Genomic DNA, 72,089 nt, shown 5'->3' on the forward strand with positions numbered 1-72,089 from the left:
CACAAGAAGTGAAAGGAAAAAAAGCCAGAGATTTGGAAGTGGGTTGTAGTACAGCAGAATGCCAGAATACGCTATTGAAGTTACAAAAAGATGTAGATACTACCGCATAGAAATGAGGGAACAAGGAATGGAAGGTACGAACTCAGAGAACAGGTATTCCAAAATAATTGGATCTGGGAAAGTAACGAAACAAGAAGGAACACAGATTACTGCAGTTGGTCATGATCCTATCATTCATAACAATGGAGTAGCGAATACAAAAAGCTCTTGGGCAGATGTGATTAGAAAGGGAGCAGCGGGGAAAGAAGAACTGAGTTATATTCCACCCACGCTTGTCAATGGGAAACCAGTTATCCACATACAGAGCACATAATTTACTGCGTTCAATAAGAAATTTGAAAATTTGGTGGTTGGGTCATTTGTGGGTAAGCGAATGAATTATAACTATGTAAAGGAGATTGTTGGTAGAACGTGGAGGACTAAGAAATTCATAATGAAGCCTTATGCAGATACAATGTTCACATTCCAGTTTGAGAAGGATGGTGATCGGAAGGCGGTTTTGGATATTGGATCGTTCCATATTGCAAGTAAGCTGTTTGTTGTTAGGCCGTGGAGGCTATTTGTGGAGGCAGAAACATGAGAGCTGAAAATGATTCCTATTTGGGTTGTGGTTAAAGGCTTACCAATGGAAATGTGGAATAAGGATGGCTTTAGCCAAGTGGGAAGTGCAATAGGAATTCTGATGTTTACAGATCGACTAACGGAGAACATGTCTAGAACTGCATACACAAGAGTGTGCATCGAGATAGATGCCACATGCCCTTATCCAGATGACATTCTAGTGGTTTTAGATTAGAGAAGAGCCTACAAGATTACTTTTGAATACAATTGGAAGCCGCCGTGTTGTAGTGCCTGTAAAGTTTTTGGGCATACGGACATTACGTGCCCAAAGCAGCCAATGCAAGAAGTGAAGACGCAGAAAGTATGGCTGAAAAAAGAAAAAAATGAAGCAATACCAAGTAAAGACTCTATAGGAGAGGAGGTGAAGGGAATAAGTGCTAAAGTAGTAAGGCCAAATGACACAGATGTACAAGAAGTGCACTTAGTTGATGAGGACAAAGAATGGTAGACGCCAAAGTGAAAACAGAGGAACAAATTGAGGAACAAAACAGAAGGAAAGCAAGGAGATTGCCTTAGCGATAAAAGTAACAAGAGTAATGGAAGTAGCAGTGATGAAGCAGACAGAGATTATGACCGAAATACTGAAGATATTGAGGATGATAAGAAGAGGTTTTTAGTGATGCATGGAGATAATAGATTCAAACATCTGTTAGTAAGGACTGATGAGGAAGAGGGGATGGAGGAAGGGTTAAATGAACTGTTAAGTGGTAGTACGAAATCAGGCACAACAGATCATGGACGAACAGCCACAGAGCATACAGAGGGAAGAAGGGGCAGTAAAGAAGGGGCTAAACTAAGTCTCTTAACACCAACCCAACACCATAAATGATAAATTACGCATGCTGGAATGCGGGGGGTTCAATAAAACTTTTAAGCAAGTTGAAGTGAAAGACATGGTGAGGAAGTATGACATTAGTGTGATGGGATTAGTAGAAACAAGAGTAAAAGAGAAGAATCGCGAGAGAATTTTTTAGAAAACTTTCAATCAATGGCATATGGAGGACAACTACAATGCCAATGATGGAGGTAATGTATGGTTTTGTTGGGACCCAAGGGCGTGTACAACAAAAATATTAAAGAAGGATACACAACACATAATAATGGAGGTAAACACGATATCTGGGGATGAGATTGTTATCTCGGTGGTGTATGTGAGTACAGAGATGAGCTTAAGGAGAGACCTGTAGAGAAGCTTAGTGGACATGTCGTGTCAAATTCAGAAGCCATGGATGTTAATGGGAGATTTTAATTCGATTTTGAATTCTCATGAAAAGGTAGGGGGTTTGGAAGTTAGAAGTCAAAACTTTATAGACCTAATGGATTGTGTAAATCAAGCTAGGTTGGTGGATGTTAAGTTCAAAGGCAATTTGTTTACTTGGAATAATAGACAAGTAGAGCGGATTAGTTGTAAACTGGATCGCGTAATAGCTAATTCAGAATGGATTGGTACATATGAGGACCATGAAGCGGAATTCTTGAATTCAAGTGTCGTCTCGGACCATACACCCATGATTGTGACTTCAGTGGTACAGAGGAATCATAAAAAGAGAGCATTCAGATTTTTTAATTTCTAGTACAGAGAAAAGAAGTTTATGAACACAGTTGCAGAGGCATGGCGTAGTGAAGTGGTAGGAAATCCGATGTATATATTCATGCGGAAGTTAAATTTAACAAAGGCAGCCCTTATACAATGGAACAGAGATAGAGTGGGGAGTGTAGTGAATAGGGTTAAAGAAATAAAGCAAGAAATGGATAGGGTGAAAACAGAACTACAAACTCAGCCGCAGAACCGTGATATTATTCTGAAAGAAAGAGAAGTGATTACAGCCTATGCACAAGCAAGTACTTCTGAGGAAGAAATGTATAGACAGAAGTCAAGAGATCAAGTGATAGGGGGTGGTGACAATAATACCAATTACTTCTTTAAATCTATGCAAGCAAGGAGAAGTACAAACAAGATCACATGCCTGTGGGATTCAGGGGGGAATGTCTTACAGGATTACAATGAGATAGGTACTGAATGTGTAGATTATTATAAGGCCTTGTATATTCCTAATAGGATGATGGAGTTGGATTTCTCAATTTTTCAAGATATTGGTCCAAGGCAGCAGTTAAGTTCACAAAGCTATGAGGAGTTACAAAGAGAGGTGAGTAGGGATGAGATAACAGAAGCGCTAGCTAATATTGGTGATGATAAATCCCCGGGAAGTGATGGATTCTCCTCTTTCTTCTTTAAATGCACATGGAGGATTATTGGTGATGACTTCATCAAGGCCATACATAATTTTTTTCACTCGAATCAGATGCTCAGTGAGGTAAATGCTACCTGTATTGCACTTATACTTAAAACACAAGTTCCTCTATCTTTGTCAGATTATAGACCCATTGCTTGTTGTGGGGTCATATACAAGTGTATAACAAAGATTATGACAAGAAGAATGAAGGAGTTAATGCCACAAGTAGTAAACCTTAACTAATCAGCCTTTGTTAGCGGAAGATGTATCCAGGATAATATTCTTTTATCTCAAGAATTACTACATAACTATCACATGAATGACTATCCACCAAGATGCGCAGCCAAGGTAGACATAAAAAAGGCTTATGATTCAGTGAGATGGGAATCAGTTGAGTTTGCAATGAGAAGAGTTGGGATGCCAGAAAAGTTCATTAAATGGGTTAAACTGTGTGTGGAGACAACATCCTACTCTGTTATAATTAATGGGGCGTCTTATGGCTACTTCAAAGGAAGAAGGGGGATTAGACAGGGTGATCCAATCTCGCCTTATCTTTTTGTTCTGGTGATGGACTTATTTACTGAAATCATGCATTATAGTGTCAGAGAAGGGCATTATCAGTTACATGCTAAGTGTTCAGACCCAGTCATTACTCACTTATCTTTCACAGATGATTTGATGGTGTTCATGTACGGGGACAATAGGACAGCCATTAAACTAAAGGATAATCTTCAAATTTTCAGCAGAGTCTCAGGTTTGGAAGTGAATGTTCAAAAAAGTAATGTGTTTTTTGTTGGAGTGGATGATAGTGCAAGCGCAACTATAGAGCAAACTCTTCTTTTCCCTAGAGGTGAGTTGCCAGTAAAGTATTTAGGGCTGCCATTAATCACTACAAGGCTGAAGTCCACAAATTGCTATCCTTTAATATCCAAGATCACAGGGAGGATCCAGAGTTGGAAGGGAAGGTTACTTTCGTATGCCGGAAGACTTCAATTGATCAAGGCAGTTTTGAATAACATAAGTGTGTATTGGCTTGCTGCGTTTACACTACCTCAAAAAATTATTGATGATATCAATAAGATTTTTAGGAACTTTCTATGGACAGGGCCAGACTGCAAACAATCTCATGCGTTGATTGGATGGGATGATCTCTGTTACCCATATGAGGAAGGAGGATTAGGGATACGAAATATTGAGAAGGTTAACCAAGTTGCAACCATGAAGCTACTGTGGAAGCTCATTACAAAGTCTGATAACCTGTGGGTGCTGTGGATACAAAAGAACCTAATCAGGGATAGAAATTTCTGGTAGTTGAAGATACCCAATGATTGTTCCTCAAGTTGGAGGAATATACTAAAAGTTAGGAAGGAAGCTGTGCTATAGTGCATCATCAGATTGGCAATGGCAGAGGGACAAGTTTCTGGTCTGAGCCTTGGCATCCGTTTGGTATTTTAATATATAAGTTTCCCCAAGTTCTGTTATATGAATCTACTTGTAATAGGCTTGCTCAAGTATCGAACTTCATAGTAAATGGCAAATGGGAGTTTACACATAATGTAAGATGTCACATACGTGAGATTGTTGGGGTGATAGAAAATGAAGTGGACATAATGGGGGATGAGGACAACAGAGTTTGGTTAGCAACAACAAATGGAGACTACAATATGAAGGAAACTTATGAGAGTCTGAGAGGTATAAGACAAGAAGCTCATTGGCATAAACTGGTGTGGTTCACAAAAAAAATCCCCAGACAATCTTCATCAGCTGGATGGCACTAAGTGGAGGGCTGAAAACTCTGAAGAAAATGAAAGAACAAAAGGTGGTTGACTCAGATATTTGCGTCTTCTGTTGGAGAGCAGTTGAAACAAAGGAACACATTTTCCACTATTGCTCGATACCACAAACTTAATGGAACATATTACTGCAGAAAATGGGATTTAACAGAACATTAGCAGTTACTTGGCAGGAGGAAATATTATGGATGGAAGCTGTGTCACAGGGAAAGGGAACTCAACAGGATGTGATGAGACTAATGTGGAATGGGTTCAATTATGGGATATGGAAAGCAAGGAATGACAGAATCTTCGAAAATAAGCAAGTGAATGTACAACAAATAGCTAGAACAGTGATTAGTGGTGTGAGAGTAAAATTGAAGGCAATACAAATTAAGATGAAGCAAGGACCAGATGTAGAAAGGTTCACTGACATTTGGAATGTGGATGTACAAATCGAGCAAAGGAACAAGAAATTGTGTCGATGGCAGAATGCAGAAGATGGGTCGCAGACTATGAACACAGATGGTACACTGAAAGGGAATTTAGGTGGATGGTCAGCAGTGATACGAGATGGTGAAAGTGAAGTAATAGAGGCAAGTCACAACAGAGCAAGTAAACAATCGATAGACCTCATTGAACTGGAAGCAGTAGAGCAGGGGATGAAGATGGCGTTAAGTAAAGGGAGAAGAAGAATTAACGCTCAGACTAATTCAATGAGTGTAATAGGTTTCTTAACCGACAGGTGTCAGCATCCGTGGCAGGCAGAAAAGATGATACAGGCTATAATGCGAATGAAGGCCCAATTCGAACAGTTTAACATCATTCACATTTATAGGGAGTCCAATAAGCTTGCAGATGCTATAGCAACTAATATTCCTCAATGTAATTACCTAGAATTAGAACCGAAATTATTTGCTGAAGATGTAAAAAAGATTATATATGATGATGCGAGGGGTAAGCAATATGTGAAAGAGTGAGAATGTAACAAGCTTTTACTACATTTATATTTTCTAATAAAAGGGGTAGGGGACCTCTAAAAAAACCTCGCTTATCAAATAAAAAAAAAAAAAAAAAAATCATGTTGAATGGATCACCATATGGGCATTTTAAAAGTACTAGAAGAATCAGGCAAGGAGATCCCATGCCACCATATCTTTTTTTTTTTTTTTTTGGATAGGCAAGCAGGGTTTTTTAATTAAGAGGTCCCCTACCCCTTTCCCAGAGGAAGAAAAAAATAGGACTTATTACAACCTTAAGTACTCGACCCCATTAGCATCTTCAAACACAATTTTCTTTATATCTTCAGAAAATGAGCTTGGGGTGAGTTCAATAAAATAAACAGTTGGTACATTCTCTACTAACTTATATGCTAGCCTATTACATTCTCTACAAATATGAGTAATATCAAATGACTCTAGGCTAGTGATCTGTTCCTTTATGTCTTCTTGATAGGGTTATATACTAAAAGCATTACTTTTGTATTAACTCTAATTCTTTATTTTTTGAATGAAAATTATATGGGAAAATATTATGCATATTATATATGTTATTAGTTATATGCATGTGTCTAATACTTTATGTTGTAGATGATATGGTGTGAACATACAGAAGATCATATCATCAGTACCTTATAAAGTATAAGTAATCGTTCACAACCTAGATGGATTTGGACAAACCATTAGTACGGTTGTAGTATAATATCTGGTATTAGTCTATCTTGACTATAAGATTACACTAGTACACTTTGTGTGTATTGAACATGACCAAGTGAGGTTGTTTTTCATTATACTGACTATATAAGAGAACAAACGCCTCTGTTATTATGGATGCTTGTCCTCCTAATCCGGATATAATAACGGGAACTTACATGCATTGTACATTGCTTTAAATCATCAATGAGTGAGATTCATTTGTGAATCAACAAACTCGATGGATTGGGTAATGACATTGTATGTAAGGTGTGATGTTGATTATAGAAGGAATCCGTGTCCCGCAAGAAGTCGGGTTGATGATGTTCCCTTGAGGAGCTCAGAAAGATTGTCATGTAAACCCTGCAGGTGGATTTATTCTGACATGACAATGAGGTTGAGTGATACTACTCAAGGACATAAGAAGTTGATTAATGTAGTTGTCAGTAACTTGACTTAATCAACGGACATTCGATATCTTAAACACGGGGAGATCAACGAGCATATAATATGGAGCCCATAAACGCTGACACGTAATTTGGGATTAGGGCGGTAGTGTAACAATGGCCTTTAGTGGAATAAACCATTTGTTAATAGACTTGGGCCGTGTGTTCTGGGCGAACATGGGAAGCCCAAGCCTGTTAGGTAGCCCAACCCTAATTTCTCCTCATGGTCCCTATTGTAGCCTATAAATAGAATATTCTCTCTTTGGCAGAAAATCACTATTCACTTGATTAGAAAAAGAGGCAAGGAAAGATAGATCCAAAATTGGATCTAGCTTTGTGAGAAAGAAGGGGATTGATAGATCGTTGCCCACACAACGTCCAATCTGTTATAAAGGAATACAATAGAAGATCAAGGGGTTGATTACGGATTTGATAAAGCTTTGATTATCAGAGATTACATTTTAGCCGATTCTAAAAGGTATGTTCTCTAATCCAAAATCGTGAGAACCCATTAATTCCGCTGCGCGTGGTTCTGGTGGTTTGTAGAAATGTTCGTTATGAATAACGGCTCCTACACTTCTATCATCTTCTTTGCTCTCTATGGCTGCCTTTTGTTCTTAATGAGTGAAATCACATTTGTTGAATCTGTTTGGGCCTTGATCCTCTTAATATTTTGCTTGTTTGCTAACTTCAATCCTTGATGTAGTCCTTCTAGCTCAATAAATGCAATTGAGTGGAAATGAGACTTCCCTTTAGCTGCTGCCATTGCATGTCCCTGATCATCCCTTAAGCTCGTTGCCCATCCTCCTAGTGTGCCTGTTTGTGTTCCATCAGTGTTCAAGTTCACTATTCCCGTTCCTGCTTTCTCCCACTTGCATCTTCGAGCTATTACCGACATGGGTTCAATGTGTACATTCCATCTTTGCATGAACTCATCTTTTTCCTGCCCTTCCTCCATCTTGTATGTGATCGAATTGATTTCTATCTTTACATCATGTATTACGAGTTGTACCATCTAGTTAAGGAATCTTGTTTTCCTCTCGAAGATTCTGCTGTTCCTCTCCCTCCAAATCCAGTAGAGAAAAGCATTTGTAACTAGCTTTAGTGCGTCTGCCTTACTTCCTTTTCCTTTACTCTTCTAACATAGCTACTCGACTTCATCTTGCCAAGTCATCACATTCTGTCTACTGTAGCTCGATAATGACAGCAACGTACACCAAATATTCTGAGAGTATGAGCACAAAGAACAGGTGTTGATGACTTTCCATCTCCCTCCAGCATAACACACATATCTCATCATTTATGATATTTCACTCTTGCATTTTATCCCTCGTTTTCAGTCTTTCATTGGAGAACATCCATCCAACAAATGAGTGGCGCGGAATTCTATTTGGGAACCAAATCAAACTCGCCAAGTCAAGGCCGTCTCTCATGTTCCTTAAGCTTTCATAGGTATCTTTAAGATTGAACTCTCCTGTGAACGACTCCCTCCATACAATACTATCCTCTCCTACTTCAATCTCAACCTCCTCTTCCATCACAGTAACGATATCATTCAAATGTGTTCTTATGTATTATGATACTGCCCATTTGTCATTCTCTATAAAACATGACACTTTAGAGTTACGATTACCTGTAGATGCATATCTTAACACTTGTGGGAATCTTTCTCTGAGGATGCCTGTTGGATGCCATGGATCTTGCCATAGATTCGTGTTCTTTCCATCTCCAATCTTGTATAGTATCAAAGGAATAGCTTCGGTTCTCAACTTCAGCACATTTCTCCAGCTCCACGAACAGTTGTTTGGTATCTTCATTTCCCAAAAATTATTTTGCTTGAATAAGTTATTCTTAACCCACTGAACCCAAATCGTTTCCTTGTTACTTGCAATCTGCCATACTTGCTTCAGGTTTGCCGCCTTGTTTGCTGTTTTCAAATCCCTTATTCCCATTCCTCCTTCATCAAAAGGGAAACACATGTCCTCCCAACTAATTAGAGCATTAGCTGTCATAAGGTTTGGCCCTTTCCATAAGAATCTTTTGCATAATCTATTGATGTCTTCAATAGTCTTCATAGGAAGTATGAACGAAGCAGTCTAGTAAATGCTTAAGTTATTGAGTACTACTTTGATGAGCTGTAATCTCCCTGCATAAGACAGTGACTTTCCTTTCCAGCTCTGTATTCTTTCCTGAACTCTTCCATATAATGACATGCAGTCTGATGATTTCAATCTTGTTGTAATCAATGGAAGCCCCAGATACCTCACTGGCAGAGTTCCCACAGGGAATTGTAATGCATTTTGGATTGCATTACATAGATGTTGGTCCATTCCGGAGAAGAATATTTGACTCTTGTTTATGTTTACTTCTAGGCCTGCACATTGCTTGAATTTTTGTAGATCTCTTTGTGCTTGTCATGGATTTGTTTACTGAAATTATGATGCAGAGTGTAGAGGAAGGTAGATACAAGCTATATTATAAATGCCAAGATCCTGTTATTACTCACCTCTCATTTGCAAATGACCTTCTTGCTTTTATGTTTACAACTATCTGTTTACAACAGAACTTGGCAAAATTCAAGCAGTTTTCGGGACTAGAAGTGAATGTGAACAAAAGTCGAGTGATTTTTGCAGGACTGGATTCTATACAGTGCAATGATATTCAAAATGCATTGCAATTCCCATGGGGTGAATTGCCAGTGAAATACTTAGGGTTACCACTGATTACTACAAGGCTGACCTCATCAGTCTGTTTACCAGTGTATGAGAGAGTGCAGAAGAGAATTCAAAGCTGGAAGGGGAAAACACTATCCTATGCAGGAAGGCTGCAACTCATTAAAGCAATACTTAATAACCTAAGTATCTATTGGACTGCTTCATTCATGCTGCCTATGAAGACAATCGAAGATATTAACAGGATATGCAAGAACTTTCTATGGAAAGGACCGGACCTCCAAACATCTCATACAATAATCAGCTATGATGATATGTGCTACCCTTATGCAGAGGGAGGGTTGGGCATTCGAGATCTTAAAACTGCTAATAAGGCTGCAACTCTCAAGCATGTATGGCGGATTGTAAGGGACAAGAAGACGCTATGGGTGGACTGGGTTAATAAGAATCACATCAGAAACAAGGAGTTTTGGCGCATGAAGATACCAGCTGATTGCTCCAGCAGCTGGAGAAACATCCTGAAGATGAGAAAAGACGCCATCCCCTTCATTTTGTATCAGATTGGGAATGGGGAGAGAACGAAACTGTGGCATGTTCCTTGGCATCCATTGGGATTGTTAAGAGAGAAATTCCCTCAAGCTTTACGATATGATTCCGCATGCAACCTTAATGCTACAGTATCGAGCATGATTGAGAATGGAAGATAGGCAGTACCACCACACATTAGGCATCACATTACTGAGATAACTCAACAAATAGAAGAGGAAGTACAAATAGAAGGTGGAGAGGATGAGGTGATTTGGGCTGCATCACAGAGTGGGGAGTTTTCTCTCAAAGAAACTTATGAAAGTATGAGAAGTATCAGACAATCACCAGCATGGCATGGATTAATATGGTTCTCGAATAGGATACCGAGGCACTCCTTCATAGGCTAGATGATATTCAATGAAGGGCTGAAAACCAGAGACAAGTTGAAGGTTTGGAAAGTGATAAACTCAGACGTGTGTGTGCTGTGCTGGAGAGAAGTGGAAACTATAACCCATCTGTTTTTTAAGTGTTTGTACTCGTGAAATATTTGGGTTTTAGTAATGGATTTGGTAGGTTATGCAAGGCCAATAACAATGAATTGGCAAGATGAAATACACTGGATGGTTCAAAAATCGTATGGGAAAGGTCCGAAACAAGATGCTCTGAAGCTAACCAGTAACGCATTCTTCTACTGGATTTGGCGGGAAAGGAATAATCGAATTTTTAAACATGAAACAAGGTATCTTGAACAGGTGGTGCACCACATCATGTAGGATGTCAGAACACAGATGAACTCGATCAGAATAAAGATGTCAGTAGGGATGGAAAGAGATGCATTCGAACATAGGTGGAACTTGTATGTGGAACCGGTGCAACAAAGGAATCAGAAGTGTAAGTGGGAATGAGCAGGACCAGATATCGTAAATTTGAATACAGATGGGACACTAAAAGGCTTGGAAGGTGGATGGGCAGCAGCTCTTAGAGATGACCAAGGGAGGGTAATTGCGGCAGCAAAAGGAAAATCACAGTTTGCAAACATTGCTTTCATTCAATTAGAAGGATTAGAAAAGGGATTAGAACTGGCACAACGGTACAATGTAAAGAAAAATACGAGCACAAACAGATTCAACAAATGTGCTTAGTTTCTAAACAAAAAGAAGGCGCAACCATGGAGGCTAAACAAGATTCTTGAAGACATCAGGAAGAGAACCAACACTTTATAATTTTTTTTCTATAGTACATGTGTTTAGAGAATGTAATAGACTAGTTGATAGTCTTGCAGAGACTATCCTAGGAATTTCTTTCATTGAACTCATTCCTAGCTCGTTTTATGAAGATATAAAGAAAATTGTATATGAAGATGCTAGTGGGAAAGAGTATTTAAGATTGTAATAATTTATTTATTTTCTCATTTATGAGGAAAGGGTAGGGGACATCTTCATTAAAAAACCCCACTTACCTACCAAAAAAAATAAAAAAATAAAAAATAAAACGTAGGTGAGTTAAATGTCATCACCACTCTCCGTTCTGGCAGAATGGTTGATAACACCGTAACTATGCCCATTGATACACCGCCAGTGGTTAATGAAAATGAAAATTTGCTAGATATCAAAATAGAAATTGAAGATCCTACCCCGGGAGAGCTTGTTTAGTTGTAATGGTGGGCTTGAAGGGGTGATTTTTAACTTTAGGGGTATTTAGGACTTTTCACACAAAAAACACAAAAATCATGCAAAAACCACACGGTTTAGGTAGTTTAGAGGCTACAAACCCTAGCACACCAGCTAGGGTTTGTAAGGAAGGAGATGATACAGACCAAGAAACATCGCTGAGTGAGGAAGCAGACATGGAGTCAATGACATCTGTGTTCAGGAAAAGGTATGGAGTGGGTTCTTTGGAGAGGTACAGGGAAAGATTAAACCGCAAAAAATTTGGATATGAAAATACAGAATGCAGCAAGATGGATGACTTTGCTATGGATATAGCATTGAAGATACATGAAGAGGAAGGCAATGAAAGTAAGTCAGCTGATATTGCATCGCCTTTCACTAAAGAAACACTCGAGAAACTCCAGAATGATGTTGAGCGATACTTTAAAGCCATGAGGGCATCAGGAGTGGAAGTTGGTTCGCCCTTAAGCGAAAGACATGCTAACAAGGATCTTAACGATCAAGTAAGTGACCCTGACGCTGGTTCGTTGGAGAGGATCCAACGAAAGATAGCACAAGAAAAAGCAGGAGCTAATAAAAGGGGATGCATAGATTTGGAAGGGTGCAAGATCAAGGAGGAAGTACTCAAATTTGTATTAAGTCAGTATGAAAGAGTAGAGGGCGAGAAGAAAACAGATGGGCCATTAGAAGTAGAGGTAGTCTTGCTGCTACCAATACAAGATAACACAACTGGTACACAGGGCATGGCCACGACCATTAAGGCAGGGGTTTAAAGAAACACTCAGACGCAAGAAACACAAGAAATAGAAGAGCAAATAAAAGAGTCCAAAGGTCAAAAAACTCAAGGGAGATAAATCAAGGCAATAGGATGGTGATTAGAGAAACAGAAGGAACACAGACTGGACAAAAAGAGAAGGAACTGATCAAGAGTGGGAAGATATCATTGGGAAGAAGGCTGTAGGAAGTGCAGCCCTATCATACGTCCCCCCATCCATTGTGAATGGCAAGCCAGTCATGCACGTCATCAGCTCGCAGTTCTCAGAGTATAACAAAAAATTTGAAAATTTGATTGTTGGTTCTTTTGTTGGAAGAAGGTTAAATTATAACTTTGTGAAGGATGTTGTTAGTAGAACTTGGGGGATAAAAAGCTTTGTTATGAAACCTTATGGGGATGCGATGTTTACGGCAAGTTTGAGACGGACGAAGAGAGCCAGGTGGTGCTGGACATAGGATCTTTCCACATTGCTAGCCAGTTGTTTGATGTTAGGCCGTGGAGAACCTTTGTTGAAGCAGAAACAAGAGAATTAAGGACCATTCCAATTTGTGTGGTTGTAAAAGGTTTGCCGATGGAAATGTTGAACAAAGAAGGTTTCAGCCAAGTAGGGAGTGTTGTGGGTATCCCAATGTTCACCGATCATCTAACGGAGAACATGACACGAACTAGCTATGTAAGAGTTTGCGTAGAAATAGACACTGAGTGCCCGTATCCATATAACATCCCAATGATACTCGATCAAAGGAGAGCATACAAAGTCACTTTTGAGTATAATTGGAAACCACCGAGATGCTCGAGTTACAATTCTTTCAGACACTCTGATCAATGATGCCCAAAGAAGGAACCAGCGGAAACAGTGGCTGCTAATAAAGTATGGCTCAAGAAGGAAAGCAATAGCACGAAGGAAGAAGAGAAGGTAATGAAAGAGCAAAAGCAAGCACAGCCATCAGAAAGTGCAAAAGCCAAAGGGGTAAGATCAGAAAATAGTGAAGTGAAAGAAATACATGAAATCCAAGACGAAATGAGCTGAGAGTCTCCTACCAAGAAACATCGATGCAAGGCCAGAAATTTGTAAGGGGATTGCAGCACTAGCGCAGAAGTATAAATAGAGGAGAAAGAGAAGGAGCCCAAAGTGATGAGGGAAAAAGGGAGTGAGCAAGAGATGGGTCAGAATAGTAGCAGCAAACAAAACTTAGAGCAAGAAAAGGGTAAAAAAAACTAAGGATAAAACAACAAAGACTAAAGTGGCCAAAGAAATAGAAACACAAGGATAATAAGGGAAGAATACTTCTAAAGGGCTAAGTATCACAAAGGGAAGTAAGATAAGTGGAAGCTTAGGGATAAAAGCACCTACAGCTCAAGTAGGGAGACAAAATACAGTGGCAGCAAAGTACGACCACTCTAATCCCGCAAACATGCTTAAATGAATGTACACCTAGGCTGCTGGAATATGAGGGGGTACAACAAATATTTCAAACAAGTGGAAGTAAAGGATATGGTAAGGAAGTATAATCTAAGTATTATGGGATTAGTGGAAACAAGAGTGAAAGAAGGAAAAAGAGATAGAGTATTCAACAAAACCTTTAATCAATGGGCTATGGAGGATAACTATGAGCACTCTGACATGGGGAGAGTATGGTTTTGTTGGGACCCTAGGGTATGTACAACTTCATTGTTAAGAAAGGATGAACATCATATAACAATGGAGATAGCCACTATAGCATGAGAGGAATTTATTGTGTCCATGGTATACGCGAGTGTAGACATGAGTGAAAGAAGACAACTCTAGAGGGCTCTCGTTGACCTCTCATGCGTAATACGAAAGCCATGGATAGTACTTGGTGATTTTAACACCATTCTGAACCCCAAAGAGAAAGTTGGAGGGTTAGAAGTAATGCCAGTTCAGTTTTCAGACTTTATGCATTGTGTCACATCAGTTGGACTAGTGGATTTCAAATTCAAAGGGAACTGCTTAACATGGAGCAATAAGCAAATGGTGAGAGTGAGTTGCAAACTCGACAGAGTAATGGCCAATTCAGAGTGGATAGGTGAATTCGAAGATCACGAAGTTGAGTTCTTAAACCCAAGTGCTATCTCCAACCACTCAGCCATGGTTGTGACTTCAATTGCACAGAGAAATCAGAAGAGAAAGGCATTCAGATTATTCAACTTCTGGCACAAAGAAGTCGGCTTTATGCAAACAGTGGAACACGAGAAAGGCAAATAGATGGAGAGAGAAAAAACACGAGAGAATGTGAGCGCAAATCCTAGAACACCTCCTAGGGATGACACTGATGATGAGGAGACAGAGAAACAAGAGAAGGAGTTTGAGAGAGTTAATGGAAAAGGATCACTCGAGAGACTAATGGAAAAATGCATGGTCAGGATCCACAAGGAACTGCTAGTTCAGCGAGAAGATGAACAGGTTGTAAACCTGATTGTGGAACCAACAGAGGAAGGTGGTATTACAATGCTACAAGGTAAAAATGATGGTAAGGAAGGAACAGAAGAAGAAAGCCATGGAAACATGACCTTGCAAACCCTAAAAGTCAGATCTGAAAATATAGGAGCTGAGAAAAAGAGTGGTACAGAAAATGATACATCTAAGATCATGCTTGCGGGAACACAGCAGAGTGAAGCAACAACAGTCTTGACTCAAGATAGTAAAAAAAACTTAACAGAGGCTGTCATGATACAAGAAGAAGGAAAGGATCAGAGTGGTCAGAAATGGTTATGGGCTGATATACTCGGAAGGAAATTAGTAGGGAAGCAAACACTTGAGTATTACAAACCAGATACAGTTGAGGGGAACACAATAGTACACTTTTATTCTAAAGAGTATGTGGATGTGCATAAGAAGTTTGAACACCTTATTATGGGGACGTTTGTAGGCAGGAAACTGGGATTCTAGTTTGTGAAGGATATGGTCATTAAAACATGGAGGTTGAAGAATGGGTTTGAGATGAAGACATATGGGGAGAACATGTACTCATTTGAATTTAGGAGTGAGGAGGATAGAAACACTGTGTTGGACATAGGATCTTTCCACATAGCAAGCCAACTTTTTGTAGTCAGGCCATGGAAGCTTTTTGTCAAGGCAGATGAGATCAAGACTATCCCTATATGGGTAATATTAAAGAAATTCCCGATGGAATTATGGAATAAGAAGGGTTTCAGTAAGGTGGCGAGTGCTATAGGAGTGCCTCTATTTACTGATAAGCTAACAGAGGACATGACAAGGACTAGCTACGCAAGAGTTTGCGTGGAAGTGGATACAAAGTATGAGTACCCGAGGGAAATCACATGTGTCTTGGATCAGAAAAGAGCGTACAAGGTAAAGGAGGAGTATAATTAGAAGCCACCAAAATGTAAGGATTGTGAACTATTTGGACATAATGACAATAATTGTCCAAGGAAGCCACAGAAGATGGAAAGTATGACTACTGTATGGATGAGAAAGAAGGAACAGAAACAGACAGAAACAAAGGAAGTCATTAAAAGTGGAAAGCAAGTAATGGCAGAAAATGGAGTATCAGAATTGCAAGCTGAAACAAACGATCAGGAGGAGAAGGAAGAAACAAGTAATGCGGAGAAGAATGAAACAGACACAGAGGAAGAATGGCTGACACCGAAAAAAAAAATACTTGTAGACCACGAGCAGTACAAGAAGTTCTGACGAGTTGTGTGGTAGTTGAGCAAGTAAGGGATGAGGAAGGAAGTGGAGAGGAGGAACAACAAGGTAATAAAAATTCCAGAAAAGAAACAGGCAAAACTGGTCAGAGCAAAGATAGAGGAGAGACAAGCAGAAAGGATAAGGGGAAGTACAGCATAGACCGAGTTCAAAAGTGATAAAGACGAGTAAGATGCCTAGTTATGTCAAATCAAATATAGTGGTTGCCAGGTACGATCACTCTAATCAAAAGAGAAAAACCAAATGATGATAAATCTAGGGTGTTGGAACATGAGGGGGCTAAAGGTGGGGTTCAAACTGGTGGAAGTCAGAGAGATGATAAAGAAAGATAAACTTAGTCTTATGGGATTGGTAGAGACAAAAGTTCAGGAAAAAAACATGGATAAAATTAGTAGAATGTGTTGTGAGGGATGGAATGTGGAACATAACCATATGCATAGTGAGAAGGGCAAGATTTGGGTATGTTGGGATGCCAACATGTGCAAGGTCAGAGTTATAGAGAGGGAACTGCAATATATAATAGTGGAGGTAACTCTAGCTAGTAGTAAGATTTTTATGGCTACGTTTGTCTATGCAAGCACATATTTGGTTACTCGGAGAGAGCTATGGAATAGGATGGTTAACTTTTCATGTTTGTATCATGGGCCTTGGGTGGTATTAGGGGATTTCAACTCAGTTTTGAGTTCTGAGGAGAGAGTTGGAGGTAGGCCAACTCACCCAATAGATTATACTGATATTCTACAATGTGTTACTATGGCTGGACTGACAGATATGAAATACAAGGGGAATGTATTGACATGGAACAACAGGAGAGGTATAAGAATTTGGCGGAAGCTCGATAGAGTTCTTGTAAATGCAAAATGGCTGGATGAGTTTGAGGAAGTAGTTCAGATCACTCTTCTATGGTAACTTATTCTTCAAGACAAAAGGGTAAAAATAAGAAGTCATTTCGGTTTTTTAACTTCTGGACTAGAGAGGAAGGGTTTTTGAAAACTGTCCAGCAGGCTTGGGTGAGTGAAGTTGTAGGAAACCCAATGTTTGTCTTTATGAGAAAACTCAAGATTGTGAAAGGGGCTTTGATTGAATGGAACAGAGAGAGGATTGGGAATGTAAAGACAAGGGTAGAAACAAAAGAAAAAGAGATGGATGTTATCCAAACAAAGCTGCAAATTGAGCCTCTGAACAGGGACTGGATTGATGAAGAGAGGATATGTATTAGAGAGTATGTCAAGGCTGCGAAATCAGAAGAAGAGTGTGTGAGACAGAAGTCAAGAGATCAGGTAATTACTGTGGGGGATAATAATACAGAGTACTTTTACAAGTCAGTGAGGGCAGTGAATAAGATAACATGTTTGAGGGATGATCTTGGCAGTGTGAAAGAGGATTTGGATGAAATAGGAGCTGAATGTGTCGAGGAACTCTATGCGCCAGAGGAGTTGCAGGAACTAGAGTTTAGTTGCTTTGATGCTATTAAACCAAAAAAAAAATTATTTGTAATCACACTAGGGAACGGTTAGTGGCAGACATAACTAGGAATGAGATTATTGAGGCGTTGTCATGCATAGATAGTGATAAGTCACCAAGAAATGATGGGTTCTCTTTGTTTTTCAAGGCTGCTTGGAGAATTGTGGGAGATGATTTTGTTAGAGCCATACAAAATTACTTTAGGGCGTGCAGGATGCTTCGAGAAGTAAATGCTACTTGTATATCACTAGTGCCAAAGATACAGACCCTTACAAGTTTGAATGACTATAGGCATATTGCTTGTTGCAATGTGATTTACAAGTGTATTACTAAGATTATGACACTGAAAATGAAACCTATTATGCATGAGGTGGTGTCGCTTAACCAATCAGCGTTTATACCGGGAAGGAGCATTCAGGATAATATTCTATTGTCCCAGGAACTGCTTCACAATTATCACAGAGATGCTTACCCACCACGGTGTGCGGCTAAGATTGATCTGAAAAAGGCTTATGACTCTATAAGATGGGAGGTTGTTGTGTTTACTCTTAGAAAGATTGGAATACCAGAAAAGTTTATAGGCTGGGTGAAGGAATGTATTGGAACTGCTTCGTTTGCTATCATGGTGAATGGGAGTCCTTATGGGTATTTCGAGGGGAAGAGAGGAATAAGGCAGGGGGATCCTATATCTCCGTACCTGTTTATTTTGGTAATGGAATTGTTCTCAGACCTTATGAAGCAGGCTGCTATAAGGGGAGAATACAAATTGCATTATAAATGTAAGGAACCTGTTATTACTCATCTTTCATTCGCGGATGATTTGATTGCATTTATGAATGGATGTTGAAACAGTTAGAAGCCTTGTGACTTCTCTGGGAAAATTTAAATCTTGTTGTGGATTAGAAGTGAATGTGGGAAAAAGTCAGCTATTTTTGGCCGGAGTGAGTGCGGATATGGGTGAAGAAGTGAAGGGAATTTTACAGTATCCAGTTGGTGCACTGCCAATTAAGTATCTTGGGCTACCACTTATAACCATGAAACTTTCATATTCTGATTGTTGGCCATTGGTTTCGAAAGTGTCAAATTTAATACAGAGCTGGAAAGGTAAATGTCTGTCGTATTCTGGAAGATTACAGTTGATCAAGGCTGTGTTATGTAACTTAAACATTTACTGGATTTCTTCGTTTAGACTACCTAATGGAATAGTGGATGAGGTTCAAAAGTTGCTTCGAAACTTTCTCTAGAAAGGACCGGACTGTACAATATCTCCTGCTCTTATTGGGTGCAAGGATGTCTGTTACCCATATGACGAGGGGGGCTTGGGAATAAGGAATTTGGCCGTAATGAATAGAGCAGCCAATACGAAGCATGTCTGGAACATTGTCAGTAGGAAAGACACACTGTGGACTAAGTGGGTATGGACGAACCTAATCAAGAATAAGTACTTTTGGGATATGAGCACTCCTAACGATTGCTCATGGAGCTGGAGGAGTATCCTATAGGGGAGAGATGACGTGAAAGGGTTAGTGAGTTATCAAGTTGGGACAGGCAAGGATATAAGCCTCTGGATGGACCCCTGGCACCCAGCTGGTATTCTAAAAGAGTATTTCACTGCTGGGATCACTTATGTATCTAATTTGAATATAAATGCATGAGTTGAGAGCCTGCTGCAGAATGGGGACTGGAATGTGTCGTCTGTTCTAAGAAGACAAATGCCGGAGATTATAGAACAAGTAGAAGATGTCGAAGTCAATGGGGGATTGGACAAAGTAGTGTGGACAGCCACATTGCATGGAGAGTTCGCACTCAAGGAAACCTATCAAGTTATCAGGAGAAAGCGGCAATCACTCGCGTGGACAAAACTGGTATGGTATCCTAACAAAATCCGACACCATTCATTTATCACTTGGATGTTGTTTCAAGAAGGGATTAAAACGTTGGTTAAGTTAAAGAAGCAGAAGGTGCTGGACTCTGTTGTATGTGTTATTTGTGGACAGAAGGAGGAAACAGAGCCTATTCTACGAATGCTCATTTGCACAGTACAAATGCTTCTAAGAATTGAATACCGTAGAACGGGGGTGGCAGAATGGGAGGATGAGCTGGAATGGGTGTTGGGTTTATGCATAGGAAAGGGATGTCAAAAGGATACGGTTAGACTATGTATAAATGCATTCTTTTACTGGGTCTAGAATGAGCGAAATGTGAGGTTTTTTGAAAACGAATACCGCATTGGCGAGCAGGTGGTTCAGCTGATTGTCTTGGACGCAAAGATTAAGCTGCTGAGTATTGAACTGAAGATGGATAAGGGGCCCGATAGAATGAGATTTATGGAACAGTGGAACCTTGATGTTCAAGTCAGAACAAAAGAAACTATAGGGTGTAAATGGGAGAGGCCAGAGCAAGGTATCCGTGCTTAACTCGGATGGGTGCATTTTGCAGCATCATCAGTGGGTGAAAGAAGCGGTGTTACTGAGACCATGAAGGGACTGTTTACGCAGCAGCAAAAGGGAGATTAAAGTTTATTTCTATTGGCCTCATTGAACTGGAAGGGGTATACAAGGGGTTAAGGCTGGCGCAACAGCAATTATGTAGTAGAATAGAAGCAAGAACAGATTCAACCAACGTCATCTCGATCATTAAAAAGCGGAGTAAAGTTCCTTGGCCAGCAAGGAAACTGTTGGCTGATATGTTAGCAATAATAGATAATTTGGATATGTTTGAGATTAAACATAATTATAGGGAATGTAATAAGTTAGCAGATGCTTTAGCGTGTAATATTCCGTCAGTTAGTTTCATAGAAGTTATCCCTAGCTCGTTTTCTGAGGATATAAAGAAAATTATATACGATGATGCTATGGGGAAAACTTATATTCGATTGTAACTCTCAATTTTATTTGATTATTAATGAGAGAAGGGGTAGGGGACCCCGTTAACAACCTCACTTGCTGATATAAAAAAAATGCGATGTGCATCACATTGGTTCCTAAGATTCACACTCCTCAGAGTTTAGCAGATTACAGGCCCATAACATGCTGTAATGTACTATACAAATGCATAACAAAGATTATGACTATGAGAATGAGAGGATTCATGGATGTGGTGGTGTCATGCAATCAATCTGCGTTCATTCCGGAAAGAACAATTCAAGATAACATCCTTCTGTCACATGAACTGGTACACAACTATCATAGAAATGCTTATCCCCCAAGATGTGCTGCAAAAATAGATCTAAAAAAAGCATATTACTTAGTGGGATGGGAGGCTATGGAATTTTCTCTTAGAAGAATAGGTGTACCCGAGAGATTCATTGGGTGGATTACAGAATGTTTAAGGACTGCAACCATCTCTATAATGGTAAATGGTACACCTTATGGGTACTGCAGGACTAAGAGGGGTATTAGACAGGGGGACCCCATGTCTCCTTATCTGTTTGTACTGGTGATGGTTATTCTCAGATTTGATGATGCAATCTGTAAGGGAGGGCAATTATACATTACATTATAAGTGCAATGATCCTATTATTACACACTTGTCATTTGCAGATGACCTTATGGCATTTATGCATGGAGATGTACAGACAGCAGAAAGTCTCAACTTAAACTTGAGATGCTTCAAGAAGTGCTCGGGGTTGGAAGTGAACATACAGAAAAGCCAACTGTTCTTTGCTGGAATGGAAGATGGATTATGTGCAAGATTCAAAGACATTATCCAATTCTCAAGAGGTGAGTTACCAGTCAGATATCTCGGGCTACCTTTGATAACGAGAAGGCTGACCTATGAAAATTGTCTGCCATTGGTGGATAAAGTTGAGAGGAGAATACAAAGCTGGAAAGGAAAAAGCCTATCATATGTAGGAAGGTTGCAGTTAATCAAAGCTATACTTAATAACTTGAGTATATATTGGATTTCGGCATTTGTGCTACCGAAAAGCATAATAGAAGAGGTACAGAGGCTGTTTATGAATTTTTTATGGACAGGGCCAAACTGTACTACATCCCATGCTCTTATAGGGTGGAGTCCATTATGCTACCCGTATGAAAAAGGTGGGCTAGCCATCCGTGATATTGAAACTATGAACAAGGCTTCGAATCTGAAGCATGTATGGAATATCTTGAGCAAAAAGAAGATACTATGGGTACAGTGGGTGAACAAACACATAATCAAGAGCAAGGATTTCTAGCAAATGAAAACTCCGAATGATTGTTCTTATAGCTGGTGACAGATAATGAATGGTAGAAAGGATGTAGAATACTTAGCTAGGAATCAAGTGGGAGATGGTAGAACCATTAATTTATGGACTGATCCTTGGCATCTAGCAGGGGTGCTTAAAGCATATTACTCGCAAGCGTTCGCATACAACTTAGTGGCTAATCCTAATGCTAAGTTAGCGAATATTATTATCAGAGATGGAGAGTGACAGATACCCCAATCTCTGCGAGTCCACATGCCTGATATTATACAAGAGATGGAGGAGACGGTGAACATCCATGGTGGAGAAGGCAGAGTCATCTGGGCTGCTACAGTAGAGGGAAATTTCAAACTTAAGGAAACTTATCATTGTATAAGGGAGAAAGAGCTAAAGTTAAGCTGGAGTCATTTGGTCTGGTTTGCGAAAAAAATTCCGAGACATTCATTCATCACTTGGATGTTGCTGAGAGATGGATTGAAGACTCTAATAAAACTAAAAAAACAGAAAGTGGTGGAATCAACGACTTGTGTCATGTGCTGGCATGGAGAGGAAACTGAAAGACACCTATTCTTTGAGTGCGTGTACGCACAATATACTTGGATTGAAGTATTAAAAAGAGCTGGATATGTGAGAGTAAGGGCTGACACATGGGAAGAGGAGATGGACTGGATAATTCATACAAGTGAAGGAAATGGGTTAAAGCAGGATACGCTCAAACTGATTTCAAATGCATTCTTCTACAATATATGGTGGGAAGGAACACAAGAGTGTTTGAGAACAAGCACAAGATAGCTCAGCAGGTGGTCAATCAAGTAATTGCCGATACAAAGCTCAAATTGAATTCAGTTCCAAGGAAGATGGAGATGGGTCAGGAAAGAGAGAGATACATGGATTTGTGGAATGTGGATGTAGAACCAAGTATCGCGAAAAGAACTCACTGCAAATGGGAGAGGGAAGGATCAGATATAAGCATTATGAACTCAGACGGTACATTACAAGGCAATATTGGAGGATGGGCATCAGTGATAAGAAGTAATGAAGGAGAGGTTGTGGTGGCAGCGAAAGGGAAGACAAGGTATAAAAGCATTGCACTTATGGAGTTGCAAGGACTGTGGCATGGGCAGAAACTCGCGCATCAGAAGAAAATTAGAAGACTACAAGCATAAACAGACTCGACTAATGTGGTAATGTTTATCCAAAGACGAAACAAGCATCCATGGCAAGCAAGATACATGATGGAAGATATTTGTAATATGATAGAAAAATTTGAATATTTTAACATTAGGCATGTATACAGAGAATGTAATAGATTAGCAGATGCAATAGCTAGTAATGTGCCTAGTGTAGGATTTATTGAAGTCATCCCTAGCTCCTTCTCAGAAGATATTAAAAAAATTGTATTCGAGGATGCTAGTGGGAAAGACTATATCAGGATGTAAGGAAGCTATTTTTATTTATTAAAAGGGGTAGGGGACCTCTATAAAAACCTCGCTTGCTGATAAAAAAAAAAGTTTTCATTAGAATGAATGCAAAACACTTGATTGAATGCATCTACGTGCGAGATTGCATTAGAATGAATGTAAAATACTTGATTGATTGAATGAACACGTCTTCAAGTGAGCTTGGATTATAATAAATGCAAAACACTTGATTGAATGCATCTTCGTGTGAGCTTGCATTACAATAAATGTAAAACACTTGATTGATTGAATGAATGCAAAACACTTGGTTGAATGTATCTACGTGTGAGCTTGCATTAGTAACATGTTGAGATCCGTGGTGAGTTGGGGTTTTGAAGTTTTTCATCCTTAGATGTTTTTGTGATGGTTTTTGAAGTTCTTCATCTCAGGTCAGATGCTACAAGAAGTTTTTTTTTTTTTATCAGCAAGCGAGGTTGTTAATGGGGTCCCCTACCCGTTCTCATTAATAATAAAATAATTTTGAAAGTTACAATCGAATATAAGTTTTTCCCATAACATCGTCGTATACAATTTTCTTTATATCCTCAGAAAATGAGCTAGGGATAACTTCTATGAATCTAGCAGAAGGAATATTACAAGCTAAAACATCTGCTAACTTATTACATTTCCTATAAATATGCTTAATCAAAAACATATCAAAATTGTCTATTATCGCTAACATATCTGCCAACTGTTTCCTTTCTGGCCAAGGAACTTTACTCCGCTTTTTTATGATCGAGATGACATTGGTCGGATTTGTCCTAGCTTCTACCCTGCTGCATCCATGCTGCTGTGCCAGGCTTAAGCCCTTGTATACCCCTTCCAATTTAATAAGGCCAATAGAAATAAACTTTGATATCCCTTTTGCTGCCGCGTAAACATTCCCTTCATGGTCTCGTAACACTGCTGCCCACCCACCAGTGATGCCTTGCAACGTACCATCTGAGTTGAGCACTGTGGTGCCTTGCTCTGACCTTTCCCATTTACACCTTGTAGTTTCTTTTGTTCTGACTTGAACATCAAGGTTCCACTGTTGCATAAATCTCATTCTATCGGGCCCATCCTCCATCTTCAGCTCGAGACTGTGCAGCTTAATCTTTGCATCCAAAACAATCAACTGAACCACCTGCTGCCCAATGCGATATTTGTTCTAAAAAATCCTTGCATTTCGCTCGTTCTAGACCCAGTAAAAGAACGCATTTATACATAGTCAAAACGTATCCTTTTCACATCCCTTTCCTATGCACAAGCCAAAGTCCCATTCCAGCTCATCTTCCCATTCTACAACCCCCGTTCTCCGATGCCCAATTCTCAGAAGCATTTCGTTCCACACATACTGTGCAAACGAACATTCGTAGAATAGATGGCGCTCTGTTTCCTCCTTCTGTCCACAAATTACACATGTAACAGAGTCCAGCACCTTCTGCTTCTTCAACATAACCAACGTTTTAATCCCATCTTGAAGCAACATCCAAGTGATAAAAGAATGGCGTGGGATTTTGTTAGGATACCATACCAGTTTTCTCCACGCAACTGATTGCCGCTTTCTCCTGATCACATGATAGGTTTCCTTGAGTTCGAACTTTCCATGCAGTGTGGTAGTCCACACCACTTTGTCCGATCCCCCATTGACTTCGACTTCATCTTCTGCTTGTTCAATAATATCTGGCATTTGTCTTCTTAGTACAGTCGGCACATTCCAGCCCCCATTATGCAGCAGGCTCTTCACTCGTGCATTTATATTCAAATTAGAAACATAAGTGAGCCCAACAAAGAAATACCTCTTCAGAATACCAGCTGGGTGCCAGGGATCCATCCAGAGGCTTATATCTTCGCCTGTCCCAACTTGATAACACACTAACTCTTTAGCCTCATCTCTCCCCTGTAGAATACTCTTCCAGCTCCATGAGCAATCATTTGGAATGGTCATGTTCCAAAAGAACTTATTTTTTATTAAGTTCTTCCACACCCACTGAGTCCATAGTGTGTCTTTCCTGCTCACAATGTTCCATACATGCTTCATATTCGCTGCCCTGTTTATTACGGCCAAATTCCTTATTCCCAAGCCCCCCTCGTCATATGGGTAACAAACATCCTTCCACCCAATAAGAGCATGAGATGTTGTACAGTCCGACCCTTTCCAGAGAAAGTTTCGAAGCAACTTTTGAACCTCATCTACTATTCCTTTAGGCAGTCTAAACGATGAAATCCACTAAATGTTTAAGTTACATAACACAGCCTTGATCAACTGTACTCTTCCCGAATACGACAAACATTTACCTTTCCAGCTCTGTTTTCTCTTTGAAACTTTCGAAACCAATGGCAAACAATCAGAATATGAAAGTTTCATGGTTATAAGTGGTAGCCCAAGATACTTAACTGGTAATGTACCAACTAGATACTGTAAAATTCCCTTCACTTCTTCACTCATATCCTCACTCAGTCCTGCCAAAAACAGGTGACTTTTTCCCACATTCACTTCTAATGGAGAACAAGATCTAAATTTTCCCAGAGAATTCACAAGGCTTCTAACCGTATCAACATCCCCATTCATAAATGCAATCAAATCATTAGTAAATGAAAGATGAGTAATAATAGGTTCCTTACATTTATAATGCAATTTGTGTTATCCCCTTATAGCAGCCTGCTCCATAAGGTCAGAGAACAATTCCATTACCAAAACAAACAGGTACGGAGATATAGGATCCCCCTGCCTTATTCCTCCTTTCCCCTTAAATACCCATAAGGAGTCCCATTCACCATGATAGAAAACGAAGCAGTTCCAATACATTCTTTCACTAAGCCTATAAACTTTTATGGTATTCCAATCCTTTTAAGAGTAAACACAACAACCTCCCATCTCACTGAGTCATATGCCTTTTTCAAATCAATCTTAGCCGCACACCGTGGTGGGTAAGCATCTCTGTGATAATTGTGAAGCAATTCTTGGGACAATAAAATATTATCCTGTATGCTCCTTCTCGATATAAATGCTGATTGGTTAAGCGACACCACCTCATGCATAATATGTTTCATTCTCAGTGTCATAATCTTAGTAATACATTTGTAAATCACATTACAACAAGCAATAGGCCTATAGTCATTCAAGCTTGTAGGGGTCTGTATCTTTGGCACTAGTGATATACAAGTAGCATTTACTTCTCAAAGCATCCTGCACGCCCAGAAGTAATTTTGTATGGCTCTAACAAAATCATCTCCCACAATTCTCCAGGCAGCCTTGAAAAACAATGAGGAGAACCCATCTATGCATGACAACGCCTCAATAATCTCATCCCTAGTAATGTCTGCCACTAACAGTTCCCTTGTGTAATTACTAATAATTTTTTTTGGCTCAATAGCATCAAAACAACTAAACTCTAGTTCCTGCAACTCCTTTGGCGCATAGAGTTCCTAATAGAAGTGGACACATTCAGCTCCTATTTCATCCAAATCCTTTTTCATACTGCCAAGATCATCCCTCAAACATGTTATCTTATGCACTGCCCTCCTTGCTCTAACTGGCTTGTAAAAGTATTCTGTATTATTATCCCCCACTGTAATCACCTGATCTCGTGACTTCTGTCTCACACACTCTTCTTCTGATTTCGCAGCCTTGACATACTCTCTAATACATATCCTCTCTTCATCAATCCAATCCCTATTCAAAGCCTCATTTTGCAGCTTTGTTTGGATAACATCCATCTCTTCTTTTTTTGTTTCTGCTCTTGTCTTTACATTCCCAATCCTCTCTTTGTTCCATTCAATCAATGTTCTTTTCACAATCTTGAGTTTTCTCATAAAGACAAACATTGGGTTTCCTACAACTTCACTCACCCAAGCCGACTGGACGGTTTCCTAAAACCCTTCCTCTCGAGTCCAAAAATTAAAACACCGAAATGACTTTTTATTTTGGCCCTTTTGTCTTGAAGAATAAGTTACCATAGAAGAGTGGTCTGATATAGTGCCCGGGTTCAAGAATTCAGCTTCTACTTCCTCAAACTCATCCAACCATTTTGCATTTACAAGAACTCTATCAAGCTTTCGCCAAATTCTTATACCTCTCCTGTTATTCCATGTCAATACATTCCCCTTGTATTTCATATCTGTCAATCCAGCCATAGTAACACATTGTAGAAAATTAGTATAATGTATTGGATGAGTCGGTCTCCCTCCAACTCTCTCCTCAGAACTCAAAACTGATTTGAAATCCCCTAATACCACCCAAGGCCCATGATACAAACACGAAAAAATGAACCATCCTGTTCCATAGCTCTCTCCGAGTAACCAAATCTGTGTTTGCATAGACAAACGTAGCCTCATATCTTACTACTAGCTAGAGTTACCTCCACTGTTATATATTGCAACTCCCTCTCTATAACTCTGACCTTGCACATGTTGGCATCCCAACATACCCAAATCTTGCTCTTCTCACTATGCATATAGTTATGTTCCACATTCCATCCCTCACGACACATTCTAATAGTTTTATCCATATTTGTTTCTTGAACTTTTGTCTCTACCAATCCCATAAGGCTTAGTTTATGTTTCTTAATCATCTCTCTGACTTCCACCTGTTTGAACCCCACATTTAGCCCCCTCATGCTCCAACACACTAGGTTTATCATCATTTGGTTTTTCTCTTGGGATTAGAGTGATCGTACTTGGCAACCACTGTATTTGTTTTAACATAACTAGGTATCTTAGTCATCTTATTAACTTTCGGACTCACCTCTATGCTGTACTTCCCCTTATCCTTTCTGCTTGTATCTCCTCTTTCCTTGCTCTGATCAGTTATACTTGTATCTTTTATGCTCTTTTCATTGCCCTACTGTTCCTCCTCTCCACTTCCTTCCTCATCCCTTACTTGCTCAACTACCACACAACTCGTCAGAACTTCTTGTACTGCTCGCGGTCTGCAAGTATTCTTCTTTTTCGGTGTCAGCCATTCTTCCTCTGTGTCTGTTTCATTCTTCTCCTCATTACTTGTTTCTTTCTTCTCCTCCTGAGCTTTTGTTTCAGCTTACAATACTGATCCTCCATTTTATGCCATAACTTGCTTTCCACTTTCAATGACTTCCTTTGCTTCTGTCTGGTTTTGTTCCTTCTTTCTAATCCATACAGTAGGCATACTTTCCATCTTCTGTGGTTTCCTTGGACAATTATTATCATTATGTCCAAATAGTTCACAATGCTTACATTTCGGTGGCTTCCAATTATACTCCACCTTTTCCTTGTACGGTCTTTTCTGATCCAAGACACATGTGATATCCTTCGGGTACTCATACTTTGTATCCACTTCCACGCAAACTCATGTGTAGCTAGTCCTTGTCATGTCCTCTGTTGGCTTATCAGTAAATAGAGGCACTCCTATAGCACTCGCCACCTTACTGAAACCCTTCTTATTCCATAATTCCATCGGGAATTTCTTTAATATTACCCCTATAGGGATAGTCTTGATCTCATCTACCTTGACAAAAAGCTTCCATGGCCTGACTACAAAAAGTTGGCTTGCTATGTGGAAAGATCCTATGTCCAGCACAGTGTTTCTATCCTCCTCACTCCTGAATTCAAATGAGTACATGTTCTCCCCATATGTCTTCATCTCAAACCCATTATTCAACCTCCATGTTTTAATAACTATATCCTTCACAAACGAGAATCCCAGTTTCCTACCTAGAAACGTCTCCATAATAAGGTGTTCAAACTTCTTATGCACATCCACATACTCTTTTGAATCAAAGTGTACTATTATGTTCCCTTCAACTGTATCTGGTTTGTAATACTCAAGTGTTTGCTTCCCTACTGATTTCCTTCCGAGTATATCAGCCCATGATCATTTTTTACCACTCTGATCCTTTCCTTCTTCTTGTATCATGACAGCCTCTGTTAAGTTTTTTTTTACTATCTTTACTCAAGACTGTTGTTGCTTCACTCTGCTGTGTTCCCGCAAGCATGATCTTCGATGTATCAGTTTCTATACCACTCTTTTTCTCAGCTCCTATATTTTCGGATCTGACTTTTAGGGTTTGCAAGGTCATGTTTCCATGGCTTCCTTCTTCAGTTCCTTCCTTATCGTCGTTTATACCTTGTAGCTTGGTATTACCACCTTCCTCTGTTGGTTCAACAATTAGGTTTACAACCTGTTCTTCTTCTCGCTGATCTAGTAGTTAATGGTGGATCCTGACCATTCGTTTTTGCAGTAGTCTCTCAAGTGATCCTTTTCCATTAACTCTCTCAAACTCCTTCTCTTGTTTCTCTGTCTCCTCATCATCATCAACCCTAGAAGGTGTTCTAGGGTTTGCGCTCACATTCTCTCGTGTTTTTTCTCTCTCCATCTGTTTTTTTGATAAATGACTAAAATACCCCTAGTGATAAAATTGCTTACTTAAAGGTCTCCATTAACAAACTCTCTAACTCTCTCTTGTGCCAAGAAGTTAATTCAAGTTGCCTTACACTTGTGCCAAAGGTTTAGAGTCCATCAAATATGGGGGATTACAGACCAATAGCCTGTTGTGGAGTGGTGTACAAGTGCATTACTAAAGTGATGACAAAGGAGAATGAAGCAGATTATGCCCAAAGTGATTAACATGAATAAGTTCGCTTTCATCAGAGGGAGAAGCATCCAAGAAAATATTTCACTATCTCATGAACTAATGCATAACTATCACAAGAATGAAACTCCGCCAAGATGTGTAGCTAAGGTGGATCTCAGAAAGGCCTAGACACGGTAAGATGGGAAGCGGTTAGCTTTGCTATGAAGAGAGTTGGATTTCCCCAGAACTTTATTGAATGAGTGAAAGTCTGTGTGGAAACAACTACTTACTCTAATATGATTAATGGAGCACCATTTGGGTATTTCATAGGCAGACGAGGCATTCGACAAGGAGACCCCATGTCTCCTTACTTATTTGTACTAGTGATGGACTTATTCTCAGAAATCATGCACTATAGTGTCACTAATAACCAGTACCGGTTACATCAGAAATGTACGAACCCAATTATTACTCACTTATCTTTTGTAGATGATTTGGTGGCTTTCATTCATGGAGATACACAAACAGCTACACAGCTCAGAGAAAATCTTAACACGTAAGTGCCTTCTAGCTTAGTTGGTAAAACCTTTGGGTGATGATACCAGAGGTCTGGGATTCGAACCCTGCCAGCATCAAAGAGTTACTGATCTCATTTAAAACAGGCTTACCTACCCAAAAAAAAAATCTTAACACTTTCAGGGCAGGCACTGGCCTTGAAGTTAATGTCCAGAAAAGTCAGATATTCTTTGCCAGAGTAGATAAGGTGATTTGTACGGAGATTGAAGGGGTGTTACAGTTCCCAAAAGGAGATTTACCTATAAAATACTTGGGACTTCCTTTGATTACTACAAGATTGAGAACCACAGATTGCAGTCCGTTAATCTCAAAAGTTACAAGAAGAATATAGAGTTGGAAAGGGAAGTCACTATCATATGAAAGGAGATTGCAGTTGATTAAAGCAGTTCTAAATAATCTGAGTGTGTATTGGTTTGCATCTTTTATTATACCTCAGAAGGCTATTGATGTTATTAACGGGTTGTGTAGAAACTTCTTATGGGCAGGGCCCGATTGCACGCAGTCACATGCATTGATAGGATGGGAAAGCATATGTTATCCGTATGATGAAGGTGGACTTGGCATAAGGGATCTCGCAAAGGTGAATCAGGCAGCAATGCTTATATCTGGAAAGTAGTTACGAAGGCATCTAATCAAAGACAGAAACTTATGGGTGAATTGGGTGCACAAGAACCTAATCAAAGACAGAAACTTTTGGCAGCTGAAAATTCCTAATGACTGCTCATGGGTTTGGAGAAATGTGCTTAAGGATAGAAAGAAAGCAGCTCAAGTGGCTATACACCAAATCGGAGATGGCAGAAACACAAGCTTTTGGCTTGACCCATGGCATCCGAGTGGCATCCTAAAAGATAAGTTTCCGCAAGCTTTTACTTACAACTCCAGCGGCCACCTCAATATCAAAGTTTCTGAATTTATAGAGCAAGGGGTCTGGTGCTTCCCATAACATATTGAAGAGATTGCAAAGCAGGCAAAAGATGCAATAGAAATAATGGGGGGAGATGATGAACTGGTATGGATTGCCACACATCAGGGAGATTATAACCTGAGACATACATATGAAGGCTTACGAGGGATAATGCAATCAGTTACATGGCATCGAATGGTTTAGTTTGCTAACCGAATACCGAGACATTCTTATATCAGCTGGATGGCGATGAATGGAGGGCTCAAGACACTTGATGAGATGAAAGAATGGAAGAAAGTCACTATTGACAGCTGCATCTTGTGTTGGAGAGAGGTTCAGATGGAAGAACACTTATTTCATTAGTGTGATTTCTCTATGGCAGTGTGGCAGATGCTATTAGCGAAAATGGGGTCAACAGAGCACAAGCTGGAACATGGCGAGAAGAAATCGAGTGGATTCAGAGAATATCAGCAGGAAGAGGGGACAAAACAAGACTCCATAAGGTTAGTATGGAATGGATACATTTATTGGATTTGGAAGACTCGTAATGAGAAAATCTTTGAGAACAAACAGCGATTTACTCAGCAGGTTGTTCATCTTGTTTTATGTGATGTGAGGACGAAGCTGCAAGCAATGGAAATCTAGATGGAGGTTGGACTAGAAAAACAACACTTTCAAAACACATGGAATGTGGAGGTTCTCACGAAACAGAGGCAGCAGAGATACTGTAAGTGGGAACGAGCAGCAGCTGGAATTTCAAATTTAAATACAGACGGTAGTATGCAAGGGCTTCTAGGTGGATGGGCTGCGGTAATTCGAGATGACCATGAGCAGGTCCATGTAGCAAGCAAGGGAAGGGCCAGCAAGCATTCTATTGCTTTAATAGAGCGTCAAGGTGTCGAACAAGGGTTGAAAATGCCTATGGCACATGGCTTCAGGCATATCAGAGGGCAAGCTAACTCAACAAATGTGATTTCCTTTTTCCAGAACAAGGGACAACATCCGTGACAAACATAAAAAATGATGAGGAGTATTAGCAGGATGAGAGAGCAATTAGAAGACTTTTCTATTACTCGTGTATACAGAGAAGCCAATAAATTAGCAAATGCTATTACTAGCACTATAACCACAGTTAACTATACAGAGATAGTGCCCAGTTCATTTTCAGAGGATGTAAAGAAAATAATTTATGATGATGCAATGAGAAAACTATATGTAAAAGAAAAGTTAATTGTTTAGTTGTTAATGGTGGCCTCTAAGGGGTGATTTTTAACCTTAGGGGTATTTAGGTTTTTTACATAAAAAATTAGGAAAACATGCAAAAAATACGAAAGTTAGGTCCGTTAGAGAGTGAGAACCCTAGCACACCAGCTGGGAGTTCAGGGAAATCATCATCAGGTTAGGTAGAGTCGGATGTGGAGAGCTTTGAGAGTAAGATAAAGGCAAGATACGGTGAAGGATTAGTTGAGATATATCGACAAAAGTTGTTTGAGGAGTTTGGAATGGGTCTGAAACCGGGATTGAGTGAAGGACCAGCAGAGACTCTTACAACTAAAGAAGACCTTCTAAGAGAGGCCAAGAGATTGCTGGATGCGGTGAAAGGAGTTGAAGAGCTTGAAGAGTACAGAGAAACCATGTAGCCCATAAATATACCATCAAAAACAGCAGAAACAAGAATTACTGGTGTGGGAGAAGACGGAGATTTCATCTTCAAGAAATTAACTAGAGACATGGGAGAAAAGAATGGCAAAGAAGTGGATCCGATTATTTCGGATCTAAATGGAACGAAAGATACACATTATCGTGAAGGACTCGAGATAAAAAAAAGAGGCGCTGGAATCCATGATTCAAAACAAGGAAGAAACATAAAAAGAAGATAGCTGAGATAACGCCACAAGGAACTAAAGCAACATTCACAAAATTGCAACAAGCAGTTGAAACATACTTCAAAGAGCCACAGGGACTGAGATTGGAAGATACTGGTGCATCAGGGAGAACCACAGTATAGGAAGATACTGGTGCATAGGAAATCGCACAAGATGCAGAAGCACATAACTCATTGAAAATGAAGAGTACGTGGGCTGAGATGATTGGGGGGAAGTCAGTGGGCACTGATGAACTAACATACATTCCCCCTGTGATTGTCAATGGCAAGGTTGTAGTCCATGTCAACAGCTCCCAATTTGCAGATTTGAACAAAAAATTCAAAAAAATCATTGTTGGATATTTTGTTGGGAAGAGACTCAACTATAACTTTGTAAAGGATGTAGTGAGTCGTACGTGGAGAACAAAGAATTTTGTCATGAAACCTTATGGAGAAACTATGTTTACATTCAAGTTTATGAATGAGGATGAGAGGATGGCAGCACTAGATGCGGGATCATTCCACATTGCCAGCCATTTGTTTGTCGTGAGGCCTTGGAGACTTTTCCTCGAGGCAGAAACACGAGAACTAAAGACAATCCCTATATGGGTTGTGATTAAAGGACTGTCCATGGAAATGTGGAACAAGCAAGGCTTTAGCCAAGTCGGGAGTGCTATCGGAGTTCCTATGTTCACCGATCGATTAACACAAAACATGTCTCGTACATCATATGCAAGACTTTGTGTAGAGATAGATGCAAAGTGTCCTTACATTTTTTTTTGGATGCAAAGTGTCCTTATCCAGCTGAGATACCAGTGATATTGGTGATAGGGTTATATACTAAAAGCATTACTTTTGTATTAACTCTAATTATTTATATTTTGAATGAGAATCATATGGGTAAATGTTATGCATATTATATATGTTATTAGTTATATGCATGTGTCTAATACTTTATGTTGTAGATGATATGGTGTGAACACACAGAAGATCATATCATCAGTACCTTATAAAGTATAAGTAATCGTTCACAACCTAGATGGATTTGGACAAACCATTGGTATGCTTGTAATATAATATGGTATTAGTCTATCTTGACTTTACACTAGTACACTTTGTGTGTATTGAACAGGACCAAGTGAGGTTGTTTCTCCTTATACTGACTATATAAGAGAACAAACGCCTCTGTTATTATGAATGCTTGTCCTCCTAATCCGGATATAATAACGGACATTTACTTGCATTGTACAATTCTTTAAATCATCAATGAGTGAGATTCATTTGTGAATCAACAAACTCGATAGATTGGGTAATGACATTATATGTAAGGTGTGTTGTTGATTATAGAAGGAATCCGTGTCCCGCAAGAAGTCGGGTTGATGATGTCCCCTTGAGGAGCTCAAAAAGATTGTCATGTAAACCCTACAGGTGGATTTATTTCGACATGACAATGAGGTTGAGTGGTACTACTCAAGGACATAAGAAATTGATTAATGTAGTTGTCAGTAACTTGACTTAATGAACAGACATTAAATATCTTAAACACGGGGAGATCAATGAGCATATAATATGGAGCCCATAAACGCTGACACATAATTTGGGATTAGGGCGGTAGTGCAACAATGGCTTTTAGTGGAATAAGCCATTTGTTGACGGACTTGGGCCGTGTGTTCGGGGGGAACATGGGAAGCCCAAGCCCGTCAGGAGGCCCAACCCTAATTTGTCCTCATGGTCCCTGTTGTAGCCTATAAATAGAATACTCTCTCTCTGGCTGAAATTCACTATTCATTGTTCTGAAAAAGAGGCAAGAAAAGTAGACCTGAATTCGTTTCTGATCTTGAGAGAAAGAGGGGGATTGGTAGATTGTTGTCCACACAACGTCCAATCTATTCTACAGGAATACAACAAAAGATCAAGAGGTTGATTGTTAATTTCGGATTTGATAAAGCTTGGATTCTCAGAGTTATCTAAACCGGATCTAAAATGTATGTTTTCCCAATCACAAATCGTGGACACCCATTAATTCCGCTGTGCGTGGTGTTCGTGGTTTGTAGAAATATTTGCATTCTAAATAACGGTTCCTACAATTGGATCAGAAGAGAGTGTACAAAGTCTCTTTTGAATATAATTGGAAGCTGCAGAGATGCATGGGCTGTGAATTTTTTGGACACTCTAACTAAAGCTTCCCTAGAAAGGTGAAAGGGGAGAAAGAGAGTGCAAATAAGGTTTGGCTTCAGAAACAAAACAAGCCGATTATAGATGTGGAAACAGAGAAACCACAACAAGATCTAAAACTGAAGGGAAAAGCAGTAGACAATGATGTTCAAGAAATTCAGAAGGTAGATGAAGAAGGGTGGGAGTCACCTAGTAAGAGACATCGGTCTAAAAGGAGTAACTTAAATGGAGAAAGATCATAAAGGGGAAATGAAGCAGTAGAAGAAAAGCCTGCTGATGAGAAAGAGACACGGAAAAAAGAGCATGGGAGTAAAAACCAAGAGGAACAGATCGAAGGAAATGGCCAACAAGAATTGGTACAGGAGGGGAACATAGATGAGAATCTGATAATGCAAGAAGTGAGAAATGAGGAGCAAGAAGATAATACTGCAGAGAAAGAAATGAACAGGGATACAAAAGATACAACAATGGGGGCAGATGTAAGAAGGGTTCAGTTAGCAAGCCATGTGGATAACCGATTCAAGCATCTCTCTAATAACAACTGCACAGGTACGAAACAGAGAAAGGAAGGGGGAAAGATAGAGAGTTATGGGCTTGTGGAATATAGATATACAAGAGAAGATGATCGGATACGTTAAGTGCAAGTGGGAAAGAGCATCAATGGGAACGCATAATCTGAACTCAGATGGCACTTTGAAGAATAGCGAAGGTAGATGGGCTGCTGCAATCAGGAATGATCGAGGTGAAGTCATCAGTGCAGTGCATGGTAAGTCAGAGTACAATAATATTGCGCTTATAGAATTTCAAGGGGTACAGCAAGGCATAAGGTTAGCAAGGGAGGGAGGAGTGCGCATGCTAAAAGCGTAAACTAACTCGAAAACTGTGGTTGCATTCTTTAGCAACAAAGAATGTCCGTGGGAAGCAATGCATATGATGACAAATATAAGAAGAATGATAGCGGCACTGGAACAATTTTCTATAATACATGTATTCAGGGAATGTAATAAGCTAGCAGATGCACTAGATGCTAATATTCCAGCTGTTAGATATATTGCTTTAATCCCGAGTTCATTTGCGGAGGATGTAAAAAAGATTGTATATGAGGATGCAATAGGGAAAGAGTATGTGAGAGAATGTAATTGGAACTAAGCTTATATCTTTTTATTTTAATAATATAGAGGTAAGGGACCTCTCAAAAACCTTGCTTTCTGATTAAAAAAAAAAGGGGTTAAAGTGCCAAAACAAGTAGAAAGAACATCACAAAATACTAGTAGCAAAGAGGGGGCTAAACCTAGTCTCTTGGTTTATCCAAACAAATGTAAATGATAAATCTATCATGTTGGAATATCCGGGGGTTCAACCAAGATTTTAAGCAAGTTAAAGTAAGATAAATGAATAAGAAAGTATGAAATAAGCGGGATGGGACTTGTCGAGACTAGAGTTAAGCAGAAGAATCAAGATAGAATTTTCAATAAGACATTCACAGAGTGGAGAATGGAAGGGAATAACAATGGAGTTGAAATGGGGAATATTTGGTTATGTTGGAATCCGAGAGAGTGTGGGGCAAATCTGATGCAAAAAGACTCGCAGCAGATCAAGATAGAAGTGGAAACACTATCAAGTGAGGAGTTCGTGGTATCAGTTGTGTATGGCAGTAATGATATGGGGACAAGAAGGCAGCTAAAGATGAGTATCATAGATCTTTCTTGCCTTATCCAGAAACCATGGATTATCTTGGAGGATTTTAATTCGATTTTAAATACTCATGAGAAGATAGGAGGAACAGAGGTGAGACCGTATCATTATGCAGATCTTTTAGATTGTGTTAATGCGGCAGGTGTGGTTGATATAAAAAGCAAAGGGAATTTTTTAACGTGGAGTAATAAGCAAGAGGTAAGAGTTAGTTGTAAATTGGACCGAGTGATGGCCAATGCAGAATGGGTAGGAGCTTATGGGGATCATGAGGCTGATTTTAGGAACCCAGGAGCAGTTTCTGATCACTCAGCCATGATAACATCAATAGCTCAGAGAAATCAGCAACGCAAAGCTTTTAAGTTCTTCAATTTCTGGTACACTGAGAAGGGTTTCATGGATGTTGTAGGGGAGACGTGGAAGAGTGAAGTTGTTGGGAATCCTATGTTTGTATTCATGAAGAAGCTAAGGTTGACAAAGGTGGCACTAATACAGTGGAATTGAGAACGAGTTGGGAATGTAATAAACAGAGTCAGCGAAACAAAAAATTATATGGATCTACAAACGCAGTTGCAAGCAATGCCCATGGATTGAAATCTGATTAGAAAAGAAAGGGAAGCAATTACAGCGCATGTCCAAGCTATTAACTCTGAGGAGAATATGTTTCGACAAAAATCTAGGGATCAGGTGATAGTAGTGGGAGATAATAACACTAAATATTTTTTCAAGTCTATGCAAGCTCGAAGGGTGGTGAACAAGATAACATGTTTGAAAGACGAGGTTGGAAATGTAATACAAGACTCAAAAGCCATTGGAGAAGAGTGTGTGGCCTTTTATGAAGCTCTGTACAGCCCAAACAACATGCCATCAGTGGATTTCTCTGTTTTTGAAGACATGGAGCCTCGACAACAGCTAGACATGTTAGAGTGGGATAGATTACAACAGGAAGTGACAAGAGATGAAATCATAGAGGCCCTAGCCGACATTGATAATGATAAATCTCCGGGGAGTGATGGATTCTCATCTTTCTTTTATAAATGCACTTGGAAAATTATTGGCGACAACTTTATAAGAGTAGCAAAAAACTTTTTTCAGTCTAATAAGATGCATAAGGAGGTAAATTCGACTTGTATTACTCTTGTTCCTAAAGTTCTTATACCTACTTCCTTAGGGGATTACAGACCTATTGTATGTTGTGGAGTGATGTACAAATGCATTACTAAGGTCATGACGAAAAGATTGAAAGATTTCATGCCGAATGTGGTTAACCCTAACCAATCAGCTTTCATATCTGGAAGGATTATATAAGATAATATTCTGCTGTCACATGAGATAATGCATAATTATCACAGAGACCAACACCCACCCAGATGTGCGGTTAAAATAGACTTGAAAAAGGCTTATGACTCAGTGAGGTGGGAAGCGGTGGAATTTGCAATGCAAAGAGTGGGTACCAGCTAGGTTTATTACATAGGTAAAAGCTTGTGTGGAGACAGCTTCGTATTCTATCATGATTAATGGAACCTCTTATGGTTACTTCAGAGGCAGAAGGGGGATTAGGCAGGGTGATCCTATCTCACATTATCTCTTTGTAATGGTCATGGATCTCTTCACTGATATTATGCATCAGAGTGTAAGGAGTGGTATGTATTAGGCTACACCAAAAGTGCATAGACCCTCTTATTACCCACTTGTCCTTTGCTAATGATTTAATGGCATTTATGTATGGGGATATACAAAGTGCTAATACTCTTAATCAGTCTCTGGAGAAATTCAAAATGGTGGCAGGACTAGAGGTGAACCAGCTGAAGAGTAATATATTCTTTGCAAGAGTGGATGATGACATAAGTACAGAGATAGAGCAAGTTCTGAATTTTGAAAGAGGTGTATTCCCAGTGAGATATCTGGGATTACCCCTGATTACTATGAGGCTAAGATCAGTGGATTGTAGACCTTTGGTTCAAAAGGTGGCTAAGAGAATCAAAAGCTGGAAGGGAAAGCTGCTGTCTTATGCAGGAAGGCTACAGCTTATCAAAGCAGTGTTAAACAACCTGAGTGTTTACTGGATGGCCTCTTTCAAAATTCAACAAAAAATATTCGAGGATATTAATAGATTATGCCGGAACTTCTTATGGACAGGGCCAGATTGTACATAGTCACATGCCTTAATTAGATGGGAAGCTGCATGTCTTCCTTATGAAGAGGGAGGACTAGGGATTAGAGACTTGGAAAAGGTTAATCAAGCGGCTACAATGAGACACATATGGAAGATTGTAATAAAGGCAGAGAACCTATGGGCTACATGGATAGACAGAAACAAGATTAAAGACAAGAGCTTATGGGTGCTAAAGATTCCACAAGATTGTTCATGGAGCTGGCGTAACATACTTAAGGCTAGAACAGAGGCAGCTGAGATTGTCACACACCAAATTGGTGATGGAAAGGAAACAAGCTTCTGGAATGATCCCTGGTATACTACTAGGATCTTGAGATCGAAATTTCCACAGGCATTACTATATGATAGTACTTGTCATTTACAGAACAAGGTTACTGACTTTATAGAAGCAGGAAGATGGAGCATCCCACAGAGAATCAAGGTTTACTTCTGCGACTTTCTTCAGGAGATTGAGGAAGTCGATATTATGGGGCAAGGAGACAAGGTGGTATGGACTTCATCAAAACATGGTTAGTACAGCATGAAAGTGACTTACGAAGGGTTGAGAAGTATAAGGCAGAAAGTTAAGTGGGCCAAAATAGTGTGGTATTCAAATAGAATACCGCGCCACTCTTTTTTTTCATGGATGGCTTTGTCTGGAGGACTGAAGATGCTGAAGAAACTAAGGGAGTGGAAAAAGATTCAAGCTGATATGTGCGTGTTATGTTGGCAAGAGACCGAAATAGAGCATCACTTGTTTCATCACTGCAACTTTGCAAACAACGTATGGAAACTTCTTATTCAGCGAATGGGGTATAATAGAAGTGTTAAACTGACATGGGAAGGAGAGGTGGAATGGGTTAAAACAATTACAAGAGGCAAAGGGTATACTAATGATAGAATTCGAATTGTGTGGAATGGGTTCATGTATATGATCTGGAAGGCCATAAATGATCGTATCTTCAAGAGCAAAAGTGTTGATGTGCATCAGGTGTCTGAGGAAGTGTTTTGCACAGCTAGAACTAAGCATATGGGCATGAATGTCACGATGGTTCAAGGTCCTGAGACTCAACAGTTCATGGAGAGGTAGAATATGGACGTGGGAATCAAAATTGAAAAAAAGCAGATATGCAAATGGGTGAGAGCAAGAATGGACGTTTTCAACTTGAATACTGACGGGACCCTACAAGGAGCAGATGGGGGATGGGCAACAGTGGTACGAGATGGAAATGGTGTAGTTACAGTAGCAAGCAATGGCAGGTCAGAATACAAGAGCATTTCTTTGATTGAGTTGCAGGCAGTCGAGCATGGAATACAGATGGTACTAAGGCATGGAATCAAACAGCTCGAGGTGTAGACAGATCCTACCAATGTCATATCATGTTTGAACAGAAGAAACAAGCATCCATGGGAGGCAGAGAAACTTATTCGAAGGATACAAGCTATGAAGAAAGAGCTGGAGCAGTTTAATATTATTCATGTGTTCAGGCAAGCTGATGCTTTGGCCCATAACATCCCTACTAGTAGATACATAGAATTAGTACCTAGTTCTTTTTTTGAGGATGTAAAGAAAATTATTTTTGAAGATGCTAGTGGAAAACAATATGTAAGGATGTAACAAGCTATTATTTTATTTTATGAAAAGGGGTAGGGGACCTCTATAAAAACCTCACTTATTCATCAAAAAAAAAAAAAAAAAACGTTACGTAAGAATGTAACAAGCTATGATACTTTTCATTTTAATAAAAAGGGGTAGGGGTCCCCGTTAACAACCTCGCTTTCCAATTAAAAAAAAAAAAAAAAAAAAAAAAAAAAAAAAAACTATCTATTATTGCTTTGATAATGAAAACATGGAAATAAGTGTTATTTTGGTATGAAAAATATGAATATCTTGATATGAAAAAGGTAACTATGTTAGCAAGTTATACTCATTGATTGATTCAAATGAGTATAACCAACTTTTTTTTTTTATCGGTAAGCGAGGTTGTTAACGGGGTCCCCTATCCCTTTATTAAAAATAAAATAAAAGAAAAAAGGAAATTACAATCTCTCATACTCTTTCCCTATTACATCATCATATATAATTTTTTACATCATGAGGAAAGGAACTTGGCTTGATCATTGCATATGGATCAGTTGTAGTGGTACTTGCTAGGCATCAGCTAACTTGTCCATAACGTGAGAAAAGTATTGGCTAGCCCTTTAGGATGTTCTTCCCTCATTCTACTATCTCTCTGGACACCCCCGCATATTTGATGCCAACCATAATTGTGCCCTTGTTGGTTACAAGTGCTGCCTTCACTAGTTCCTGCACCATCTCCTTTCCAGTCACTGTACCCGATGTCTTAACAGCCACACTCTTCTGTACTGCCCTTGCCCTGATCATATGCCTCCTAGATGGCGTTTCCCAGCCATCCTTCCCAATCTCAGTTGTACTCACCTGTTCCTGATTCACCGACGGCTGAGTCATCCCCTCTTGGGCCATTTCAACCCCTTGAACCACTGGCGCAAGCCCTGTCTCAATCCTTAGCTCTTTTTCATCACTGCTTTCCTCGGCCTCTTTTTCCACTGAATTAATAGGTTCTAATACTTCTTTAGGACTTTCCCCTTTCTCAGCTCCTTCCCTTTCATCTAGTATCCCATGCTCAACTTCTTTTTTCTTTCTAGGATCTAAAACCACCTTGACATTCTTAGGGCATTTCTGTGCAGAGTGCCCAAAGGTGTCACAACAAGCACACCATGCTGGCCTCCAATTGTACTCAAATGTAACATTAAATTTTCTCCGCTCATCAATTACTATAGGCACTCCATCCGGGTAAGAACACTCTGTATTAATCTCAACACACACCCTTGCATAAGAAGTTCGTGATTTGCTTTCAGTGAGTATATCCACAAAAAGTGGATTCCCAATGATACTACCAATCTTGCTAAACCCCTCCTTGTTCCACATTACTAATGGCAAATTTTTTACAATCACCCAAATAGGTAGTGTCTTTAACTCATTCATCTCATTCTCAACAAATAACTTCCAAGGCCTAATAACAAATAACTGACTAGCAATGAACATCCAATGTCAAGAACATCACACCTGTCCTCTTCCTTGTCAAACTCAAAAGTAAACATCTTATCACCACATAAGTTCATCTTGAAGTTCTTAATATTCCAAGTCTTGGAAACAAAAAGTGTGGGCAAGCCTATTTTTAAAGAGATTAGTAACTCAATTGTGTGTAGCGGGGTTTGAACCCCAGACCTATGGTATCATCACCCAAAGGTTTTACCAACTAAGCTAGAAGGCACTTACAACCTATAAAATGTGTGGGCAAGCCTGTTTTTAAAGAGATCAGTAACTCAATAGTGTGTAGGGGGGTTCGAACCCAGACCTCTGGTATCATCACCCAAAGGTTTTACCAACTAAGCGGAGTATAACCAACTTTGGTTAGGTAAATGATGATTTAGAAGATGTTTTGAAGAACTATTGTTATGAAAAGCAAGATAACACAACTTGAATGGAAGAAAAGAAACGAGATTCAACAAAGCTTCAAGCTTTATGTAATGCAAATGGAAAACAATTGAACTAATAGCAAATAAAAATAATTAACTAATTCTTATCTCCTACTCCTACTAGAGTCTAGCTATTAGTTAACTTACCCCCTTATTTTGTGGGCATCTATACACTTATATATGTATAGAGACGTACAAGTTTGCCCTCCTCTAATCTTATCCAACAAGGAACCTAATCTAGAAACTTCTTCTGTCTTCTTTGAGTGGATAGGGTCAAGCCTTTTAGGACCAAGCTAGGGTAGGGAATGGGTCGAGTTCGGGTCGGATATGGCTATATCCGAATCCGAATCAAACCGAAATCTTCAATTCGAACCCGACCAGAACCTGTACCGAACCCGACTGACCCGATCGGATAACACTAAAAATTAAAAAAGAGCCCAAAAAATATATCCGAACCCGAACCCGAATCCGACTGACTGGAATTCAAATCCGACACAAATAAATAAATAGATATGAAAATTGACCAGAACCCAAACTATTCGGTTCGAGTCGTACCGGATTTGGGTAAAATCCACCCCGATTACCTGCCCTAGCCCAAGCCCATGTCTTTGTGAATTTGATCCTTTGGTCTTTTGAAACTTTTGTGCTTACTCCTTGTCTTGCAAAGGGTTGAGTCCTTGGTCCTTGAAGCCTTGGAGTGTTTCATGAGATTTTGAGTTTTTGGACCTTTAAGTTGACTTTGACTTTCACCGTTTACTTTTTAGCACTTTTTCTCAATTGTCTCATAAGGTCCCTTTTAGGCTCCTTTTGGCTCTAGATCACGTCATTTGAGGTATTTGGTCCAGAATAGGCTTGTATCCTAAAAAAGCGATAAGAACATGAGTTTTGTTCATTATTGATTTTTTTTTTTTTTTTTGATTGGTAAGCGAGGTTGTTAACGGGGTCCTATCCCTTTATTAAAAATAATAGAAAAGGAAAAACAAGAAATTACAATCTCTCATACTCTTTCCCCATTACATCATCATATATAATTTCTTACATCATGAGGAAAGGAACTTGGCCTGATCTTTTCATATGGATCAGCTGTAGTGAATAACATGAACACCCCTTTCTTTTATTATAAAAGCGCTGGCTAGCCCTTTAGGTCGTTCTTCCCCATTTCGCTATCTCTCCGCGGTCACCCCCACACATTTCTTTGCCAACTATAATTGTGCCCTTGTTGGTTATAAGTGCTGCCTTCTCTGGTTCCTGCACCCTCTCCTTTCCAGTCACTGTTTCCGATGTCTCAGCAGTCACAGTCTTCTGTATTGTCCTTGCCCTGATCATATGCCTCCTAGGCGGCATTTCCCAGCCATCCTTCCCAATCTCAGTTGTACTCAACTGTTCATGAATCACCGACGACTGATTCATCCCCTCTTGGACCATTTCAACCCCTTGTACCACTAGCGCACTCCCTATCTCAGTCCCTGGCTCTTTTTCTTCACTGCTTTTATTGATTATATAATTTGACATAATTGAATCATTATAAGAGGATAAAAATGCATATTTGGGGACTAATTTTTTTTTGATTGGCAATCAAGGTTGTTAACGGAGACTACCCCTATTATTAATCATAAAAAATGTTTGTTTACATTAACTTCCTCACATACTCTCTTCCTATAGCATCATCATGTGCTATTTTGATTACATCTTCTGCTAATGTGTTAATTACAATTTCATGATAACTAACATTTGGGCAATTTGCCGCTATTGCATTTGCTAACATGTTTGTTTCCCTGTAGATATGTTATATAGCGAAATATTCCACTCCTGCTAGCATATCATGGATATTCTTTATCTGCCTTCTCACTCTCCATGGGTATTTCCTCGTCTTTATAAATGCAACCACATTTTCTGAGTCCGTTTGGGCTTCTATTCTTCCTATATTATGGCCCATAGCTAACCTGATACCTTGTTCTAATCCTTGTAATTCCACCAAAGCTATATTCTGGAATTCCAAAACACCATGCGTTGCTGCCACCACTACTCCCTCTTCATCTCGTATTATAGGTCCCCATTGTCCTCTCAGTCCTTTCACATTTCCATCTGTGTTTAAAGTGTAATTCCCTGCCACCGCCTTCATCCATTTGCATTTCAAACTTGTATGTTCCACCACCTCTACCCGTCTATTCCAGTCTTCTTCAAACTTCTGCCTATCGGGTCCTTCCTCCATTGTTATCTTAATCGCGTGTACCTTAACTTTCAGCTCTCTCATTACCGCTTCCACCAGCTGCTGCTCACTTCTAACTTTGTGGTAAAAAATCCTTGAGTTTCTTTCCCGCCAAACCCAATATATCAATCCTGTAAATATCAGTTTCAGAGCATCTTGCTTTCCCCCCTTCCCCTTACTTCTGTTCATAATCCAATTCAATTCTTCCTGCCAAGTTTGCTCTCTTGTCTTGTGATAGCTTGCTCTCATCAACAATCCTTCCCATACCACTTTCGCATATCTGCAAATGAAGAAGAGGTGCTCTTCTGTTTCGACTCCAGAATTACACAGTACACACGACTCAGATTCGACAATATCCCATTCTTTTAACCTCTGCAAAGTCTTTAAAACATTTTTCAGTACCAGCCAACTTATAAATGAATACCTTGAAACTGATAAATTAGAATGAATGCAAAACAATCAATTAATTGATTGAATGAATGCAAAATAATTGATTGATTTAATTAACGCATCTACGTGGGAGCTTGCATTAGAATGAATGCAAAACACTTGATTGAATGCATCTACGTGCGAGATTGCATTAGAATGATTGCAAAACACTTGATTGATTGAATGAACGCGTCTTCAAGTGAGCTTGGATTAGAATGAATGCAAAACACTTGATTGAATGCATCTTCGTGTGAACTTGCATTACAATAAATGCAAAACACTTGGTTGAATGTAACTACGTGTGAGCTTGCATTAGTAACATGTTGAGATCTGTGGTGAGATCTATGGTGAGTTGGAGTTTTGAAGTTGTTCATCCTCTGATGTTTTTGTGATGGTTTTTTATGTATAATGATGTTGAGAACTATCTATTATTGCTTTGATAATGAAAACATGGAAATAAGTGTTGGTTTGGTATGAAAAATATGAAGAACTTTATATGAAAAAGGTAACTTTGTTAGCAAGTTATACTCATTTGATTGATTCAAAGGAATTTGATCCTTTGGTCTTTAGAGAGTCTTGTGCTTACTCCTTGTCTTGCAAAGGGTTGAGCCCTTGGTCCTTGAAGCCTTGGAATGTTTCGTGAGCTTTTGAGTTTTTGGACCCTTGAGTTGACTTTGACAGTTTACGTTTTGGCACTTTTTCTCAATTGTCCCATAAGGTCCCTTTTAGGCTTCTCTTGGCTCGAGATCACGTCATTTGAGGTATTTGGTCAAGAATAGGTTTGTATCCTAAAAAAGCGAGAAGAATATGAGTTTTTTACATTATTGATTATATAATTTGACATAATTAAATCATTATAAGAGGATAAAAACACAGATTTTTGGACTGGTCAATTAGAATAAATGCAAAACAATTAATTGATTGAATGAATGCAAACACTTGATTGAATGCATCTACTTGTGAGTTTGCATTAGATTGAATGCAAAACACTTGATTTATTGAATTAACGCATCTACAATTGAGCTTGCATTATAATGAATGCAAAACACTTGATTTATTGAATTAACGCATCTACAAGCGAGCTTACATTATAATAAATGCAAAACACTTGATTGAATGCATCTACGTGTGAGCTTGCATTATAATGAATGCAAAACACTTGATTGAATGCATCTATGTGCGAGATTGCATTAGAATGAATGCAAAACACTTGATTGATTGAATGAACGCGTCTACAAGTGAGCTTGGATTAGAATAAATGCAAAACACTTGATTGAATGCATCTTCGTGTGAGCTTGCATTACAATGAATGCAAAACACTTGATTGATTGAATGAATGCAAAACACTTGGTTGAATGCATCTACGTGTTAGCTTGCATTAGTACATGTTGAGATCCGTGGTGAGTTGGGGTTTTGAAGTTGTTCATCCACTATTATTTTTGGGATGATTTTTGATGTATAATGATGTTGAGAACTATCTATATTGTTTAAATATTGAAAACATAGAAATAAGTGTTGTTTTGGTAAGAAAAACATGAAGAGCTTGATACGAAAAAGGTACCTTTGTTAGCAAGTTATACTCATTTGATTGATTCAAATGAGTATAACCAACTTTGGTTGGGTAAATGATGATTTAGAAGATGTTTTGAAGAACTATTGTTATAAAAAGCAAGATAACAAAACTTGAATGGTAGAAAAGAAACAAGACTCAACAAAGCTTCAAGCTTTAAGTAATGAAAATGGAAAATAATTGAACTAATAGTCAATAAAAATAATTAACTAATTTTTATCTCCTACTCCTAGTAGAGTCTAGCTATTAGTTAACTAACTCCCTGATTTTGTGGGCATCTTTACACTTATATATGTGTAGAGATGTACAAGTTTGCCCTCCTCTAATCTTATCCAACAAGTAACCTAATCTAGAAGTTTCTTGTGTCTTCTTCAAGTGGATAGGGTCAAACCTCTTAAGCCCAAGCTAGGGTATGGAACGGGTCAAGTTCGGTTCGGCTATGGCTATATCCGAATCCGAACCCGAACCCGAACCCTAATTTGAATGAAACCAAAATCTTAGAATGAATTCTAAACACTTGATTGAATGCATCTTTGTTTAAGCTGGCATTTGAATGAATGCAAAACACTTGTTTGATTGAATGAATGCAAGACACTTGATTGAATACATCTACGTGTGAGCTTGCATTAGTGACATGTTGAGATCTGTGGTGAGTTGGGGTTTTCAAGTTATTCATCCTCTATTCTTTTTGGGATGGCTTTTGATATATAATGATGTTGAGAACTAGCTATTATTGTATTGATAATGAAAACATAGAAATAAGTGTTGTTTTGGTATGAAAAACATGAAGAACTTGATATGAAAAAGATAACTTGGTTAGCAAGTTATGCTCATTTGATTGATTCAAATGAGTGTAACCAACTTTGGTTGGGTAAATGATGATTTAGAAGATGTTTTGAAGAACTATTGTGATGAAAAGCAAGATAACACAACTTTAATGAAAGAAAAGCAACAAGATTCAACAAAGCTTGAAACTTTTGATAGGGTTATATACTAAAAGCATTACTTTTGTATTAACTCTAATTCTTCATTTTTTAAATGAGAATCATATGGGAAAATGTTATGTATATTAGTTATATGCATGTGTCTAATACTTTATGTTGTAGATGATATGGTGTGGACACACAGAAGATCATATCATCAGTACCTTATAAAGTATAAGTAATAGTTCACAACCTAGATGGATTTGGACAAACCATTGGTACGATTGTAGTATAATCTGGTATTAGTCTATCTTGACTATAGGATTACACTAGTACACTTTGTGTGTATTGAACAGGACCAAGTGAGGTTTTTCTCATTATACTGACTATATAAGATAACAAACACCTCTGTTATTATGGATGTTTGTCCTCCTAATCCGGATATAATAACGGGCACTTAAGTGCATTATACATTGCTTTAAATCATCAATAAGTGAGATTCATTTGTGAATCAACAAACTCGGTGGATTGGGTAATGACATTGTATGTAAGGTGTGTTGTTGATTATAGAAGGAATCCGTGTCCCGCAAGAAGTCGGGTTGATGATGCCCCCTTGAGGAGCTCAAAAAGATTGTCATGTAAACCCTGCAGGTGGATTTATTCCGACATGACAATGAGGTTGAATGGTACTACTCAAGGATATAAGAAGTTGATTAACGTAGTTGTCAGTAACTTGACTTAATCAACGGACATTCGATATCTTAAACACGGGGAGATCAACAAGCATATAATATGGAGCCCATAAACGCTGACACGTAATTTGGGATTAGGGTGGTAGTGCAACAATGGCCTTTAGTGGAATAAACCATTTGTTGACGGACTTGGGCCGTGTGTTCTGGGCGAACATGGGAAGCCCAAGCCCGTTAGGAGGCCCAACCTAATTTCTCCTCATGGTCCCTGTTGTAGCCTATAAATAGAATCCTTCTTCTCTCTGGCCGAAATTAACCTATTTCACTATTCACTGGATTAGAAAAAGAGGCAAGGAAAGATAGATCCAAAATTGGATCAAGCTTTGTGAGAAAGAAGGGGATTGGTAGATCGTTGCCCACACAACGTCCAATCTGTTCTAAAGGAATACAACAGAAGATCAAGGGGTTGATTTTGGATTTGATAAAGCTTTGATTCTCATAGATTACATTTTAGCCGATTCTAAAATGTATGATTTCTACCCAAAATTGTGAACCCCATTAATTCCGCTGCGCGTGGGTTCTCGCGGTTTGTAGAAATATTGATTCTGAAAATAACGGTTCCTACAACTTTAAGTAATGAAAATGGATAACAATTGAATTAATAGTAAATAAAAAGAATTAACTAATTCTTTTCTCCTACTCCTACTAGAGTCTTGCTATTAGTTAACTTGCTCCCTTATTTTGTGGGCATCTCTACAGTTATATATGTGTAAAGGTGTACAAGTTTGGCCTCCTCTAATCTTATCCAACAAGTAACCTAATCTAGAAGATTCTTGTGCCTTCTTTGAGTGGATAGGGTCAAGCCTTCAGGCTAGGGCAAGGAACGAGTTGAGTTCGGTTATGATATGGCTATATCCGAATCTGAACCCGATTAGTTTGACAATATTCAAACCTGACCCCGAATCTGAATCCCAATCAAACTGACATCTTCAATCCAAACCCGACCTACCCGATCGACTAACACTAAAATTCAAAAAAACCACTAAAAATATATCCGAACCCAAACCCGAATCCGATAGACTGGAATCCGAACTTGACCCAAATAAATAAATGGATATGAAAATTGACCCAAACTCGAACTATTCAGTTCTGGTCGGGTCAGATTCGGGTCAAACCTAACCTGATTCCCTGCTTTAGCCCATGCCCATATCATTGGGAATTTGATCCTTTGGTCTTTTGAGACTTTTGTACTTAGTCCTTGTCTTGCAAACCATTGAGTCCTTGGTCCTTGAAGCCTTGGAGTGTTTCGTTAGATTTTAAGTTTTTGGGCCCTTGAGTTGACTTTGACTTGCACCGTTAACTTTTTGGCACTTTTTCTCTGTTGTCCCATACGGTCCTTTTTAGGCTCCTTTTGGCTCTAGATCACGTCATTTGAGGTATTTGGTCCAGAATACGCTTGTATCATGAAAATGTGATAAAAACATCAGTTTTGTACGTTATTGATTATTTAATTTGACATAATTGAATCATTATAAGAGGATAAAAATGCATATTTGGGACTGATCAATTAGAATGAATGCAAAACACTTAATTGATTGAATGAATGCAAAGCACTTGATTAAATGCATCTACTTGTGTGCTTGCATTAAAATGAATGCAAAACACTTTCTTGATTGAATTAACGCATCTACAAGCAAGCTTGCATTAGAATGAATGCAAAACACTTGATTGAATGCATCTACATGTGAGCTTGCATTAGAATGAATGCAAAAATACTTTATTGAATGCATCTACGTTCGAGATTGCATTAGAATGAATGCAAAACACTTGATTGATTGAATGAACGTGTCTACAATCGAGCTTGCATTTGAATGAATGTAAAACACTTGATTGAATGCATCTTCGTGTGAGCTGGCATTAGAATGAATGCAAAACACTTGATTGATTGAATGAATAGAAGACACTTGGTTGAATTCATCTACTTGTGAGCTTGCATTAGGTACATGTTGAGATCTGTGGTGAGTTGGGATTTTGAAGTTGTTCATCCTCTATTGTTTTTAGGATGGTTTTTGATGTATAATGATGTTGAGAACTAGCTATTATTGTTTTGATAATGAAAGCATGGAAATAAGTGTTGTTTTGGTATGAAAAGCATGAAGAACTTGATATGAAAAAGGTAACTTGGTTAGCAAGTCATACTCATTTGATTGATTGAAAAGAGTATAACCAACTTTTTTTTTTGAAAGGCAAGTTGGGTTTTTTAGAGGTCCCTTACTCCTATTTTATTAGAAAATAATCATAAGTCTTGGTTACATTCTTGCATACTATTTGCCTGTGGCATCTTCATAAATAATCTTTTTTACATCCTCAGAAAAAGAACTGGGCACTATCTCTATGTAACTAACTGTAGGAATAGTAGCTGCTAGTGCATCAGCTAATCTATTCGACTCTCTATATACATGGCAAACTGAAAAACCATATAATTTCCCTATCAGCTCTTTTATTTCGTACATTAGATGATTTACCCGCCATGGTTGATGTTCTCTCCTCATTAAGTACGTGACCACAGTGGTTGAGTCCGTTTGTGCGCTGATTCTCCTAATGCCTTTCTGCACTGCTAACTTGAGCCCCTGTTCCAGTCCCTGTAATTCAATTAAGTCAATTGAACGGTGCTCTGCTTTCCCATGTGCTGTCGCGATAACAGTCCCAAGTTCGTCCCTTATTACTGCTACCGAACCTTCTTGGTTGCCTTGAAGTGTGTCATCATTATTTAACTTGTGGATATCTACTCCGGCACTCACCCATTGGTAGTGCTTCACCTGTTTTTGTTTTATATCCACCGTTATGTTCCATAGTTGCAAGAATCGATTCCTCTCGGTCCCTTCCTCCATTTTAGCTTGAATGGATTGTAACTGGCATCGGACATCTCTTATGATCAGCTTCCCCACCTGTTGGCCTATTTTGTTGGTGTGCTCAAAGATTCTTCTATTTCTCTCCTGCCAGACATTGTAAATGAACCCATTGAATATGAGTTTCAATGCAACTTGTTTGTGTCCCTTGCCTCTTGAATTTTTAATTATCCATGTGATTTCTTCCCACCATGTTGTTCCCCGTGGTATTATATAGCCAGCACGCACAAGAAGTGCCTGCCATATTAACTGTGAGAACAAACATTCATAAAAAAGATGCTTTTCCGTCTCTCTTTCTTTCCAGCACAGAACACACGTATCATCTTGCACTTTTTTCCACTCCTTCAACTTCACCAGCGTCTTCGGCCCTTCTTTGAGAGTTAACTACGCAATAAACGAGTGTCTCAGTATTCTGTTTTGGAACCAGACAATACTATGCCATGATATAGCAACTTTTGTCTCTCTTACACAGTGATATGTATCTTTGAGATTAAAGTCACCTTTCTGCGAAGCCAACCAAACTATTCGATCGTCACCCCTACCCACTCTGACTTCTTCTTCCATGTATGTTATAATGTCGGGCAGATGAACTCTTACATGCCAAGGTGTATTCCACATCCCATCTTCAATCAAGTTTGCAACTGATGCGTTCAAGTTGCACGTTGAATCATAAGTCAGCGAAAGTGGGAAGTGCTCTCTCAAGATACCCATGGGATGCCATGGGTCTAGCCAGAACTTAGTGTCCCTTCCATCCCCAATCTGATGATGTACAATGAATTTAGCATCCTTCTTGTTTCGTAAAATGTTTCGCCAAAACCATGAACAATCGTTGGGTATCTTCATCTGCTAGAAGTTTCTATCTTTAATGAGATTTTTTTGAATCCATTGTGTCCGTAGCGTGCTCTGTCCACTCACCAGATTCCATATGTGCTTGAGATTGGCGGCTATATTAGCAGTTCTTAAGTTCCGAATCCCGATCCCACCTTCGTCATAAGGGAAACACTAGTCTTCCTAACTGATGAGGGCATGTGAAGTCGTGCATTCTGGTCCATACCATAAAAAATTTCGGCACATCTGATAAATCTCATCTATTGTTTGTTGTGGAAGTACGAAAGATGAGTAGATGCTCATATTGTTCAAAACTACCTTTAATAACTGTAGTCTTCCTGCATAGGACAATGATCTTCCCTTCTATGCTTGCATCTTGTTTCTAACTTTGTCTATCAGAGGCATACAATCAGAAGCTTTCAATCTTGTAGTTATCAGTGGCAGCCCCAGATATCTTACCAATAGAGTACCCTTTTGAAACTGAATGATGCTCTCCATTTGCGTGCACGTAGCAGCATCCATTCCAACATAGAATATATTACTCTTCTCTATATTCACTTGCAACCCTAAGCAACTCTTGAATTTATTGAGTGTGTCCTTCAATGTTCTCACTGTGTCTAGATCTCCATTCATAAATGCAATGAGATCATCTCCAAAAGATAAGTGAGTGACAGGTGGATTTATGCATTTTTAATGAAGTCTATAGTCTCCTTCTTCCACACCTTTTCTAAGCATCTGGGTAAAAAATTCCATGACCAAAACAAACAGGTATGGTGACATTCGGTCTCCTTGTCGGATTCCTCTCTTCCTATTAAAATAACCAAACGGTGTGCCATTGATCATGATGTTGTATCTTGGTGTTTCTATACATTTCTATATCCAATTCATGAAGACTAAGGGCACTCCAATGTGTGTTAAGGAAAATCTAACTGCATCCCATCTGATACAGTCATAGGCCTTCCTCAGATCTACTTTTGTTGCACACCTCTTTGTAATGCACTTGTATATAACGTTACAACATGCAATAGGTCTGTTATTACCAAGAGTGGTTGGCTTAGGTACCTTTGGGATAAGAGTTATGCATGTAGAGTTCACCTCTTGCAGTAGCATGCTTGATCTAAAGAAATTCTTAACTGCACTGACAAAATCATCTCCTATAATTCTCCAAGTCGCCTTGAAGAACAAAGATGAGAAGCCATCATTCCCTGGTGCTTTGTCACTGTCTATTATGGATAAACACTCTATGATTTCATCTCAAGTAATCTCTTTGATCAATTCAGCTTGGGAGATTTGATCCAATTGTTCCACCTGTATGTCATTAAACATTGTAAAATCTATTTTCTCAATATGCTCTGGGCTGTATAAGTCTTGATAAAACTTGACACATTCTTCCCCGATATCTTTAATCTCTTCAAGTATCCTCCCTTGTTGGTCTTACAGGCAGGTGATTTTGTTTGTCATTCTTCTCATCTTTACTGAGTTAAAGAAATATTTTGTGTTACTATCTCCCAATGTCACTACTTTCTCCCTCGATTTCTGTTTACATTCAGACTCTTCTTCTACTACTGCTTTCACATAAATTCTCATAGTCATTCTCTCTCTTGTGATAAGCTGTTGGTCCAGTGGTAAAGTCTGTATCACCTCGAGTTCTTTCTCAGCATCTTTCTTCCTAGTTATAGTTCTACCTTTGTCTTTGTTTCAACTGATCAAATCATTTTTTACCTGCCTAAGCTCCCTCATGAACGTGTACATTGGATTTCCCACCACTGGTATGGTCGGATGCTCCTTTGACAGTCAACGAACTCCTCTTCATTAATCCAGTAGTTAAAAAATCGGAATGACTTCTTGCACTGCCCTTTACTTGTGATAGACTTTACCACCATTGATGAATGGTCTGATGTTGCTCCCGGGTTGTTAAACGTTGCCTCTGTATCCCCATAATAGTTTATCCATTCGGCATTAACAATAACTCTGTCCAGTTTTCTCCACATTCTTGTTTCTTGTTTGTTACTCCATGTTAGAAAATTCCCTTTGTATTTCAAGTCCACTAAACCAGCCATTGTTACACACTGCATTAAATCCTGGTAGTGGTGAGGTCTTGTTTTTGTGCCTCTTACTCTTTCTTGTGTACTCAGTACTGAGTTAAAATCTCCCAATACAATCCATGGTTTTTGAATTGTACACGATAACTGAATTAGAGTACTCCATAATTCTCTTCTTTTATCTCTGTCATTCGACCCATACACCATTGTCACCACCAACTCCTTTCCATTAACCAACTTCACATCGATAGTTATATTCTGCTCATCCTTCATTATAAGATTCATGGTACAGCTTTGAGGGTTCTAGCAGACCCAGATCCACCCTCTCTCATTGTGGTCATAATTGTGCTCTAAACTCCATCCTTGGCAGCACCCATTAAGTACCCTTTGAATGTTCTTCTGTTTCACTTTTGTTTCCACCATTCTGAAAATGCCTAACTCATTTTTCTGAATCAGTTCCTTTATTTCATATTGCTTAAAAGCTTTATTCAATCCCCGTATATTCTAGCAGCCTACACTAACCATTAATGTTTGTTTTGAGAAGATAAAAAGCCATATCGCGACCCTCCATGTGTTACTCTCGCTAGATTTGAGAGTTTCCCAATCCTGTGGCTTGGCCCTCCTGTTGTATCTACTTGCTCCTTTGTTTTTGAGGTTCTGTATTCAAACCCTCCATCTTTTTGCAATGCTTTGTCCTTCCTTAATATGGCTTCTGTGTTCTGCTCCTTTTCATGTTCTATTCCTTCGATTCCATTGTGTTGTGTTCCTCCTGATTCTGAGCTCACATCTTTCTTTCATTCCTCTGTTACACCACCTTCTGTTGTGTTTAAATCCTCTTGTCTCAGTTTGCAGCTGTGTTTCTTACTCGGTGTCTCCCACTCCCCTTCATCAGATACATTATGCACTTCTTGCACGAGATCGTCTTCGTTGTCTTTGCTACTTTGACCAATCCCCGTCTGCGTATCTTCTGTTCTATCTTTTTTCAACCATATTTCCTTTTTTATTGGTTCACGTACTCTCTTTGCTTTAGCCTTAACACAATTTCTATCGATGTCCCCAAATCTCTTGCACTCTGAGCATCGTGGTGGTTTCCAATTGTACTCAAACCCTACATCAATAGCCCTAGTCTCATCTACAATTATTATGATGCCTTCGGGATACTTATAGTCAACATCAATCTTTATGCATACACGTGTGTAACTTGTGCGTTTCTTCTCTTCTGTGAGTTTATCTGCGAACATTGGGATTCCTATTGCACTTCCTACCAAACTGAACCCCTCCTTGTCCTAAAGCTCCATTGGAAACCTTTTCATCACCACCCATATTGGTAGTGTCTTCATCTTTTCAACTTCTGATGCAATGAGAAGCTTCCATGGACTGACAAATAGCTTGCTCACAATATGAAAAGACCCCATGTCCAGAACCTTACGCCTATCCTCTTCACTCTCAAACCTAAAAGTGTACATTGTCTCTCCATGAGTTTTCATATCGAATCCATGTTGTGTTCTCCACGTTCTGCTAACGACATCTTTAACGTACCCATATCCAGGTCTCCTTCTGATGAAATAGCCAACAATAAGATCTTCATATTTCTTTTGTGTAACCAACTTTGGTTGGGTAAATGATGATTTAGAAGATGTTTTGAAGAACTATTGTGCTGAAAAGCAAGATAACACAACTTGAATGGAAGAAAAGCAATAAGATTCAACAAAGTTTTTTTTTTTGGTAGGCAAGCGGGGTTTTTAACGAGGTCCCCTACCATTTCATTAATGAAATAAATAGTAACTGAGCTGTTCACAATCTCACATACTCTATGACAATGGCATCCTCATATATAATCTTCCTAATATCCTCTGAAAATGAACTAGGGATTATATCTACATTCCTCACATTGGGTACATTATCAGCTAACGCATCAGCCAATTTATTCGCTTCCCTATACACATGAATTATATTAAACTGCTCCAAGTGTCTCACCAGCTCTTCAATGCTCCGAATTAGCTTCCTTGCGTGCCATGGGTACTGCCCTTTAGTGTTCAACAAAGTTTGAAGCTTTAAGTAATGAAAATGGATAACAATTGAATTAATAGTAAATAAAAAGAATTAACTAATTCTTATCTCCTACTCCTACTAGAGTCTTGCTATTTTGTGTTCATCTATACAGTTATATATGTGTAGAGATGTACATGTTTGGCCTCCTCTAATCTTATCCAACAAGTAACCTAATCTGAAAGCTTCTTGTGCCTTCTTTGAGTGGATAAGGTCAAGCCTTTTGGGCCCAAGCTAGGGCAGCGAACGGGTCGGGTTTAGGTCGGATATGGCTATATCCGAATCTGAACCCGGTTAGTTTGACAATATCCGAACCCGAACCCAAATCCGAATCCGAATCAAACCGACATCTTCAATCCGAACCCGAACCAAACCCGACCGACCTGATCGGATAACACTTAAAATTTAAAAAAAAAACCCCAAAAAATATATTCAAACCCGAACCCGTATCCGACAGACCGAAATCCCAACTCGAACCAAATAAATAAATGGATATGAAAATCGACTTGAACCCGAACTATTTGGTTCGGGTCGGGTCTGATTCGAGTAAAACCCGACCCGATTTCCTGCCCTAGCCCAAGCCCATGTCTTTGGGAATTTTATCCTTTGGTCTATTGAGACTTTTGTGCATAGTCCTTGTCTTCCAAAGGGTTGAGTCCTTGGTCCTTGAAGTCTTGGAGTGTTACGTGAGTTTTTGAGTTTTTCGACCCTTCAGTAGACTTTGACCGTTGACTTTGACAATGACAGTTGAATTTTTGGCACTTTTTCTCAGTTGTCCCATAAGGTCCCATTTATGCGTCTTTTGGCTCTAGATCACGTCATTTAAGGTATTTGGTCCAGAATAGGCTTGTATCCTGAAAAAGCTATATGAACATGAGTTTTGTAAGTTATTGATTATATAATTTGACATAATTGAATCAATATAAGAGGATACAAACGCATATTTGGAGACTGATCAATTATAATGAATGCATTTACTTGTGAGCTTGCATTATAATGAATGCAAAATATTTTATTGATTGAATTAACGCATCTACAAGCGAGCTTGCATTCGAATGAATGCAAAACACTTGATTGAATGTATCTATTTGTGAGCTTGTATTAGAATGAATGTAAAACAGTTGATTGAATGCATCTACATGCGAGATTGCATTAGAATGAATGCAAAACACTTGATTGATTGAATGAACGCATCTACGAGTGAGCTTGCATTGGAATGAATGCAAAACACTTGATTGAATGCATCTTCGTGTGAGCTGACATTAGAATGAATACAAAACACTTGATTGATTGAATGAATGCAAGACACTTGGTTGAATGCATCTACGTGCGATCTTGCATTAGTGATATGTTGAGATCTGTGGTGAGTTTTGGTTTTGAAGTTGTTCATCCTCTATTGTTTTTGGGATGGTTTTTTATGTATAATGATCAATTAGCTTATTTAGTTGTTAATGGTGGCCTCTAAGGGGTGATTTCTAACCTTAGGGGTATTTAGGACTTTTTACACCAAAAAACAAAAAATCATGCAAAAACCACACGATTTAGGTAGTTTAGAGGCTGCAAACCCTAGCACACCGTCTTGGGTTCGTAATGAAGGAGATGATTCTGACCGAGAAGCATCGTTGAGTGAGGAAGCAGACATGGAGTTAATGACATCTATGATCTGGAAAAGGTATGGAGTGGGTTCATTGGAGAAGTTTAGGGAAAGATTAAACCGCAAAAATTATGGATCTTAAAACACAAAACGCAGTAGGATGGATGACTTTGCTTTGGATAGAGCGCTAAAGATCTATGAAGAGGAAGGCAATGAAAGTAAGCCAACTAATATAGCAATGTTGTACGACAAGCAAACCATCGCGAAACTTCAGGATGATGTCGAACAGTATTTCAAAGCAACGAAGGTAGCGGGAGTTGAAAGGGCTTCGCAATTACAAGGTGATAAACGAAAACATAGTGTTGATCGGGAAACCATAAAGAAAAAAATAGAGGTGCTAGACTATGAAACTTTAGCCAAGGAAACACAAGATACACTCTTTAAGATACAGGGAAAGAGTTTGGTAGAGCAACCGATGAGTGTGAATATCGCATCAGAGGATGTTGGGACAGAGGATAAAACGCAGAGCAAGGAAGCCGCAAGCAAAAGTACATGGGCTGAAGTGATAGGAAAAGGGGCTGCTGGAAAGGAAGAGCTGAGCTATGTAACACCTAAAATAGTCAATGGAAAACCAGTAATTCACGTCAAAAGCTCGCAATTTTCGGCGTTTAATAAAAAGTTTGAGAATTTGGTCGTGGGCTCTTTTGTAGGGAAGAGACTATACTATAATTATATTAAGGAGATTGTTAGCAGAGCATGGAGACTAAAGAACTTCGTAATTAATCCATATGGTGACACAATGTATACGTTCCAATTTGAGAAGGAAGACGATCTCAAATCGGTGTTGGATCTTGGATCGTTCCACATTGCAAGTAAGCTGTTTGTGGTAAGGCCTTGGAAGCTTTTTGTCGAAGTTGAAACGAGAGAGTTAAAAACAATCCCAATATGGGTGATTATCAAAGGTTTGCCTATGGAGATGTGGAATAAGAATGGATTCAGCCAAGAGGGGAGTGCCATTGGAGTCCCAATGTTCACTGATCGTCTTACAGAGAACATGTCGAGAACTGCGTATGCAAGGGTGTGCATAGAAATTGACCCAGATTGTTCGTATCTAAAGGACATCCCATTGGTACTTGATCAGAGGAGAGTATACAAGGTTTCTTTCGAGTACAATTGGAAACCTCCGTGTTGCAGCATGTGCAAGGTGTTTGGACACATGGACCATAGCTGACCAAAGAAGCCACAGACAGAGATGAACACAAAACGAGTGTGGCTAAAAAAACAAAGTGTGGGGCACAACACAGGAAGCAAAACTGTGGAAATGGGCAGCACATAACATAAGAGCATGTCAGAAGCTGTATTGAAGCACATGTCAGACGATAGGATAGATAGCGAGTCAGAAGTCACGATGAAGAAAATAAATGTTGAGGATGCAAGCAAGACAGTCGAGGGCATGGGTAGATAAAAAGAAAATATGAAAGAAGAATCTAGTAAAGGGCAAGAAGTACAGGAAGTAGTAACAGTGGATGATGAAGGGTGGGAGTCACTAAGTCGCAAGCATTCTTGCAGAGCAAAGGAAAAACACACTGAAGCAAAAGGAAATGAAAGTGTTAGTGGAACTATGGAGCTCAAGAGCAAGGCAGACATGGCAGAGAATGTTCGGAATCGATTACAAAGGCTGCAGCAGGATGGCAACCAATTCACGCAACTCATAAAGAATCCAGACGCAAATGAAAGAAGTGCAGCAACTGAAAATGAAACTAACACTGGGAGAAAAACTGATGGAAAGAAAGGCACAAGTTCTGCAGCAAAGATGTCAGTAAAAGAGGGTACCAAAGGTGGTTCCTTAACACACATCCACCCTTTTAAATGATAAATTTAGGCTGCTGGAATATGTGAGGCTTCAACCAAGCTTTTAAGCAAGTGGAAGTTAAGGATTTGATTCGCAAATATGAAATAAGTCTTATGGGATTGATTGAAACGAGGGTGAAGCAAAATAAGATGGATGAGATTGTTAATAAATGCTGCTATCAATGGCAGAGTGTAAATAATTACTTGTTCACCGAACTTGGGGGGATTTGGGTCCGTTGGGATCCTACAAGGTGTACGGTGGCAAATTTGCAAGTAGATGAGCAATGCATTACCATGGAGGTACTTACTATCACTGGTAAGGAGTTTGTAGTTACAATCATATATGCTAGCACTGACAATATAATGAGAAGAAGCTTGTGGAGCAAGATCATTGATCAATCATGTACCATTAAAAAGCCATGGATTCTGCTCGGAGACTATAACTCGATCTTGAATTGTCAAGAAAGAATGGGAGGAACTAATGTGAGGCTTTTCCATTTCGCTGATTTATTAAACTGTGCTATGAGTGCAAGTTTGGTTGATATAAAGTACAGAGGGAACTTTATGACTTTGTCTAATAGACAACAAGGAAATAGAATATGCAGTAAGTTGGATAGAGTCATGGGAAATGATGAATGGATTCGGGAGTTTAGTGATTATGAGGCTGAGTTCCGAAACCCGGGAGCCACATTCAGATTACTCTACCATGGTTGTGTATTCAGTCAAGCAGAGAAATCAGAAGCGAAAGGGGTTCAAGTTCTTTAACTTTTGGGTCAAGGAAGAGGGATTTATGCAAGTTGTAGAAAAAGCATGGACAGAGACAGTAGTGGGGAATGCGATGTATATCTTCATGAAGAAACTCAAACATGTGAAAGCAGCTCTGATAGATTGGAATAAAGAGAAGGTGGGAAATGTCAACACAAGGGTTGTGGAAACTAAGCGAGAATTGGATGATCTGCAAACAACATTACAAACTGACCCACTCAATGCTGATATCATCAGATCGGAAAAAAGGGCCTTTGCACACTATGTCCAAGCAGCAAAATTTGAAGTGAATTTTCATCACCAGAAATCAAGAGATCAGACAATAGTGCTGGGAGACAATAACACAAGCTACTTTTTCAGAATTGTACAAGCAAGGAGAGTAACGAATAGAATAACTTGCATAGTAGATAGGAATGGGAATTTGATTGATGATATTAACGAAATTGGAGCAGAATGTGCAGATTTCTATAAGGCCTTTTATGCTCCAGATCAGCTGCAATGCCTGGATTTTTCTGTGTTCAATGAATTGCCACCAAAGCCACACATCTTAGATCAAATGAAAAGATCACTCATTGTTGATATCTCAAAGAATGAAATCATACAAGCGCTATCGAACATATGCAGTGATAAAGGTAAAGGAAGCGATGGATTTTCATCTCTGTTCTACAAGGCAACTTGGAAAATCATTGGTGAGGACTTCATTAAAGCTATTAGAAATTTCTTTATATCTGGTAGGATGCTTCAAGAAGTAAACTCTACATGTATTACTTTAAAACCAAAAAATGATAGACCAACATCATTAGGAGATTACAGACCCATTGCTTCTTGTGGTGTCATATATAAGTGTATTACAAAGATACTAACAAATAGGATGAAAGAGTTCATGCCTATTATAGTTGCAGATGATCAATTAGCTTTCATTCCCAGAAGAAACATTCAGGATAACATTCTCTTATAACATGAACTACTGCATAATTACCACAGAAAGGGAGGACCACCAAGATGCGCAGCAAAAATTGATCTGAGGAAGGCATATGACTCTCTCAGATGGGAAGCAGTTTTATTTTCTCTACAAAGAATTAGAGTACCAGCTAAATTCATTGCTTGGATCAAGCTGTGCATTGAAACTCCAATATTCTCCATAATGATAAAAGGAGCTCCTTATGGCTATTTCAAGAGTTATCAGGCAGGGAGACCCCATGTCCCCACATCTTTTTGTGCTAGTAATGGACTTGTTCCATGAACTAGTGATGCAAAATGTGCAAGATGGATCGTTCAAGCTTCACTATAGATGTCATAATTTGGTCATCACCCATCTATCTTTTGTGGATGATCTTATAGCATTCATGCATGGGGATATTGGAACAGCGGCATCTTTGAGAAGTACGCTGGAGAACTTTAAGAAGTGTACTGGATTGGAAGTAAATATAGAAAAGAGCTCTCTTTTCTTTGCAGGTTTGGAGGACAATACATGTGAGGACATCCAAAGTATCATTCAGTTTCTGAAAGGCAATCTTCCTGTGAAGTATCTTGGACTGCCTTTTATAACAACAAGACTAACAGCAATTGATTGTGCCCCTCTGCTGTCTAAACTGGCTATCAGAATTCAGTCATGGAAAGGTAAATCCTTATCTTATACCGAAATATTACAGCTGATTAAGGCAGTTTTGAATAATGTTAGCATGTATTGGGCATCATATTTTATGCTTCCGAAAAGTATCATTGAGGAGATTAATAAACTGTGTAGGAACTTTCTGTGGACTGGACCTGACTGTGTTTCATCTCATGCTTTGATATCTTGGGAGAGGGTCTGTTACCCTTATGAAGAAGGTGGATTAGGAGTAAGAGACATAGCATTAGTTAATGAAGTAGCGAACCTAAGACATCTCTGGAATGTGGTGAGCAACAAGAAAACTCTATGGGTACAATGGGTATAGAAAAATCTTATAAGGATGAAGGATTTCTGGCATATGGCTGTACCGAGGAATTGTTCATGGAGTTAGAGAGGAATACTTAACAATAGAAAAGAAGGGAAGATGATTGTGGTGCATCAAATTAGTGATGGGAAAAGCACAAGATTTTGGCTCGATCCTTGGCATCCAGCTGGGATTCTGAGGAAGTTTTTTCCACAGGCGTTACTTTACAACTCCACTTGTAATCTGAACTCGAAATTTTCGCAAGTCATAAAGAATGGTGAGTGGGTGATCCCACATAATATTAAGATACACTTGGCTGACATAGTGTTGCAAATGGAGGAGGTTGTGGAAATAACAGGAGGAGAAGATAAGTTGATTTGGATAGTTTTGATGCAAGGGAATTATAGCGTGAAGGACACTTATCACCATGTCAGAAACACCAAATTGAAGCCAAAATGGAGTCAGCTGGTACGGTACTCGAACAGGTCCTGAGACATTCTTTTATCAGTTGGATGGCTCTGTAAGGAGCGTTAAAAACTCTCAGCAAACTCAGAGAATGAGGCAAGGTACACTAAAACATTTGTATTTTATGCTGGCGTGAGGTAGAAACTTAACAACACTTGTTCTTTGATTGCTGGTACGGCCAATTCATCTGGGCTGTGCTGTTACAAAGAATTGGATATAGCAGGGGAAGAGCAGCTACATGGAGGGAAGAGCTGAAATGAATCCAGACAACGAAAGGAAAGGGAGTTAAACAAGATGCAATGAAATTAGTATGGAATGGCTTGATCTATTAGATTTGGAGGGAGCGAAATAGTAGGATTTTCGAGAATAAACAGAGCACATTAGAACAGATAGAGACAATGATTTTTAATGATACAAGGATTAAGTTGCAATCACTGAGAATCACTACGGAAACGGGTAGTGAGATGCAATTCATAAGCAGCATCTGGAATATGAGTATTGTAGAGAAGGTGTGAGTGGAAAAAAAGTGCAGATGGGAGCAAGGGGAAGGAGATAACACGCATGTCTTGAATACAGATTGGACACTTCAAGGAGATGTGGGAGGATGGGCTGCTGTGATTAGAAATGCAAAGGGATAAGTCAATGCGGCAAGAAGAGGGAAGTCTGAGTATGGAACCATTGCTCTAATTAAACTGCAAGGCGTGGAGAAGGGACTGGAAATGGCAGTAAGTCAAGGAATAAGGAGAATAGAAGCACGAACTGACACCACAAATGTCATCTCATTCATGAAATCCAGGAGCACAGGAAAACACCCATGGCAAGCAAGGAAGCTGATCACGAATATTACACTTTTGATCGGACATCTGGAAATGTTTACTATACAACATGTGTATAGAGAAGCAAATAAATTGGCTGATGCCTTAGCCAATAATGTACCGAATGTGTGTAATGTCAATATTATCTCTAGTTCATTTTCTGAGGACATTAGGAAAATTGTATACGAGGATGATATAGGCATAGAATATGTGAGATTGTAACAAACTTATGAAGAGTATTATTTATTTTTATGAAAAGGGATAGGGGACCTCTTTAAAAACCTCGCTTGCCTACCAAAAAAATATATATGTGTTGAGAAACTAGCTATTATTGTTTGAGTTAACTAGACGCTTGCCTACCAAAAAAATATATATGTGTTGAGAAACTAGCTATTATTGTTTGAGTTAACTAGACCCCCCTACTCGATGAGCCAATTAGGATTACCCCCAACTAGATGGGCAAATTGGGGTCTCCCCCCTGAGTACACACAAAAAAAAACACGGTGATGGGCAAGTTGACCGTGTTTTTTTTAGTGTGTACTCAGGGGGGCTACCCTAATTTCTCTATATAGTTGGGGGGAAATCCTAATTGGCTCATCTAGTAGGGGGGGTAATACTAGTTAACCCTTATTGTTTTGATAATGAAAACTTAGAAATAAATGTTGTTTTGGTATGAAAAACATGAAGAACTTGATATGAAAAAGGTAACTTGGTTAGCAAGTTATACTCATTTGATTGATTCAAATGAGTATAACCGACTTTGGTTGGATACATGATGATTTAAAAGATGTTTTGAAGAACTATTGTGATGAAAAGCAAGATAACACAACTTGAATGGAAGAAAAGCAATAAGATTCAACAAAGCTTGAAGCTTTAAGTAATGAAAATAGATAACAATTGAATTAATAGTAAATAAAAAGAATTAACTGATTCTTATCTCCTAGTCCTACTGGAGTCTTGCTATTAGTTAACTAGCTCCCTTATTTTGTTGGCATCTCTACAGTTATATATGTGTAGAAATTTACAAGTTTGGCCTCCTCTAATCTTATCCAACAAGTGACCTAATCTAGAAGCTTCTTGTGCCTTCTTTGAGTGGATAGGGGGAACCTTTTGGGCCCAAGCTAGGGCAGGGAACGGGTCGGGTTCGGGTCAGATATGGCTATATCCAAATACGAACCCGATTAGTTTGACAATATTCGAACCCGAACCCGAATCCGAATCAAACCGACATCTTCAATCCGAACCGAACCAAACCTGACCGACCCGATCGGATAACACTAAAAAAAATTTTAAAAAAAAAACCCCCAAAATATATATCCGAACCCGAATCTAACAGACCGGAATCTGAACCTGAATCGAATAAATAAACAGATATGAAAATTGACTTGAACCCGAACTATTCGATTTGAGTTCGGTCGGATTTGGATCAAACCCGACCTGATTAGTTGCCCTATCCTAAGCCCATGTCTTTGGGAATTTGATCCATTGGTTTTTTGAGACTTTTGTGCTTAGTCCTTATCTGACAAAGGATTGACTGCTTGGTCATTGAAATGTTGGAGTGTTTCGTGAGCTTTTCAGTTTTTGAACCCTTGAGTTGACTTTGACCATTGACTTTTTGGCACTTTTTCTCAATTGTCCCAAAAGGTCCCTTTTAGGCTCCTTTTGGCCCTAGATCACGTCATTTGATGTATTTAGACCAAAATAGGCTTGTATCCTGAAAAATCTATAAACACATTAGTTTCGTATGTTATTGATTATATATTTTGATATAATTGAATCATTATAAGAGCATAAAAATGCATATTTGGGAACTGATCAATTAGAATGAATGCAAAACACTTAATTGATCGAATGAATGCAAACCACTTGATTGAATGCATCTACTTGTGAATGTGCATTAGAATTAATGCAAAACACTTTATTGATTGAATTAACGCATCTACAAGCGAGCTTGCATTAGAATGAATACAAAACACTTGGTTGAATGCATCTACGTGTGAGCTTCCATTAGAATGAATGCAAAACACTTGATTGAATGCATCTTCGTTTGAGCTTGCGTTACAATAAATGCAAAACACTTGATTGATTGAATGATAGCAAAACACGTGGTTAAATACATCTACGTGTGAGCTTGAATTAGTGACATGTTGAGATCCGTGGTGAGTTGAGGTTTTTAAGTTGTTCATCCTCTATTGTTTTTGGTATGGTTTTCGATGTATAATGATGTTGATAACTATCTATTATTGTTTTGATATTGAAAATATGGAAATAAGTGTTGTTTTGAAATGAAAAACATGAAGAACTTTATATGAAAAAGGTAACTTGGTTAGCAAGTTATACTCATTTGATTAATTAAAATGAGTATAACCAACTTTGGTTGGGTAAATGATGATTTAGAAGATGTTTAGAAGAACTATTGTGATTAAAAGGAAGATAACACAACTTGAATCGAAGAAAAGCAACAAGATTCAACAAAGCTTCTAGCTTTAAGCAATGAAAATAGAAAACAATTAAATTAATAGTAAATAAAAATAATTAACTAATTCTTATCTCCTACTACTACTAGAGTCTAACTATTAGTTAACGTACTAGCTCCCTTTTTTTGTGGGCATTTCTACACTTATATATGTGCAGAGTGTACAAGTTTGCCCTACTCTAACTTATCCAACAAGTAACCTAATCTAGAAGCTTCTTCTGCCTTCTTTGAGTGGATAGGAATAGGCCTTTTGGGCCCAAGCAAGGGCAAGGAACAGGTCGGGTTCGGGTTTGATATGGCTATATCCGAATCCGAACCTGAATAGTTTGACAATGTCCGAACCCAAACCCGAACCCGAAATTAAATCAAACTGAAATCTTCAATCTGAACCCGACCAACCCGATCGGATAACAATAAAAATAAAAATAAAAAAAAAAAAAAAAAAAAAAAAAAAAACCCCAAAAAATATATCTGAACCCGAACCCAAATCCGACAGACCGGAATCCACCCGAATAAATGAATAGATAAGAAAATCGACCCGAACCTGAACTATTCAGTTCGTATCGTGTCGGATTTGGGTCAAACCCGAACCGATTACCTGCCTTAGCACAAGCCCATGTCTTTGGGAATTTGATCCTTTGGTATTTCGAGACTTTTGTGTTTACTCCTTGTCTTGCAAATGGTTGAGTTCTTGGTCATTGAAGTCTTGGAGTGTTTCGTGAGCGTTTGAGTTTTTGGACCCTTGAGTTGATTATGAGTTTAACCGTTTATTTTTTGGCACTTTTTATCAATTGTCCCATAAGATCCCTTTTAGGCTCATTTTTGCTCTAGATCACGTCATTTGAGGTATTTGGTCCAGAATAGGCTTATATCTTGAAAAAGCTATAAGAACATGAGTTTTGTACATTATTGATTATATAATTTGACATAATTGAATCATTATAAGAGGTTAAAAATGCATATTTGGGGACTAGTCAATTAGAATGAATGCAAAACAATTAATTGATTGAGTGAATGCAAAACACTTGATTGATTGCATCTACTTGTGAGCTTGCATTAGAGTGAATGCAAAACACTTGATTGATTGAATTAACGCATCTACAAGCGAGCTTGCATTAGAATGAATGCAAAACACTTGATTGAATGCATCTACGTGTGAACTTGCATTAGAATGAATGCAGGACACTTGATTGAATGCATCTACGTGCGAGATTGCATTAGAATGGATGCAAAACACTTGATTGATTGAATGAATACGTCTACAAGCGTGCTTGGATTAGAATGAATGCAAAACACTTGATTGAATTCATCTTTGTGTGAGCTTGCATTACAATGAATGCAAAACACTTGATTGATTGAATGAATGCAAAACACTTGGTTGAATGCATCTATGTGTGAGCTTGCATTTTTGACATGTTGAGATCCGTGGTGGGTTGGGGTTTTGAAGTTCCTCCACTATTGCTTTAATGATGGTTTTTATGGGTAAGCGGGGTTTTTTAATTAAGAGGTCCCCTACCCTTCCTCATAGAGGATAAAAACAAATTGAATTATTACAATCTTCTTTTTCCCACTAGCATCTTCAAACACTATTTTATTTATATCTTCAAAAAATGAGCTAGGGGTGAGTGAGTTTAATGAAAGAAACAGAAGGAATATTAGCTGCCAAACTATCAGCAAGCTTATTACACTCTCTAAACGTATAAATTATAGAAAAATAATATAATATACTAGTTCTATTCTTGATGTCTCCCAAAATTTTCTTCACCCTCCATGGTTGATTCTTCTTTTGCTTTAGAAAGCTAATCACATTACTTGAGTCTGTTTGTGCTCTTACTTTCTTTATGTTATAAATTTGCGCCTTTGGGATGGTTTTTGATATATAATGATGTTGAGAACTTTCTATTATTATTATTTTTTTTATTTTTTTATTTTTTTATTTTTTTGGTTGGCAAGCGGGGTTTTTTAATTAAGAGGTCCCCTACCCCTTCCTCATAGAGGATAAAAAAAAGAATAAATTATTACAATCTTAGATACTGTTTACTACTAGCATCTTCAAAAATGATTTTCTTTACATCCTCGCTAAAAGAACTAGGAACTAATTCTATATAACTAAGATTAGGAATGTTCTGTGCCAGCACATCTGCTAGTCTATTGGTTTCCCTGTAGACATGTAGAATTTTGAAATGTTCGAATTCTTCCTTCATTACTTGAATCCTTCTGATCATCTTCTCTGCCATCCATGGATGCTTGCTGCCGCTGTTCAAGAAAGATATCACATTCGTCGAATCAGTTTGGACTTCAATCTTCCTTATCCCCATTCTCGTTGCCATATGAATTCCATTCTCTACAGCCTGAAGTTCGATCAAAGCAATTGTCTGATATCTTGCTTTGCCGTGACTCGCTGCTGCTACTTCTCCATTAGCAGTTCTTATCACTGCTGCCCATCCCCCCTCTTGTCCTTGCAAGGTTCCATCTGTATTCAGATTATGAATATCATTTCCAGCTCTAACCCATTTGCAATACTCTCGTTTCTCCACTTTAACATCGACATCTATGTTCCACACTTCCATGAATCGCTGCGCCTCTGGCCCCTGCTGCATTTTGATTTTCATACCCATGAGTTTAGTTCTTGCCTCATTAATCGCCATTTCAGCGACTTGGTTTGCATCAGGATGTTTGTTCTGAAATATACTGTCATTTCTTGCTTTCCAGACTCCATATATGAACGCATTCCATAATAGACGAACTCCATCTTGTATACATCCTTTTCCTCTCGTCACTTTGTCAACCCATTGTACTTCTTCTTCCCACGTCACCACTACATTTCTGCTGAACCTCATTCTCTGTAGTATTCGAGTCCACACTGTGTTCGCAAAGTTACATCTGTGAAACAGATGATGCTCTGTTTCGGTACCTTGCCAGCAGAGTACACATTCATCAGTTTGTACTTTCTTCCATTCTTTGAGTTTCTTCAGTGTCTTTAACCCCCCTCTCAAAGCCATCCAGCTTATAAACGAATGTCGAGGAATTCTGTTCGAGAACCAAACCAGTTTCCCCCACGGCACATTCTGTCGTATACTTCTCAAACTCTCATACGTTTCTTTCAAACTATATTCTCCATTGTTTGCCGCTGTCCATACTATCTTGTCATCATTTCCCATAATTTCCACCTCATCTATATCGCCTATAATCTCAGTTAAATGTTCCTTTATGTGTTGCGGTATGGTCCATTTCCCTGAAACTATAAAATCTGATACCTTGTTTTGCACATGACAGAAGCTGCTATTTATAAGGCCTTGTGGAAACTTTTCTCTCAGTATCCCATTTGTATTCCAGGGGTCATTCCAGAAACTCGTGTCTGTTCCATCACCAATTTGGTGCATCACTATATCAGCTGCCTCTGTTCTTGCTTTGAGAATGTTCCGCCAGCTCCATGAACAGTCTTGCGGAGTCTTTAGTACCCAAAAGCTTTTATCCTTAATCAAGTTTTTATACACCCACGTCACCCATAGATTATCTGACTTTGTTACTATCTTCCAGATATGTTTCATTGTCGCGGCTTGGTTTACTTTGTCGAGATTTCTGATTCCCAACCCTCCCTCCTCATAAGGGTAGCAGACATCATCCCAACCAATCAATGCATGTGATTGTGTACAATCTGGTCCCGTCCACAAAAAATTCCTACATAATCTGTTGACGTCTTCTATTGTTTTCTGAGGAATAGTTAGCGATGCCAACCAATAGTCACTCAAGTTGTTCAACACAGCCTTGATCAACTGCAATCTTCCTGCATATGAGAGTAACTTCCCTTTCCAACCCTGAATTCTCTTCGTCACTTTAAGTATTAGTGGGCAACAATCAGTCGATCTTAACCTTGTAGTAATTAGGGGTAATCCCAGATATCTCACTAGCAGCACTCCTCTTTGGATTTCCAAAACTTGCTCAATCTCATTGCTTGTAGCCTCATCCACCCCTGCTAGGAAAATGTTGCTCTTTTGTACATTAACCTCTAGCCCAGTCCCCTTCCTGAATGATTCTAAGTTCTGCTTAAGAGCATTTGCACTTTGCACATCCCCTTGCAAAAATGCCATGAGATCATCTGCAAAAGACAAGTGGGTGATCACTGGGTCTATGCACTTCTGATGTAACTTATACATTCCATTCGTCACACTCAAAGCAAAGATAATATCCGAAAACAAATCCATAACCAATACAAAGAGGTATGGTGATATTGGATCTCCCCTGTCTTATCCACGTTTACCTCTCGAAATACCCATAAGCAGATCCATTAATCATTATTGAGTATGATGCTGTTTCCACACAAGCTATAACCCAAGTAATAAACCTTTCTGGTATTCCCGTTCTTCTCATAGCATATTCCACTGCTTCCCATCTTACTGTGTCATAAGCCTTTCTTAAATCCACTTTCACTGCACATCTTGCCGGGGTGTGATCTCGGTGGTAATTATGCATTATTTCATGAGATAACAGAATGTTATCTTGGATACTTCTCCCGGTGATAAAAGCCGATTGGTTAGAATTAACCACTTTCGGCATCAGATATTTCATTCTTTTTGTCATAACCTTCGTAATACATTTATACATAACTCCACAGCATGCTATAGGTCTGTAATCTCCTAAAGAAGTAGGAATTTGAATTTTGGGTATTAGGGTAACACATGTTGTATTTACCTCTTTTAGCATCTGATTAGAGTGGAAGAAATTCCTTACAGCTCTTATAAAATCCTCTCCAATAATTCTCCATGTGCATTTGTAAAAGAATGCGCTAAAACCATCACTTTCCGGAGCCTTATCGTTACCAATATCAGCAAGGGCCTCTATAATCTCATCCCGTGTCACATCCTGCTGTAATTTCTCCCACTCTATCCTATCAATCTGCTGGCGTGGTTCTATTCCTTGGAAAACACTGAAATCCACTGTAGGCATGTTAATAGGGCTGTATAGTGCTTCATAGAAGTTGACGCACTCATCTCCAATTGCTCTTGCATCCATTATCACATTTCCATTATCATCTTTCAAACACGAAATCTTATTAACAATTCTTCTCACTTGCATGGATTTAAAGAAATATTTCGTATTGTTATCCCCCAACACTATCTCCTGATCTCTTGATTTTTGCCTGACCATGTCCTCCTCTGTGTTTATTGCTTGTACATGTTTTGTTATAGATTCTCTTTCCTTTCTGATTAGTACCCCATCCAACGGCTGATTTTGCAGTTCTGTTTGTATTTTATCCATAGTTTCTTTAGTCTCAGTTACTCTGCTCACCACATTCCCCACTCTCTCGCTGTTCCACTGCTTGAGTGCGGCCTTTGTCAGCTTTAACTTCTTCATGAATATAAACATCGGGTTTCCCACCACTGCATTGTTCCAAGCTTCCTCTACTGTGTTCATGAAACCCCTCTCATTATACCAGAAATTGAAGAACTTGAAAGCTTTGTGTTTCTGATTTTTTTGGGCTGTTGTCGTAACTACCATGGATGAATGGTCTGACACAGCTCCAGGATTCATAAACTCAGCCTCATGATCCCCATATGTTCCAATCCATTCTGCATTGGCCATAACTCGATCCAGTTTGCAACTTATCCTACTATCTTGCCTATTACTCCATGTTAGATAGTTTCCTCTACTCTTGATATCAACTAAGCCTGCGGCATTGACACATTCTAATAGGTCTGCAAAATGAAACATCCGTGTCTCTGCTCCTCCTGTCTTCTCTTGCGCATTTAGGATTGAATTAAAGTCTCCTAAGATTACCCACGGCTTCTGGATAGTACATGATAGATCTATAATGTTCCTCCACAGTTGTCTTCTCATACCTCTATCATTGCTGCCATAGACTACTGTGATTATGAATTCTTCACC

The 72,089-nt window shown here is 38.9% G+C and overlaps 6 protein-coding genes across 6 annotated transcripts; 1 reads left to right on the plus strand and 5 right to left on the minus strand.

The window, feature by feature from the left end:
- Positions 1 to 8,134: 8,134 nt before the first annotated feature.
- Positions 8,135 to 8,803, minus strand: LOC147516354 (uncharacterized). Its single transcript, XM_086593222.1, has 2 exons — positions 8,458 to 8,803; positions 8,135 to 8,355 (listed from the first exon to the last, which is right to left on the minus strand). The coding sequence occupies exons 1-2, from the start codon at positions 8,801 to 8,803 to the stop codon at positions 8,135 to 8,137; spliced, it is 567 nt and encodes a 188-aa protein (XP_086449348.1).
- A 14,957-nt stretch (positions 8,804 to 23,760) lies between these two features.
- On the minus strand, positions 23,761 to 24,342 carry LOC147516355 (uncharacterized). Its single transcript, XM_086593224.1, has one exon. It carries the CDS (start codon positions 24,340 to 24,342, stop codon positions 23,761 to 23,763), a length of 582 nt encoding a protein of 193 aa, XP_086449350.1.
- A 141-nt stretch (positions 24,343 to 24,483) lies between these two features.
- LOC147516356 (uncharacterized) lies at positions 24,484 to 25,203 on the minus strand. The gene has a single exon (XM_086593225.1). The coding sequence runs from the start codon at positions 25,201 to 25,203 to the stop codon at positions 24,484 to 24,486; it is 720 nt and encodes a 239-aa protein (XP_086449351.1).
- A 1,481-nt stretch (positions 25,204 to 26,684) lies between these two features.
- LOC147516357 (uncharacterized) lies at positions 26,685 to 27,392 on the minus strand. The gene is made up of 2 exons (XM_086593226.1): positions 27,213 to 27,392; positions 26,685 to 27,056 (listed from the first exon to the last, which is right to left on the minus strand). The coding sequence occupies exons 1-2, from the start codon at positions 27,390 to 27,392 to the stop codon at positions 26,685 to 26,687; spliced, it is 552 nt and encodes a 183-aa protein (XP_086449352.1).
- An 11,135-nt stretch (positions 27,393 to 38,527) lies between these two features.
- On the plus strand, positions 38,528 to 39,707 carry LOC147516358 (uncharacterized). The gene is made up of 3 exons (XM_086593227.1): positions 38,528 to 38,660; positions 38,778 to 38,829; positions 39,191 to 39,707. The coding sequence occupies exons 1-3, from the start codon at positions 38,528 to 38,530 to the stop codon at positions 39,705 to 39,707; spliced, it is 702 nt and encodes a 233-aa protein (XP_086449353.1).
- Positions 39,708 to 43,813: 4,106 nt separating this feature from the next.
- On the minus strand, positions 43,814 to 54,557 carry LOC147516359 (uncharacterized). Its single transcript, XM_086593228.1, has 5 exons — positions 53,981 to 54,557; positions 53,293 to 53,453; positions 50,826 to 51,639; positions 44,617 to 45,313; positions 43,814 to 44,156 (listed from the first exon to the last, which is right to left on the minus strand). Exons 1-5 carry the CDS (start codon positions 54,555 to 54,557, stop codon positions 43,814 to 43,816), a joined length of 2,592 nt encoding a protein of 863 aa, XP_086449354.1.
- Positions 54,558 to 72,089: the final 17,532 nt, after the last annotated feature.

This window comes from Coptis chinensis, chromosome 2 (assembly GCF_015680905.1).
Source record: "Coptis chinensis isolate HL-2020 chromosome 2, ASM1568090v1, whole genome shotgun sequence".
Classification (NCBI taxonomy): domain Eukaryota; kingdom Viridiplantae; phylum Streptophyta; class Magnoliopsida; order Ranunculales; family Ranunculaceae; genus Coptis; species Coptis chinensis.

Coding starts and splice junctions, on each gene's coding strand:
- LOC147516354 (XM_086593222.1), bottom strand. CDS start 8,803: ATGTGTTTCCCTTTTGATGAAGGAGGAATGGGAATAAGGGATTTGAAA. Junction 8,356..8,457: donor GTTAAGATATGCATCTACAG/GTAATCGTAACT, acceptor CTGTGATGGAAG/AGGAGGTTGAGATTGAAGTA.
- LOC147516355 (XM_086593224.1), bottom strand. CDS start 24,342: ATGGAGGATGGGCCCGATAGAATGAGATTTATGCAACAGTGGAACCTT.
- LOC147516356 (XM_086593225.1), bottom strand. CDS start 25,203: ATGACCATTCCAAATGATTGCTCATGGAGCTGGAAGAGTATTCTACAG.
- LOC147516357 (XM_086593226.1), bottom strand. CDS start 27,392: ATGGCTGGATTGACAGATATGAAATACAAGGGGAATGTATTGACATGG. Junction 27,057..27,212: donor TATCAGACCACTCTTCTATG/GTAACTTATTCT, acceptor AGAAAACTCAAG/ATTGTGAAAAGAACATTGAT.
- LOC147516358 (XM_086593227.1), top strand. CDS start 38,528: ATGATTAATGGAACCTCTTATGGTTACTTCAGAGGCAGAAGGGGGATT. Junction 38,661..38,777: donor GCATCAGAGTGTAAGGAGTG/GTATGTATTAGG, acceptor ACTCTTAATCAG/TCTCTGGAGAAATTCAAAAT. Junction 38,830..39,190: donor AGAGGTGAACCAGCTGAAGA/GTAATATATTCT, acceptor TGCCTTAATTAG/ATGGGAAGCTGCATGTCTTC.
- LOC147516359 (XM_086593228.1), bottom strand. CDS start 54,557: ATGAATCTTATAATGAAGGATGAGCAGAATATAACTATCGATGTGAAG. Junction 53,454..53,980: donor CCAGTGGTGGGAAATCCAAT/GTACACGTTCAT, acceptor TATCCATAATAG/ACAGTGACAAAGCACCAGGG. Junction 44,157..44,616: donor GGATTAGAACAAGGTATCAG/GTTAGCTATGGG, acceptor CAATAAAAGCAG/TGAAGAAAAAGAGCCAGGGA.